The sequence below is a fragment of the Salvelinus namaycush genome, chromosome 14 (genome assembly GCF_016432855.1).
Source record: "Salvelinus namaycush isolate Seneca chromosome 14, SaNama_1.0, whole genome shotgun sequence".
In the NCBI taxonomy this organism is placed as follows: Eukaryota; Metazoa; Chordata; class Actinopteri; order Salmoniformes; family Salmonidae; genus Salvelinus; species Salvelinus namaycush.
In genome coordinates this window covers 107,234-179,322 of record NC_052320.1, presented here as the reverse complement: position 1 = coordinate 179,322, position 72,089 = coordinate 107,234, and the positions used below count along the sequence as shown (strand labels likewise).

The 72,089-nt window shown below is 47.5% G+C and overlaps 2 protein-coding genes across 2 annotated transcripts; one reads left to right on the top strand and one right to left on the bottom strand.

Annotated features, from left to right (window-relative positions):
• Positions 1–261: 261 nt before the first annotated feature.
• Positions 262–1,640, top strand: LOC120058766 (ubiquitin-like modifier-activating enzyme 1). The gene is made up of 3 exons (XM_039007503.1): positions 262–528; positions 988–1,080; positions 1,389–1,640. The coding sequence occupies exons 1-3, from the start codon at positions 277–279 to the stop codon at positions 1,623–1,625; spliced, it is 582 nt and encodes a 193-aa protein (XP_038863431.1). The 5' UTR covers positions 262–276; the 3' UTR covers positions 1,626–1,640.
• Positions 1,641–12,109: 10,469 nt separating this feature from the next.
• On the bottom strand, positions 12,110–58,053 carry uba1 (ubiquitin-like modifier activating enzyme 1). Its single transcript, XM_039007770.1, has 18 exons — positions 57,852–58,053; positions 53,770–53,886; positions 53,600–53,658; positions 50,734–50,902; positions 44,233–44,367; positions 41,934–42,131; positions 40,209–40,341; positions 38,401–38,498; positions 37,881–38,027; positions 35,815–35,991; positions 28,760–28,870; positions 27,551–27,768; positions 25,915–26,096; positions 20,894–21,090; positions 15,886–15,950; positions 13,394–13,589; positions 12,665–12,739; positions 12,110–12,343 (listed from the first exon to the last, which is right to left on the bottom strand). Exons 2-18 carry the CDS (start codon positions 53,884–53,886, stop codon positions 12,125–12,127), a joined length of 2,496 nt encoding a protein of 831 aa, XP_038863698.1. The 5' UTR covers positions 57,852–58,053; the 3' UTR covers positions 12,110–12,124.
• Between the last annotated feature and the right edge of the window lie 14,036 nt (positions 58,054–72,089).

Genomic DNA, 72,089 nt, shown 5'->3' with positions numbered 1-72,089 from the left:
GGGGTCTAGTGATGGTCAACCTTCTCCCTGTAGGGATGTCTACACAGTAGTTGAAGGGAAACCGATAGGAGCCGGTTGGAGCGCAGGCGTGAGGTGTCCTCAGAAACGTTTTGTAACTCATTGCGTTTGCTGCTAAATGATGTTGTGTGTCCCAAAGCATGAATGAGAAACGTCCAGATTGCTTTCTGACAGAGGACGTTGTTTAAAGTGTCTTCCTCTGATGGTATAATAACCACTGACTGTTATTATGTGTTAGGAAGACAGCTCCCATCTGAAATGACCCTACTACATATCTCATTGGCCACCCACCCTGTCTGTAAACCAATCAACACTGTCTGTGTAGGCCTAACCTTCGTCTGTGTCTGTCGTCTGTGTCTGTCGTCTGTCGTCTGTGTCTGTCGTCTGTGTCTGTCGTCTGTGTCTGTCTGCGTGTGTGTAGATGACAACAGGCTGGAGGAACTGAAGACTCTGCTGCCTGGACTGGAAGCTTCTTCTCACTTTAAACTCACTGCCATCGACTTTGAGAAGGTAGAGATCTCTTCCTTTACTTTGTCTCTACTCTCATCTCTACTCTCATCTCTATCTCTCTCGCATCTCTCTCTCTGTCTCTCTCTCTCTGTCTCTCATCTCTCTCTCTCTCTCTCTCGTCTCTCTCTCTACTCATCTCTCTCTCTCTACTCATCTCTCTCTCTCTACTCTCGTCTCTCTCTCTACTCTTCTCTCTCTCTCTCCTCTCGTCTCTCTCTCTCGTCTCTCTCTCTACTCATCTCTCTCTCTACTCTCGTCTCTCTCTCGTCTCTCTCTCTACTCATCTCTCTCGTCTCTCTCTCTACTCTCATCTCTCTCTACTCGTCTCTCTCTCTACTCATCTTTCTCTACTCATCTCTCTCACCTACAATGCCTTTCGAGTCCTGTCATACACCCTCAACCCTTTCTATTTGTGTAACATTTGTGTGTTTGACTGTTAACTGTGTGACTGTGTTCCAGGATGATGACTCTAATTTCCACATGGACTTCATCGTGGCGGCGTCCAACCTACGAGCAGAGAACTATCACATTCCCCCTGCCGACAGACACAAGGTGGGTAAACACTCACACACAGCCTTTGATGTCACATTTCCACTAGACTTTTGACTAAAGATGCAGGCGTTTCTGTTTCCTCCTAAAGGCCTGGAGCAAAACAAGCCCCAAAAAGTCTGTACAGATGTCTCTTCCTCCTCTCCAGAAAGATCCTTCTGCCATGGCAACCACCATATACTGTCTGTCGCTCTCTCCTTCTCTCTTCTCTCTCTCTCTCTCTCCTCTCTCTCTCCGTCTCTCTCGTCTCTCCTCTCTCTCACTCTCTTTTCTCTCTCCTCCCTCTCTCACTCTCTTCTCTCTCTCCCCAGAGTAAGCTGATAGCTGGGAAGATCATTCCTGCGATAGCGACCACCACGTCGGCGGTCGTAGGTCTGGTCTGTCTGGAGCTCATCAAGATCGTTCAGGGACACAAGAAGGTGGATTCGTTTAAGAACGGCTTCATGAACCTGGCGCTGCCCTTCTTCGGCTTCTCAGAACCCGTCGCTGCTCCCAGCCACAAGGTACAGGGGAGGCCTTCCCACCCCGTCACCCTGAACAAGACGTAGTGATACTTAATCAGTAGACCGTGACCCTGAACAAGACCTAGTGATACTTAATCAGTAGACCGTGACCCGTGACCTGAAAAGACGTAGTGATACTTAATCAGTAGACCGTGACCCTGAACAAGACGTAGTGATACTTAATCAGTAGACCGTGACCCTGAACAAGACCTAGTGATACTTAATCAGTAGACCGTGACCCTGAACAAGACCTAGTGATACTTAATCAGTAGACCGTGACCCTGAACAAGACCTAGTGATACTTAATCAGTAGACCGTGACCCCGTGACCCTGAACAAGACGTAGTGATACTTAATCAGTAGACCGTGACCCTGAACAAGACGTAGTGATACTTAATCAGTAGACCGTGACCCTGAGCAAGACCTAGTGATACTTAATCAGTAGACCGTGACCCTGAACAAGACGTAGTGATACTTAATCAGTAGAGTGGACCTGAACAAGACTAGTGATACTTAATCAGTAGACCGTGACCCCGTGACCCTGAACAAGACGTAGTGATACTTAATCAGTAGACCGTGACCCTGAACAAGACGTAGTGATACTCAATCAGTAGACCGTGACCCCGTAACCCTGAACAAGACCTAGTGATACTTAATCAGTAGACCGTGACCCCGTAACCCTGAACAAGACGTAGTGATACTTAATCAGTAGACCGTGACCCTGTGACCCTGAACAAGACGTAGTGATACTCAATCAGTAGACCGTGACCCTGAACAAGACGTAGTGATACTCAATCAGTAGACTGTGACCCTGAACAAGACGTAGTGATACTCAATCAGTAGACCGTGACCCTGAACAAGACCTAGTGATACTTAATCAGTAGACCGTGACCCCGTGACCCTGAACAAGACGTAGTGATACTTAATCAGTAGACCGTGACCTGAACAAGACGTAGTGATACTTAATCAGTAGACCGTGACCCTGTGACCTGAACAGACGTAGTGATACTTAATCAGTAGACCGTGACCCTGAACAAGACCTAGTGATACTCAATCAGTAGACCGTGACCTGTGACCTGAACAAGACGTAGTGATACTCAATCAGTAGACCGTGACCTGAACAAGAAGTAGTGATACTCTAATCAGTAGACGTGACCCTGTGACCCTGAACAAGCGTAGTGATTACTTAATCAGTAGACCGTGACCCTGAACAAGACGTAGTGATACTTAATCAGTAGACCGTGACTGTGACCTAACAAGACGTAGTGATACTTAATCAGTAGACCGCTGACCCTGAACAAGACGTAGTTACTCAATCAGTAGACCGTGACCCTGAACAAGACGTAGTGATATCAATCAGTAGACCGTGACCCTGTGAACTGAACAAGACGTAGTGATACTCAATCAGTAGACCGTGACCCTGAACAAGACGTAGTGATACTAATCAGTAGACCGTGACCCTGAACAAGACGTAGTGATACTCAATCAGTAGACCGTGACCCTGAACAAGACCTAGTGATACTCAATCAGTAGACCGTGACCCTGAACAAGACGTAGTGATACTCAATCAGTAGACCGTGACCCTGAACAAGACGTAGTGATACTTAATCAGTAGACCGTGACCCTGAACAAGACGTAGTGATACTCAATCAGTAGACCGTGACCCTGAACAAGACGTAGTGATACTTAATCAGTAGACCGTGACCCTGACCTGAACAAGAGTAGTGTACTTAACCAGTAGACGTGACCCGTGACCCTGAACAAGACGTAGGATACTTAATCAGTAGACGTGACCCTGAACAAGACCTAGTGATACTTAATCAGTAGACCGTGACCCTGAACAAGACCTAGTGATACTTAATCAGTAGACCGTGACCCTGAACAAGACCTAGTGATACTTAATCAGTAGACCGTGACCCTGAACAAGACCTAGTGATACTCAATCAGTAGACCGTGACCCTGAACAAGACGTAGTGATACTTAATCAGTAGACCGTGACCCTGAACAAGACCTAGTGATACTTAATCAGTAGACCGTGACCCTGTGACCCTGAACAAGACGTAGTGATACTCAATCAGTAGACCGTGACCCCGTGACCCTGAACAAGACGTAGTGATACTTAATCAGTAGACCGTGACCCTGAACAAGACGTAGTGATACTCAATCAGTAGACTGTGACCCTGAACAAGACGTAGTGATACTTAATCAGTAGACCGTGACCCTGAACAAGACGTAGTGATACTCAATCAGTAGACCGTGACCCTGAACAAGACGTAGTGATACTTAACCAGTAGACCGTGACCCTGAACAAGACGTAGTGATACTTAATCAGTAGACCGTGACCCTGAACAAGACGTAGTGATACTCAATCAGTAGACTGTGACCCTGAACAAGACGTAGTGATACTTAACCAGTAGACCGTGAACCTGTGACCCTGAACAAGACGTAGTGATACTTAATCAGTAGACCGTGACCCTGTGACCCTGAACAAGACCTAGTGATACTCAATCAGTAGACTGTGACCCTGAACAAGACGTAGTGATACTCAATCAGTAGACCGTGACCCTGTGACCCTGAACAAGACGTAGTGATACTTAATCAGTAGACCGTGACCCTGAACAAGACGTAGTGATACTTAATCAGTAGACCGTGACCCTGAACAAGACGTAGTGATACTTAATCAGTAGACCGTGACCCTGAACAAGACGTAGTGATACTCAATCAGTAGACCGTGAACCTGTGACCCTGAACAAGACCTAGTGATACTCAATCAGTAGACTGTGACCCTGAACAAGACGTAGTGATACTCAATCAGTAGACCGTGACCCTGTGACCCTGAACAAGACGTAGTGATACTTAATCAGTAGACCGTGACCCTGAACAAGACGTAGTGATACTTAATCAGTAGACCGTGACCCTGAACAAGACGTAGTGATACTCAATCAGTAGACCGTGAACCTGTGACCCTGAACAAGACCTAGTGATACTTAATCAGTAGACCGTGACCCTGTGACCCTGAACAAGACCTAGTGATACTCAATCAGTAGACTGTGACCCTGAACAAGACGTAGTGATACTCAATCAGTAGACCGTGACCCTGTGACCCTGAACAAGACGTAGTGATACTTAATCAGTAGACCGTGACCCTGAACAAGACGTAGTGATACTTAATCAGTAGACCGTGACCCCGTGACCCTGAACAAGACGTAGTGATACTTAATCAGTAGACCGTGACCCTGTGACCCTGAACAAGACGTAGTGATACTTAATCAGTAGACCGTGACCTGTGACTGAACAAGACGTAGTGATACTTAATCAGTAGACCGTGACCCTGAACAAGACGTAGTGATACTTAATCAGTAGACCGTGACCCTGAACAAGACGTAGTGATACTTAATCAGTAGACCGTGACCCTGAACAAGACCTAGTGATACTTAACTTCTACTTCATCCCAAACCTGGATCCGGGAGCACCCCCATCAGTAAAAAAGCTGACTAGCATAGCCTAGCATAGCGTCACAAGTAAATACTAGCATCTAAATATCATTAAATCACAAGTCCAAGACACCAGATGAAAGATACACATCTTGTGAATCCAGCCATCATTTCTGATTTTTAAAATGTTTTACAGGGAAGACACTATGTATTTCTATTAGCTAACCACGATAGCAAAAGACACAACTTTTTTTTTTTCAATGTTTTTTTACTGCATAGGTAGCTATCACAATTTCGACCAAATAAAGATATAAATAGTCACTAACCAAGAAACAACTTCATCAGATGACAGTCTGATAACAATTTATTGTATAGCATATGTTTGTTAGAAAAATGTGCATATTTCAGGTATAAATCATAGTTTACCATGCAGCCACCATCACAACTCTCACCAAAGCAACTAGAATAACTACAGAGACCATCGTGTATTACCTAATAACTCATCATAAAACATTTCTGAAAAATAACAGCGTACAGCAAATGAAAGACAAAGATCTTGTGAATCCAGCCAATATTCAGATTTTTTAAGTGTTTTACAGCGAAAACACAATATAGCATTATTTAGCTTACTACAATAGGCAACCACACAACAGCATTGATTCAAGCCAACAATAGCGATAACGTATAAACCAGCAAAGATATTAATTTTTTCACAACCTTCTCAAACTTCTTCAGATGACAGTCCTATAACAATAATTACACAATACATATAGAGTTGTTCGAAAATGTGCACTATTTAGCGGCACAAATCGTGGTTATACAATGAGAATAGTAGCCAGTGCCAACAATATGTCGGGAGAAATCTTGGGAGAGGCACCTATTCTAATCAATACTAATCATAAAGACAAAAAAATACAGGTTGGACAGCAAATGAAAGATACATTAGTTCTTAATGCAATCGCTGTGTTAGATTTTTAAAATTAACGTTACTACGGCATACAGCGTGCGTTAAAGCGAGACCGCACCGAAATTAATGGAGGAATATGCATTTTACATTTTTCAACAGAACAACAAATTAGCATCATAAATAGTTCTTACTTTTTGATGAGCTCCCATCAGAATCTTGGGCAAGTTGTCCTTTGCCCAAAAGAATCGTTGCTCGGTTGTAGAATGTAGTCTTCAACGTTGGAATTAGCAGTAAACATTAGCCATGTGGCAAAGACGTTCCAACTCTCAGAACGCAGCACAAATAATAACCGAAAAATCGCAATATACTAATATAAACTGATATAACTCGGTTAAAATAACAACATTATGATGTCTTTTAACACCATATCGAATAAAAACAGAGCCGGATATATCTAAGGGCTATAACGGAGCATTCAGAACGACATGCCGAGGCCTTTTTGCGTCATGGCGAAGGCAAGAAGGACCCCACGTTGCCAGGCCATTTAAAGCTCTCAGATCTGCAGGGTTAACCATCAACTAGACCCCATTGTGTTTATACATCCCGACAGGGAGAAGGTTGACCATCACTAGACCCCATTGTGTTTATACAGCCCTACAGGGTTGGACTATCACTAGACCCCATTGTGTTTATACATCCCTACAGGGAGAAGGTTGACCATCACTAGACCCATTGTGTTTATACATCCCTACAGGGAGAAGGATGACTATCACTAGACCCCATTGTGTTTATACATCCCTACAGGGAGAAAGGATGACTATCACTAGACCCCATTGTGTTTATACATCCCTACATGGAGAAGGTTGACCATCACTAGACCCCATTGTGTTTATACATCCCTACAGGGAGAAGGTTTACCATCACTAGACCCTTGTGTTTATACATCCCTACAGGGAGAAGGTTGACCATCACTAGACCCCATTGTGTTTATACATCCCTACAGGGAGAAGGTTTACCATCACTAGACCCCATTGTGTTTTCTACATCCCTACAGGAGAAGGTTGACCATCACTAGACCCCATTGTGTTTATACATCCCTACAGGGAGAAGGTTGACTATCACTAGACCCCATTGTGTTTATACATCCCTATAGGGTTGACCATCACTAGACCCCATTGTGTTTATACATCCCTACAGGGAGAAGGTTGACCATCACTAGACCCCATTGTGTTTATACATCCCTATAGGGTTGACCATCACTAGACCCCATTGTGTTTATACATCCCTACAGGGTTGACTATCACTAGACCCCATTGTGTTTATACATCCCTACAGGGAGAAGGTTGACTATCACTAGACCCCATTGTGTTTATACATCCCTACAGGGAGAAGGTTGACTATCACTAGACCTCATTGTGTTTATACATCCCTACAGGGTTGACCATCACTAGACCCCATTGTGTTTATACATCCCTACAGGGAGAAGGTTGACCATCACTAGACCCCATTGTGTTTATACATCCCTACAGGGAGAAGGTTGCCTATCACTAGACCCCATTGTGTTTATACATCCCTACAGGGAGAAGGTTCACTATCACTAGACCCCATTGTGTTTATACATCCCTACAGGGAGAAGGTTGACCATCACTAGACCCCATTGTGTTTATACATCCCTACAGGGTTGACCATCACTAGACCCCATTGTGTTTATACATCCCTACAGGGTTGACTATCACTAGACCCCATTGTGTTTATACATCCCTACAGGGTTGACTATCACTAGACCCCATTGTGTTTATACATCCCTACAGGGAGAAGGTTGACCATCACTAGACCCCATTGTGTTTATACATCCCTACAGGGAGAAGGTTGACCATCACTAGACCCCATTGTGTTTATACATCCCTACAGGGTTGACTATCACTAGACCCCATTGTGTTTATACATCCCTACAGGGAGAAGGTTGACCATCACTAGACCCCATTGTGTTTATACATCCCTACAGGGAGAAGGATGACTATCACTAGACCCCATTGTGTTTATACATCCCTACAGGGAGAAGGTTGACCATCACTAGACCCCATTGTGTTTATACATCCCTACAGGGAGAAGGTTTACCATCACTAGACCCCATTGTGTTTATACATCCCTACAGGGAGAAGGTTGACCATCACTAGACCCCATTGTGTTTATACATCCCTACAGGGAGAAGGTTTACCATCACTAGACCCCATTGTGTTTCTACATCCCTACAGGGAGAAGGTTGACCATCACTAGACCCCATTGTGTTTATACATCCCTACAGGGAGAAGGTTGACTATCACTAGACCCCATTGTGTTTATACATCCCTACAGGGTTGACCATCACTAGACCCCATTGTGTTTATACATCCCTACAGGGAGAAGGTTGACCATCACTAGACCCCATTGTGTTTATACATCCCTATAGGGTTGACCATCACTAGACCCCATTGTGTTTATACATCCCTACAGGGTTGACTATCACTAGACCCCATTGTGTTTATACATCCCTACAGGGAGAAGGTTGACTATCACTAGACCCCATTGTGTTTATACATCCCTACAGGGAGAAGGTTGACTATCACTAGACCCCATTGTGTTTATACATCCCTACAGGGTTGACCATCACTAGACCCCATTGTGTTTATACATCCCTACAGGGAGAAGGTTGACTATCACTAGACCCCATTGTGTTTATACATCCCTACAGGGAGAAGGTTGCCTATCACTAGACCCCATTGTGTTTATACATCCCTACAGGGAGAAGGTTCACTATCACTAGACCCCATTGTGTTTATACATCCCTACAGGGAGAAGGTTGACCATCACTAGACCCCATTGTGTTTATACATCCCTACAGGGTTGACCATCACTAGACCCCATTGTGTTTATACATCCCTACAGGGTTGACTATCACTAGACCCCATTGTGTTTATACATCCCTACAGGGTTGACTATCACTAGACCCCATTGTGTTTATACATCCCTACAGGGAGAAGGTTGACCATCACTAGACCCCATTGTGTTTATACATCCCTACAGGGAGAAGGTTGACCATCACTAGACCCCATTGTGTTTATACATCCCTACAGGGGTGACTATCACTAGACCCCATTGTGTTTATACATCCCTACAGGGAGAAGGTTGACCATCACTAGACCCCATTGTGTTTATACATCCCTACAGGGAGAAGGATGACTATCACTAGACCCCATTGTGTTTATACATCCCTACAGGGAGAAGGATGACTATCACTAGACCCCATTGTGTTTATACATCCCTACAGGGTTGACCATCACCAGACCCCATTGTGTTTATACATCCCTACAGGGTTGACTATCACTAGACCCCATTGTGTTTATACATCCCTACAGGGTTGACTATCACTAGACCCCATTGTGTTTATACATCCCTACAGGGAGAAGGTTGACTATCACTAGACCCCATTGTGTTTATACATCCCTACAGGGAGAAGGTTGACTATCACTAGACCCCATTGTGTTTATACATCCCTACAGGGTTGACCATCACTAGACCCCATTGTGTTTATACATCCCTACAGGGAGAAGGTTGACTATCACTAGACCCCATTGTGTTTATACATCCCTACAGGGAGAAGGTTGCCTATCACTAGACCCCATTGTGTTTATACATCCCTACAGGGAGAAGGTTCACTATCACTAGACCCCATTGTGTTTATACATCCCTACAGGGAGAAGGTTTACCATCACTAGACCCCATTGTGTTCATACATCCCTACAGGGAGAAGGTTGACCATCACTAGACCCCATTGTGTTTATACATCCCTACAGGGAGAAGGTTGACTATCACTAGACCCCATTGTGTTTATACATCCCTACAGGGTTGACCATCACTAGACCCCATTGTGTTTATACATCCCTACAGGGAGAAGGTTGACCATCACTAGACCCCATTGTGTTTATACATCCCTACAGGGTTGACCATCACTAGACCCCATTGTGTTTATACATCCCTACAGGGTTGACTATCACTAGACCCCATTGTGTTTATACATCCCTACAGGGTTGACTATCACTAGACCCCATTGTGTTTATACATCCCTACAGGGAGAAGGTTGACCATCACTAGACCCCATTGTGTTTCTACATCCCTACAGGGAGAAGGTTGACTATCACTAGACCCCATTGTGTTCATACATCCCTACAGGGAGAAGGTTGACCATCACTAGACCCCATTGTGTTTATACATCCCTACAGGGAGAAGGTTGACTATCACTAGACCCCATTGTGTTTATACATCCCTACAGGGTTGACCATCACTAGACCCCATTGTGTTTATACATCCCTACAGGGAGAAGGTTGACCATCACTAGACCCCATTGTGTTTATACATCCCTACAGGGTTGACCATCACTAGACCCCATTGTGTTTATACATCCCTACAGGGTTGACTATCACTAGACCCCATTGTGTTTATACATCCCTACAGGGTTGACTATCACTAGACCCCATTGTGTTTATACATCCCTACAGGGAGAAGGTTGACTATCACTAGACCCCATTGTGTTTATACATCCCTACAGGGAGAAGGTTGACTATCACTAGACCCCATTGTGTTTATACATCCCTACAGGGTTGACCATCACTAGACCCCATTGTGTTTATACATCCCTACAGGGAGAAGGTTGACTATCACTAGACCCCATTGTGTTTATACATCCCTACAGGGAGAAGGTTGCCTATCACTAGACCCCATTGTGTTTATACATCCCTACAGGGAGAAGGTTCACTATCACTAGACCCCATTGTGTTTATACATCCCTACAGGGAGAAGGTTTACCATCACTAGACCCCATTGTGTTTATACATCCCTACAGGGTTGACCATCACTAGACCCCATTGTGTTTATACATCCCTACAGGGAGAAGGTTCACTATCACTAGACCCCATTGTGTTTATACATCCCTACAGGGAGAAGGTTTACCATCACTAGACCCCATTGTGTTTATACATCCCTACAGGGAGAAGGTTGACTATCACTAGACCCCATTGTGTTTATACATCCCTACAGGGTTGACCATCACTAGACCCCATTGTGTTTATACATCCCTACAGGGAGAAGGTTGACCATCACTAGACCCCATTGTGTTTATACATCCCTACAGGGTTGACCATCACTAGACCCCATTGTGTTTATACATCCCTACAGGGTTGACTATCACTAGACCCCATTGTGTTTATACATCCCTACAGGGTTGACTATCACTAGACCCCATTGTGTTTATACATCCCTACAGGGAGAAGGTTGACTATCACTAGACCCCATTGTGTTTATACATCCCTACAGGGAGAAGGTTGACCATCACTAGACCCCATTGTGTTTATACATCCCTACAGGGTTGACTATCACTAGACCCCATTGTGTTTATACATCCCTACAGGGAGAAGGTTGACCATCACTAGACCCCATTGTGTTTATACATCCCTACAGGGAGAAGGATGACTATCACTAGACCCCATTGTGTTTATACATCCCTACAGGGAGAAGGTTGACCATCACTAGACCCCATTGTGTTTATACATCCCTACAGGGAGAAGGTTGTCTATCACTAGACCCCATTGTGTTTATACATCCCTACAGGGTTGACCATCACTAGACCCCATTGTGTTTATACATCCCTACAGGGTTGACTATCACTAGACCCCATTGTGTTTATACATCCCTACAGGGTTGACTATCACTAGACCCCATTGTGTTTATACATCCCTACAGGGAGAAGGTTGACTATCACTAGACCCCATTGTGTTTATACATCCCTACAGGGAGAAGGTTGACTATCACTAGACCCCATTGTGTTTATACATCCCTACAGGGTTGACCATCACTAGACCCCATTGTGTTTATACATCCCTACAGGGAGAAGGTTGACCATCACTAGACCCCATTGTGTTTATACATCCCTACAGGGTTGACTATCACTAGACCCCATTGTGTTTATACATCCCTACAGGGTTGACCATCACTAGACCCCATTGTGTTTATACATCCCTACAGGGTTGACCATCACTAGACCCCATTGTGTTCATACATCCCTACAGGGTTGACTATCACTAGACCCCATTGTGTTTATACATCCCTACAGGGAGAAGGTTGACCATCACTAGACCCCATTGTCTGGAGCAGCCTTCCATAGAAGTTTCCTTAACAAATCAAATCAATCCCATCCTCACCGACGTTGCCGTGAGCGCTCTGCAGCTCCTGGTCGGAGACGTGGATCTTGACCCCTGACCTGGGGACGAAGGTGGGCACCGATAGGCTGTCCAGGATCTTAGCCACGCCGACACGGTCGGTAGAGCCCTGCATGCCGTACGACTGGGCAAACAAGTTGGCTCCTGACATCACATAGTCCATATGGAGGTCCTAGAGAGACAGAGAGAGGGGAGATGGTCTTCAACCGTGGACAGGGGGAGACGGAGACGGGGGGGGGAGACGGGGACGGGGGGGGGAGACGGGGACGGGGGGGGGAGACGGGGACGGGGGGGGGAGACGGGGACGGGGGGGGAGACGGAGACGGGGGGGGAGACGGGGACGGGGGGGGAGACGGGGACGGGGGGGAGACGGGGACGGGGGGGAGACGGGGGGGAGACGGAGACGGGGACGGAGACGGGGGGGAGACGGAGACGGGGGGGAGACGGGAACAGTGGGAGACAGAGACAGTGGGAGACGGGATAAAGGACTCACGTTGCTGGTGCTAAACTCCAGAGGGTGAGGACATCTCTTTGGACCGGACCAGAAGGGGGCGCCAGAGCTGGTCAGCTGAGGGGGGGATATTAGAGACAGACAGCGACAGAGAAGAGCATCGATATTAATACAACAAAACCACATTCAAACAACAGTGTGTGTGTGTGTGTGTGTGTGTGTAACAGAGCGTGTGTGTGTGTAACAGAGCGTGTGTGTGTGTGTGTGTGTGTGTGTAACAGCGTGTGTGTGTGTGTGTGTAACAGAGCGCGTGTGTGTGTGTGTGTGTGTGTAACAGAGCGTGTGTGTGTGTGTGTGTGTGTGTGTAACAGAGCGTGTGTGTGTGTGTGTGTGTGTGTGTGTGTAACAGAGCGTGTGTGTGTGTGTGTGTGTGTGTGTGTGTGTGTGTGTAACAGAGCGTGTGTGTGTGTGTGTGTAACAGAGCGTGTGTGTGTGTGTGTGTGTGTGTGTAACAGAGCGTGTGTGTGTGTGTGTGTAACAGCGTGTGTGTGTGTGTGTGTGTGTGTGTAACAGAGCGTGTGTGTGTGTGTGTGTGTAACAGAGCGCGCGTGTGTGTGTGTGTGTGTGTGTGTGTGTGTAACAGAGCGCGTGTGTGTGTGTGTGTAACAGAGCGTGTGTGTGTGTGTGTGTGTAACAGAGCGTGTGTGTGTGTGTGTAACAGAGCGTGTGTGTGTGTGTGTGTGTGTGTGTGTGTAACAGTGTTCCATATACCTGTTCTGGGGGGAAGTTGTGCAGTAGCTGACAGATGTTGTTGCTGTACTGACACTGCCAGTGGTGACGAGCCCAGGTGACACAGTCGGCCCAGCTGCGAGGGCAGTCAGTCACCAAACTCTTATAGACGGCCTCCAACACCTCTAGAGGCTGGGCTCCAGGCAGCTTCAGGGTTCTCTCCAGGAACTTAGCATCACTAGGTTAGGAAACATCACCACAGCTCATATTAAACTGGTCTAGACGACCTCCAACACCTCTAGAGGCTGGGCTCCAGGCAGCCTCCAACACCTCTAGAGGCTGGGCTCCAGGCAGCTTCAGGGTTCTCTCCAGGAACTTAGCATCACTAGGTTAGGAAACATCACCACAGCTCATATTAAACTGGTCTAGACGACCTCCAACACCTCTAGAGGCTGGGCTCCAGGCAGCCTCCAACACCTCTAGAGGCTGGGCCCCAGGCAGCCTCCAACACCTCTAGAGGCTGGGCCCCAGGCAGCCTCCAACACCTCTAGAGGCTGGGCTCCAGGCAGCTTCAGGGTTCTCTCCAGGAACTTAGCATCACTAGGTTAGGAAACATCACCACAGCTCATATTAAACTGGTCTAGACGACCTCCAACACGTTAAATCTGGGTAGAGTGTCAGATCCACTAGACTACTACAACTTAGAAATAGTTTCAGACGCCACAGAGAGACGGAGTTCATTGGAAAACCGTATTTATAATTGATGTATTCCTCTACGCGGTGGCTCATACACAGAAAACCGTATTTATAATTGATGTATTCCTCTATGCGGTGGCTCATACACAGAAAACCGTATTTATAATTGATGTATTCCTCTATGCGGTGGCTCACACACAGAAAACCGTATTTATAATTGATGTATTCCTCTATGCGGTGGCTCACACACAGAAAACCGTATTTATAATTGATCTATTCCTCTACGCGGTGGCTCACACACAGAAAACCGTATTTATAATTGATGTATTCCTCTACGCCACAGGTGTCAAACTCATTCCACGGGGGGCCGAGTGTCTGCGGGTTTTCGCTCCTCCCTTGTACTTGATTGATGAATTAACATCACTAATTAGTTAGGAACTCCCCACACCTGGTTGTCTAGGGCTTTATTGAAAGGAAAAACCAAAAACCTGCAGACACTAGGCCCTCCGTGGAATGAGTTTGACACCCCTGCTCTACGCGGTGGCTCACACACAGAAAACCGTATTTATAATTGATGTATTCCTCTACGCGGTGTCTCACACACAGAAAACCGTATTTATAATTGATCTATTCCTCTACGCGGTGGCTCATACACAGAAAACCGTATTTATAATTGATGTAATCCTCTATGCGGTGGCTCATACACAGAAAACCGGAATAATTATCACTGTGAACTCCTGTAATGTTCATGTCTCACTCGCTCCCCAAAGCCATGAGGTTGTCGACTGGTGATTAGACCAGAAAATAACATCCATTCATACAGTCACAACACATCAGTCACAACACATCAGTCACAACACATCAGTCACAACACATCAGTCACAACACATCAGTCACAACACATCAGTCACAACACATCAGTCACATCACATCAGTCACATCACATCAGTCACAACACATCAGTCACAACACAGTCACAACACATCAGTCACAACACATCAGTCACAACACATCAGTCACATCACATCAGTCACAACACATCAGTCACAACACATCAGTCACATCACATCAGTCACAACACATCAGTCACAACACATCAGTCACAACACATCAGTCACAACACATCAGTCACATCACAGTCACATCACAGTCACATCACAGTCACATCACATCAGTCACGACACATCAGTCACGACACATCAGTCACAACACATCAGTCACAACACATCAGTCACAACACATCAGTCACAACACATCAGTCACAACACATCAGTCACAACACATCAGTCACAACACAGTCACAACACAGTCACAACACATCAGTCACATCAGTCACATCACAGTCACATCACAGTCACAACACAGTCACATCACATCAGTCACGACACAGTCACGACACAGTCACGACACAGTCACAACACATCAGTCACGACACAGTCACGACACAGTCACGACACAGTCACAACACAGTCACAACACAGTCACAACACATCAGTCACATCACAGTCACATCACAGTCACAACACAGTCACAACACAGTCACAACACAGTCACATCACATCAGTCACGACACAGTCACGACACAGTCACATCACAGTCACAACACAGTCACATCACATCAGTCACGACACAGTCACGACACAGTCACGACACAGTCACAACACATCAGTCACATCACAGTCACATCACAGTCACAACACAGTCACATCACATCAGTCACGACACAGTCACGACACAGTCACGTCACAGTCACGTCACAGTCACGTCACAGTCACAGTCACATCACAGTCACAGTCACATCAGGTAGAATGGTAAACATGCTGAAGTGGTGGACTTACGTGAGGTACTGCATGGCGTTCTCTGATGGCTGTTTAAACAGACCCTCAAACTCATCACGGGCCCACTGGAGAAGAGACCAGAGTTACTATACACGTCACACACTGCATATTGGAGGACATCAGTCCCCCGGGGGAGTGTGTTACCTGCAGAGTGAGTGTGTGCGCGCGTGTTACCTGCAGAGTGAGTGTGTGCGCGCGTGTTACCTGCAGAGTGAGTGTGTGCGCGCGTGTTACCTGCAGAGTGTGCGCGCGTGTTACCTGCAGAGTGTGCGTGTGTGTTACCTGCAGAGTGTGCGTGTGTGTTACCTGCAGAGTGTGCGTGTGTGTTACCTGCAGAGTGTGCGTGTGTGTTACCTGCAGAGTGTGCGTGTGTGTTACCTGCAGAGTGTGCGTGTGTGTTACCTGCAGAGTGTGTGTGTGTGTTACCTGCAGAGTGTGTGTGTGTGTTACCTGCAGAGTGTGCGTGTGTGTTACCTGCAGAGTGTGCGTGTGTGTTACCTGCAGAGTGTGTGTGTGTGTTACCTGCAGAGTGTGTGTGTGTGTTACCTGCAGAGTGTGTGTGTGTGTGTGTGTGTGTTACCTGCAGAGTGTGTGTGTGTTACCTGCAGAGTGTGTGTGTGTGTGTGTGTTACCTGCAGAGTGTGTGTGTGCGCGTGTTACCTGCAGAGTGTGTGTGTGCGCGTGTTACCTGCAGAGTGTGTGTGTGTTACCTGCAGAGTGTGTGTGTGTTACCTGCAGAGTGTGTGTGTGCGCGTGTTACCTGCAGAGTGTGTGTGTGTGCGTGTTACCTGCAGAGTGTGTGTGTGTGCGTGTTACCTGCAGAGTGTGTGTGTGTTACCTGCAGAGTGTGTGTGTGTGCGTGTTACCTGCAGAGTGTGTGTGTGCGCGTGTTACCTGCAGAGTGTGTGTGTGCGCGTGTTACCTGCAGAGTGTGTGTGTGTTACCTGCAGAGTGTGTGTGTGCGTTACCTGCAGAGTGTGCGTGTGTGTTACCTGCAGAGTGTGTGTGTGTGTTACCTGCAGAGTGTGTGTGTGTTACCTGCAGAGTGTGTGTGTGTGTGTGTGTGTGTTACCTGCAGAGTGTGTGTGTGTTACCTGCAGAGTGTGTGTGTGTGTGTGTGTTACCTGCAGAGTGTGTGTGTGCGCGTGTTACCTGCAGAGTGTGTGTGTGCGCGTGTTACCTGCAGAGTGTGTGTGTGCGCGTGTTACCTGCAGAGTGTGTGTGTGCGCGTGTTACCTGCAGAGTGTGTGTGTGCGCGTGTTACCTGCAGAGTGTGTGTGTGTTACCTGCAGAGTGTGTGTGTGTTACCTGCAGAGTGTGTGTGTGTGCGTGTTACCTGCAGAGTGTGTGTGTGTGTGTGTGTTACCTGCAGAGTGTGTGTGTGCGCGTGTTACCTGCAGAGTGTGTGTGTGCGCGTGTTACCTGCAGAGTGTGTGTGTGCGCGTGTTACCTGCAGAGTGTGTGTGTGCGCGTGTTACCTGCAGAGTGTGTGTGTGTTACCTGCAGAGTGTGTGTGTGTTACCTGCAGAGTGTGTGTGTGTGCGTGTTACCTGCAGAGTGTGTGTGTGTGCGTGTTACCTGCAGAGTGTGTGTGTGCGCGTGTTACCTGCAGAGTGTGTGTGTGCGCGTGTTACCTGCAGAGTGTGTGTGTGCGCGTGTTACCTGCAGAGTGTGTGTGTGCGCGTGTTACCTGCAGAGTGTGTGTGTGTTACCTGCAGAGTGTGTGTGTGCGTTACCTGCAGAGTGTGCGTGTGCGTTACCTGCAGAGTGTGTGTGTGCGCGTGTTACCTGCAGAGTGTGTGTGTGCGCGTGTTACCTGCAGAGTGTGTGTGTGCGCGTGTTACCTGCAGAGTGTGTGTGTGCGCGTGTTACCTGCAGAGTGTGTGTGTGTTACCTGCAGAGTGTGTGTGTGTTACCTGCAGAGTGTGTGTGTGTGCGTGTTACCTGCAGAGTGTGTGTGTGTGTGTGTGTTACCTGCAGAGTGTGTGTGTGCGCGTGTTACCTGCAGAGTGTGTGTGTGCGCGTGTTACCTGCAGAGTGTGTGTGTGCGCGTGTTACCTGCAGAGTGTGTGTGTGCGCGTGTTACCTGCAGAGTGTGTGTGTGCGCGTGTTACCTGCAGAGTGTGTGTGTGTTACCTGCAGAGTGTGTGTGTGTTACCTGCAGAGTGTGTGTGTGTGCGTGTTACCTGCAGAGTGTGTGTGTGCGCGTGTTACCTGCAGAGTGTGTGTGTGCGCGTGTTACCTGCAGAGTGTGTGTGTGCGCGTGTTACCTGCAGAGTGTGTGTGTGCGCGTGTTACCTGCAGAGTGTGTGTGTGCGCGTGTTACCTGCAGAGTGTGTGTGTGTTACCTGCAGAGTGTGCGTGTGCGTTACCTGCAGAGTGTGCGTGTGCGTTACCTGCAGAGTGTGTGTGTGCGCGTGTTACCTGCAGAGTGTGTGTGTGCGCGTGTTACCTGCAGAGTGTGTGTGTGCGCGTGTTACCTGCAGAGTGTGTGTGTGCGCGTGTTACCTGCAGAGTGTGTGTGTGCGCGTGTTACCTGCAGAGTGTGTGTGTGCGCGTGTTACCTGCAGAGTGTGTGTGTGCGCGTGTTACCTGCAGAGTGTGTGTGTGCGCGTGTTACCTGCAGAGTGTGTGTGTGCGCGTGTTACCTGCAGAGTGTGTGTGTGCGCGTGTTACCTGCAGAGTGTGCGCGTGTTACCTGCAGAGTGTGTGTGTGCGCGTGTTACCTGCAGAGTGTGTGTGTGCGCGTGTTACCTGCAGAGTGTGTGTGTGCGCGTGTTACCTGCAGAGTGTGTGTGTGCGCGTGTTACCTGCAGAGTGTGTGTGTGCGCGTGTTACCTGCAGAGTGTGTGTGTGCGCGTGTTACCTGCAGAGTGTGTGTGTGCGCGTGTTACCTGCAGAGTGTGTGTGTGTGCGCGTGTTACCTGCAGAGTGTGTGTGTGTGCGCGTGTTACCTGCAGAGTGTGTGTGTGTGCGCGTGTTACCTGCAGAGTGTGTGTGTGCGCGTGTTACCTGCAGAGTGTGTGTGTGCGCGTGTTACCTGCAGAGTGTGTGTGTGCGCGTGTTACCTGCAGAGTGTGTGTGTGCGCGTGTTACCTGCAGAGTGTGTGTGTGCGCGTGTTACCTGCAGAGTGTGTGTGTGCGCGTGTTACCTGCAGAGTGTGTGTGTGCGCGTGTTACCTGCAGAGTGTGTGTGTGCGCGTGTTACCTGCAGAGTGTGTGTGTGCGCGTGTTACCTGCAGAGTGTGTGTGTGCGCGTGTTACCTGCAGAGTGTGTGTGTGCGCGTGTTACCTGCAGAGTGTGTGTGTGCGCGTGTTACCTGCAGAGTGTGTGTGTGCGCGTGTTACCTGCAGAGTGTGTGTGTGCGCGTGTTACCTGCAGAGTGTGTGTGTGCGCGTGTTACCTGCAGAGTGTGTGTGTGCGCGTGTTACCTGCAGAGTGTGTGTGTGCGCGTGTTACCTGCAGAGTGTGTGTGTGCGCGTGTTACCTGCAGAGTGTGTGTGTGCGCGTGTTACCTGCAGAGTGTGTGTGTGCGCGTGTTACCTGCAGAGTGTGTGTGTGCGCGTGTTACCTGCAGAGTGTGTGTGTGCGCGTGTTACCTGCAGAGTGTGTGTGTGCGCGTGTTACCTGCAGAGTGTGTGTGTGCGCGTGTTACCTGCAGAGTGTGTGTGTGCGCGTGTTACCTGCAGAGTGTGTGTGTGCGCGTGTTACCTGCAGAGTGTGTGTGTGCGCGTGTTACCTGCAGAGTGTGTGTGTGCGCGTGTTACCTGCAGAGTGTGTGTGTGTGCGCGTGTTACCTGCAGAGTGTGTGTGTGCGCGTGTTACCTGCAGAGTGTGTGTGTGTTACCTGCAGAGTGTGTGTGTGCGCGTGTTACCTGCAGAGTGTGTGTGTGCGCGCGTTACCTGCAGAGTGTGTGTGTGTGCGCGTGTTACCTGCAGAGTGTGTGTGTGCGCGTGTTACCTGCAGAGTGTGTGTGTGCGCGTGTTACCTGCAGAGTGTGTGTGTGTGCGCGTGTTACCTGCAGAGTGTGTGTGTGCGCGTGTTACCTGCAGAGTGTGTGTGTGCGTGTTACCTGCAGAGTGTGTGTGTGCGTGTTACCTGCAGAGTGTGTGTGTGCGTGTTACCTGCAGAGTGTGTGTGTGCGTGTTACCTGCAGAGTGTGTGTGTGCGCGTGTTACCTGCAGAGTGTGTGTGTGCGCGTGTTACCTGCAGAGTGTGTGTGTGCGTGTTACCTGCAGAGTGTGTGTGCGTGTTACCTGCAGAGTGTGTGTGCGTGTTACCTGCAGAGTGTGTGTGTGTGTGTTACCTGCAGAGTGTGTGTGTGTGTGTTACCTGCAGAGTGTGTGTGTGTGTGTTACCTGCAGAGTGTGTGCGTGTGTGTTACCTGCAGAGTGTGTGCGTGTGTGTTACCTGCAGAGTGTGTGCGTGTGTGTTACCTGCAGAGTGTGTGTGTGTGCGTGTGTGTTACCTGCAGAGTGTGTGCGTGTGTGTTACCTGCAGAGTGTGTGTGTGTGCGTGTGTGTTACCTGCAGAGTGTGTGCGTGTGTGTTACCTGCAGAGTGTGTGTGTGTGCGTGTGTGTTACCTGCAGTGTGTGTGTGTGCGTGTGTGTTACCTGCAGAGTGTGTGTGTGTTACCTGCAGAGTGTGTGTGTGTTACCTGCAGAGTGTGTGTGTGTGTGTGTGTTACCTGCAGAGTGTGTGTGTGTGTGTGTGTTACCTGCAGAGTGTGTGTGTGTGTGTGTGTTACCTGCAGAGTGTGTGTGTGTGTGTGTGTGTGTTACCTGCAGAGTGTGTGTGTGTGTGTGTGTTACCTGCAGAGTGTGTGTGTGTGTTACCTGCAGAGTGTGTGTGTGTGTGTGTGTGTTACCTGCAGAGTGTGTGTGTGTGTGTGTGTGTTACCTGCAGAGTGTGTGTGTGTGTGTGTGTGTTACCTGCAGAGTGTGTGTGTTACCTGCAGAGTGTGTGTGTGTGTGTGTGTGTGTGTGTGTGTGTGTGTGTGTGTTACCTGCAGAGTGTGTTCGATGGCGTTGGGGAAGTTCTTCAGTGTGCAGATGGGGATGGACTTCTCCGGGGGATCCTGCGAGGAGCTGTACGACTCTGTCAGGAAGGGGATGACCACCTGAACGTTCCCCTTGGTACCCAGAGTACCGGACTCTAACAGGGGCTTCCGGTAGTAGACACACCGCCGGTCCATATACATACCTACAGGAGAGGAGGAATATGAGGAAAAACTACAAGAGAAAGTATAGCCCTGTACAAAAATCGGCAAACGCAAAATGGCCCGGTACAAATCAGTCAACTCACAAGTGGGCAATTTCGGCACATAATCTCGGAAACCCAAAAGGAAATCTGACATGAGTAACCCAAAAGGAAATCTGACATGAGTAACCCAAAAGGAAATCTGACATGAGTAACCCAAAAGGAAATCTGACATGAGTAACCCAAAAGGAAATCTGACATGAGTAACCCAAAAGGAAATCTGACATGAGTAACCCAAAAGGAAATCTGACATGAGTAACCCAAAAGGAAATCTGACATGAGTAACCCAAAAGGAAATCTGACATGAGTAACCCAAAAGGAAATCTGACATGAGTAACCCAAAAGGAAATCTGACATGAGTGTCCTATTCATGATAAACATAGATGTCTTTCTCTAAATAAGTTTTGTTGTACAATTAAAGAAAAAAAAACAGCAATAATTGAATTAATTCAGGGCTTGTGAACCTCAGACAAATATAAGCTTTCCACAACTATAAAACCCACTGATCATTTAATTAATTTCATCAAAATAGTTTAACCTGCTTTATTTGCAATAATCACTGATCTGGCTTTAAATTCTCTGTTTATAAAAATGCCTTTTTTTTGTTACAAATGTACCCAGAATCAAACATAATACATTTCACTAATAATGCTAACTTATTGTAGCAGGCATTAGGCTATAAAACATGAACACGGGTCTCATTAATATGGGACGCCGGGTCTAGGAGCCAGGACCTGAATATGACTGAACATCACATAAAAAAATGTAATGCGTTCCTACATTTTTTTATGTAGTTATTACACATTGATTACACCATCACACGTAGTTCATATGTCACAACGATTCATCGATACGTACGCTACGATGCTGGTAAAGTTGTCTCGCGCACCTACAGTGCTGGTCATAAACAAAAGCTAGCTAGCTCTTGGAGGCAAACAATGTGCTTCCCCAAAAAACATAGCAAAACGACATCTATCGTTAGCTAGCTATATAGCTAGGTGTCATCTAAAATAACCCTAATTTATAAAAACAGTTCTCATTTGATTAATGGTGGTCGAACCCATCTATGTGAAGCTAGCCACAATAGTGGACTATGTGGTTAACCTTCAAAATAAAAGTATGGAATTGACAGTGAGCCAGCTTGCACCTATTTGCTAGCTAACAAGGTAGAGAGTTGAGCCAGCTTGGACCTATTTGCTAGCTAACAAGGTATAACAGTTGAGCCAGCCTGGATCTATTTGCTAGCTAACAAGGTAGAACAGTTGAGCCAGCTTGGACCTATTTGCTAGCTAACAAGGTAGAGAGTTGAGCCAGCTTGGACCTATTTGCTAGCTAACAAGGTAGAGAGTTGAGCCAGCCTGGATCTATTTGCTAGCTAACAAGGTAGAACAGTTGAGCCAGCTTGGACCTATTTGCTAGCTAACAAGGTAGAACAGTTGACCCAGCTTGCACCTATTTGCTAGCTAACAAGGTGTAACAGTTGACCCAGCTTGGACCTATTTGCTAGCTAACAAGGTAGAACAGTTGAGCCAGCTTGGACCTATTTGCTAGCTAACAAGGTAGAGAGTTGAGCCAGCCTGGATCTATTTGCTAGCTAACAAGGTAGAGAGTTGAGCCAGCTTAGACCTATTTGCTAGCTAACAAGGTAGAGAGTTGAGCCAGCCTGGACCTATTTGCTAGCTAACAAGGTAGAGAGTTGAGCCAGCTTGGACCTATTTGCTAGCTAACAAGGTAGAGAGTTGAGCCAGCTTGGACCTATTTGCTAGCTAACAAGGTAGAGAGTTGAGCCAGCTTGGACCTATTTGCTAGCTAACAAGGTAGAGAGTTGAGCCAGCTTGGACCTATTTGCTAGCTAACAAGGTAGAGAGTTGAGCCAGCTTGGACCTATTTGCTAGCTAACAAGGTAGAGAGTTGAGCCAGCTTGGACCTATTTGCTAGCTAACAAGGTAGAGAGTTGAGCCAGCTTGGACCTATTTGCTAGCTAACAAGGTAGAGAGTTGAGCCAGCTTGGACCTATTTGCTAGCTAACAAGGTAGAGAGTTGAGCCAGCCTGGACCTATTTGCTAACAAGGTAGAACAGTTGAGCCAGCTTGGACCTGTTTGCTAGCTAACAAGGTAGAGAGTTGAGCCAGCCTGGACCTATTTGCTAACAAGGTAGAACAGTTGAGCCAGCCTGGACCTATTTGCTAGCTAACAAGGTAGAGAGTTGAGCCAGCCTGGACCTATTTGCTAACAAGGTAGAACAGTTGAGCCAGCCTGGACCTATTTGCTAACAAGGTAGAACAGTTGAGCCAGCCTGGATCTATTTGCTAACAAGGTATAACAGTTGAGCCAGCCTGGATCTATTTGCTAACAAGGTATAACAGTTGAGCCAGCCTGGATCTATTTGCTAGCTAACAAGGTAGAGAGTTGAGCCAGCCTGGACCTATTTGCTAGCTAACAAGGTAGAGAGTTGAGCCAGCCTGGACCTATTTGCTAACAAGGTAGAACAGTTGAGCCAGCCTGGACCTATTTGCTAACAAGGTAGAACAGTTGAGCCAGCCTGGACCTATTTGCTAACAAGGTAGAACAGTTGAGCCAGCCTGGACCTATTTGCTAACAAGGTAGAACAGTTGAGCCAGCCTGGACCTATTTGCTAACAAGGTAGAACAGTTGAGCCAGCCTGGACCTATTTGCTAACAAGGTAGAACAGTTGAGCCAGCCTGGATCTATTTGCTAACAAGGTATAACAGTTGAGCCAGCCTGGATCTATTTGCTAACAAGGTAGAACAGTTGAATAGTTATGAACACTCTTCTGTCCGTCTCCAACTGTTTGAAAAGCATGTTAGCCTGCCCACTTTGTTCAGATGTTGAAATCAAGTGACCTACCTTGATTCTCAGAATGAGAACAAGTCAAGTTTATTTTATATAGCCCTTCGTACATCAGCTAATATCTCGAAGTGTTGTACAGAAACCCAGCCTAGAACGAGTTGCCTTATACAAATGCATCTTGTTATGCTCATGGCACATTTCTAAAACACCCGACTAGAGAGCTAGTATAACGGCCTTTGGCTAAGATGTTGCTAGCGGTACGTGGTGCTGTAATGATGCGCGTGACAAACTGAACATTTCCCAGAACCAATGTTTATGGATACTCCCGTTTTAGTATGGTCTGTTCAGCGCGCAATTTGAGTAGTTGAGACAAACAAAATGAACTTCACCTCTGTTACAGCACATAGGGAGTTGTACCTGCTTGTTTTCAGAGAGGAAGTGATCTCATATCTTTGTTGTTGTGAGTGGGAGGGTCTCGGGAGAAAGAGGCAAAGCGAGAGGTTTCACTGTCGCCAAAATCTGTCCGAAATAAGTCCAATGGGTTTCTCTGGGTTTATTTAGGACGTCAGCTTGTCGCCTGCCTTTGGGACAATGATTCCCATTGTTAGGTCGGAGGGATGAGCATCTCATCATTATATACAGATCTCTGGTGTAAATGGGAAGGTGCACACAGCACAGAAAGAGCGAACGAGACCATAAAGACTACATGACAACAAGCGGACATAAACGCTCATAAAAACGTTTAAATAACAAAAATGTTGATACTGCGATACAGGCATTTGTAATATCACAAAAAATAATCTAATTCATTTGATATATCGCCACGGCCAAATTAAACCCCAGAAACATATATCACCCTGTTTTATCATGTAAACCCCAGAAACATATCCCCCTGTTTTATCATGTAAACCCCAGAAATATATATCACCCTGTTTTATCATGTAAACCCCAGAAATATATATCACCCTGTTTTATCATGTAAACCCCAGAAATATATATCACCCTGTTTTATCATGTAAACCCCAGAAATATATATCCCCCTGTTTTATCATGTAAACCCCAGAACTATATATCCCCCTGTTTTATCATGTAAACCCCAGAAACACATATCCCCCCTGTTTTATCATGTAAACCCCAGAAATATATCCCCCCTGTTTTATCATGTAAACCCCAGAAATATATATCCCCCTGTTTTATCATGTAAACCCCAGAAACACATATCCCCCCTGTTTTATCATGTAAACCCCAGAAATATATCCCCCCTGTTTTATCATGTAAACCCCAGAAATATATATCCCCCTGTTTTATCATGTAAACCCCAGAAATATATATCACCCTGTTTTATCATGTAAACCCCAGAAATATATATCACCCTGTTTTATCATGTAAACCCCAGAAATATCCCCCTGTTTTATCATGTAAACCCCAGAAATATATATCACCCTGTTTTATCATGTAAACCCCAGAAATATCCCCCTGTTTTATCATGTAAACCCCAGAAATATCCCCCTGTTTTATCATGTAAACCCCAGAAATATATATCACCCTGTTTTATCATGTAAACCCCAGAAATATCCCCCTGTTTTATCATGTAAACCCCAGAAATATCCCCCTGTTTTATCATGTAAACCCCAGAAATATATATCACCCTGTTTTATCATGTGTGGCAGCAGACAACTGGTCCTGAATTAACAGGCCTGTCTTCGTTCTACCTCTGTACGTTACACACAGCAACATGGGACCAGGAAGTCTTTAGAGCGCGTCTACGTTACACACAGCAACATGGGACCAGGAAGTCTTTAGAGCGTGTCTACGTTACACACAGCAACATGGGACCAGGAAGTCTTTAGAGCGTGTCTACGTTACACACAGCAACATGGGACCAGGAAGTCTTTAGAGCGTGTCTACGTTACACACAGCAACATGGGAGCAGGAAGTCTTTAGAGCGCGTCTTACGTGCGTCGACGTTGTCCAGAGCGTTGGCGACTCCGTGGAGGCTCTCGAAGAAGTCGTCATCGTAGACTCGCTCTGTGTCGGGCCCGACGCGGTTCTGGTGTCCCGTGATACGGATGGACGGGTTCATCTGTTTCACCGCCGCTGCCGCCGTCTCGCTCTTCATCTTCGTCACGTCCCACGGCCTGAACCAAACCACATACAACTGTTTAAACACGCAACACTTCAGAAAATAAGTGACAATAAAAGATTAATAATTAAATGACCCCAGATCAGTAGTAGTGCACTATGAAATGACCCCAGATCAGTAGTAGTGCACTATGAAATGACCCCAGATCAGTAGTAGTGCACTATGAAATGACCCCAGATCAGTAGTAGTGCACTATGAAATGACCCCAGATCAGTAGTAGTGCACTATGAAATGACCCCAGATCAGTAGTAGTGCACTATCAAAGGACCCCAGATCAGTAGTAGTGCACTATGAAATGACCCCAGATCAGTAGTAGTGCACTATGAAATGACCCCAGATCAGTAGTAGTGCACTATGAAATGACCCCAGATCAGAAGTAGTGCACTATCAAATGACCCCAGATCAGAAGTAGTGCACTATCAAATGACCCCAGATCAGTAGTAGTGCACTATGAAATGACCCCAGATCAGAAGTATGGCACTATGAAATGACCCCAGATCAGAAGTAGTGCACTATGAAATGACCCCAGATCAGAAGTAGTGCACTATGAAATGACCCCAGATCAGAAGTAGTGCACTATGAAATGACCCCAGATCAGAAGTATGGCACTATGAAATGACCCCAGATCAGAAGTATGGCACTATGAAATGACCCCAGATCAGAAGTATGGCACTATGAAATGACCCCAGATCAGTAGTAGTGCACTATGAAATGACCCCAGATCAGTAGTAGTGCACTATGAAATGACCCCAGATCAGAAGTAGTGCACTATGAAATGACCCCAGATCAGAAGTAGTGCACTATGAAATGACCCCAGATCAGAAGTAGTGCACTATGAAATGACCCCAGATCAGAAGTAGTGCACTATGAAATGACCCCAGATCAGAAGTAGTGCACTATGAAATGACCCCAGATCAGAAGTAGTGCACTATGAAATGACCCCAGATCAGAAGTATGGCACTATGAAATGACCCCAGATCAGAAGTATGGCACTATGAAATGACCCCAGATCAGAAGTATGGCACTATGAAATGACCCCAGATCAGAAGTATGGCACTATGAAATGACCCCAGATCAGAAGTATGGCACTATGAAATGACCCCAGATCAGAAGTATGGCACTATGAAATGACCCCAGATCAGAAGTATGGCACTATGAAATGACCCCAGATCAGAAGTATGGCACTATGAAATGACCCCAGATCAGAAGTATGGCACTATGAAATGACCCCAGATCAGAAGTATGGCACTATGAAATGACCCCAGATCAGAAGTATGGCACTATGAAATGACCCCAGATCAGAAGTAGTGCACTATGAAATGACCCCAGATCAGAAGTATGGCACTATGAAATGACCCCAGATCAGTAGTAGTGCACTATGAAATGACCCCAGATCAGAAGTATGGCACTATGAAATGACCCCAGATCAGAAGTAGTCTCCTCTCTCACCTGAAGAGGAACTGTCTGTTGAGGTTGGATTTCTCTATGGTGTCCATGTCTGTCACGATGACCTCACCCTCCCCGCTGGCCAATCCAATCATGGCGAAGTTCTTCAGCAGCTCACAGCCAATAGCGCCAGCCCCAACCAGGAAGTAACGCTGTTTAGCCAACTCCTCCTGCAGCTTGGAGCCAAACACAGCGATCTGGCCGTCATAGCGACTGTTCCTCTGGGGAGGGGGAGGGGTTTAGAGAAGCAGGTGTTTTATACTTCTATAACATGTGTTCTGTATCTGCAGGGTCTGGATGTGTGACTGCCACCTAACCACCTGGCCCCACGACCCAACCAGCTATCATCTAGTGTGTGGTAAGTGTACATGGTAGGTAGGTAGGTGTGTGTGTGGTAAGTGTACATGGTAGGTAGGTAGGTGTGTGTGTGGTAAGTGTACATGGTAGGTAGGTAGGTGTGTGTGTGGTAAGTGTACATGGTAGGTAGGTAGGTAGGTGTGTGTGTGGTAAGTGTACATGGTAGGTAGGTAGGTAGGTGTGTGTGTGGTAAGTGTACATGGTAGGTAGGTAGGTAGGTGTGTGTGTGGTAAGTGTACATGGTAGGTAGGTAGGTAGGTGTGTGTGTGGTAAGTGTACATGGTAGGTAGGTAGGTAGGTGTGTGTGTGGTAAGTGTACATGGTAGGTAGGTAGGTAGGTGTGTGTGTGGTAAGTGTACATGGTAGGTAGGTAGGTAGGTGTGTGTGTGGTAAGTGTACATGGTAGGTAGGTAGGTGTGTGTGTGGTAAGTGTACATGGTAGGTAGGTAGGTGTGTGTGGTAAGTGTACATGGTAGGTAGGTAGGTGTGTGTGTGGTAAGTGTACATGGTAGGTAGGTAGGTGTGTGTGTGGTAAGTGTACATGGTAGGTAGGTAGGTGTGTGTGTGGTAAGTGTACATGGTAGGTAGGTAGGTGTGTGTGTGGTAAGTGTACATGGTAGGTAGGTAGGTGTGTGTGTGGTAAGTGTACATGGTAGGTAGGTAGGTGTGTGTGTGGTAAGTGTACATGGTAGGTAGGTAGGTGTGTGTGTGGTAAGTGTACATGGTAGGTAGGTAGGTGTGTGTGTGGTAAGTGTACATGGTAGGTAGGTAGGTGTGTGTGTGGTAAGTGCACATGGTAGGTAGGTAGGTGTGTGTGTGGTAAGTGTACGTGGTAGGTGTGTGCAGTATACTCACAGGGGCACAGTCCTCCTCAGTGAGCATGGCTCCTCCCTCTTCCTCAGACAGACACTCCAGAGCATCAAAGTACAGCCACTGCATCATGGGCATGAACTTCCCTGTACACGCCTAGGAGACACACACAGTTATAATACTGTACAGCCACCATCATGGACATGAACTTCCCTGTACACGCCTAGGAGACACACACAGTTATAATACTGTACAGCCACTGCATCATGGGCATGAACTTCCCTGTACACGCCTAGGACACACACACACAGTTATAATACTGTACAGCCACCATCATGGGCATGAACTTCCCTGTACACGCCTAGGAGACACACACAGTTATAATACTGTACAGCCACCATCATGGGCATGAACTTCCCTGTACACGCCTAGGAGACACACACAGTTATAATACTGTACAGCCACCATCATGGACATGAACTTCCCTGTACACGCCTAGGAGACACACACACACAGTTATAATACTGTACAGCCACCATCATGGGCATGAACTTCCCTGTACACGCCTAGGAGACACACACAGTTATAATACTGTACAGCCACCATCATGGGCATGAACTTCCCTGTACACGCCTAGGAGACACACACACAGTTATAATACTGTACAGCCACCATCATGGGCATGAACTTCCCTGTACACGCCTAGGAGACACACACAGTTATAATACTGTACAGCCACCATCATGGGCATGAACTTCCCTGTACACGCCTAGGAGACACACACAGTTATAATACTGTACAGCCACTGCATCATGGACATGAACTTCCCTGTACACGCCTAGGAGACACACACAGTTATAATACTGTACAGCCACTGCATCATGGGCATGAACTTCCCTGTACACGCCTAGGAGACACACACAGTTATAATACTGTACACAGCCACCATCATGGGCATGAACTTCCCTGTACACGCCTAGGAGACACACACAGTTATAATACTGTACACAGCCACCATCATGGGCATGAACTTCCCTGTACACGCCTAGGAGACACACACAGTTATAATACTGTACAGCCACCATCATGGGCATGAACTTCCCTGTACACGCCTAGGAGACACACACAGTTATAATACTGTACAGCCACCATCATGGGCATGAACTTCCCTGTACACGCCTAGGAGACACACACACAGTTATAATACTGTACAGCCACCATCATGGGCATGAACTTCCCTGTACACGCCTAGGAGACACACACAGTTATAATACTGTACAGCCACCATCATGGGCATGAACTTCCCTGTACACGCCTAGGAGACACACACAGTTATAATACTGTACAGCCACCATCATGGACATGAACTTCCCTGTACACGCCTAGGAGACACACACACAGTTATAATACTGTACAGCCACCATCATGGGCATGAACTTCCCTGTACACGCCTAGGAGACACACACACAGTTATAATACTGTACAGCCACCATCATGGGCATGAACTTCCCTGTACACGCCTAGGAGACACACACACAGTTATAATACTGTACAGCCACCATCATGGGCATGAACTTCCCTGTACACGCCTAGGAGACACACACAGTTATAATACTGTACAGCCACCATCATGGACATGAACTTCCCTGTACACGCCTAGGAGACACACACAGTTATAATACTGTACAGCCACCATCATGGACATGAACTTCCCTGTACACGCCTAGGAGACACACACACAGTTATAATACTGTACAGCCACCATCATGGGCATGAACTTCCCTGTACACGCCTAGGAAACACACACAGTTATAATACTGTACAGCCACCATCATGGACATGAACTTCCCTGTACACGCCTAGGAGACACACACAGTTATAATACTGTACAGCCACCATCATGGACATGAACTTCCCTGTACACGCCTAGGAGACACACACAGTTATAATACTGTACAGCCACCATCATGGACATGAACTTCCCTGTACACGCCTAGGAGACACACACAGTTATAATACTGTACAGCCACCATCATGGGCATGAACTTCCCTGTACACGCCTAGGAAACACACACAGTTATAATACTGTACAGCCACCATCATGGACATGAACTTCCCTGTACACGCCTAGGAGACACACACACACAGTTATAATACTGTACAGCCACCATCATGGGCATGAACTTCCCTGTACACGCCTAGGAGACACACACAGTTATAATACTGTACAGCCACCATCATGGACATGAACTTCCCTGTACACGCCTAGGAGACACACACACAGTTATAATACTGTACAGCCACCATCATGGGCATGAACTTCCCTGTACACGCCTAGGAGACACACACAGTTATAATACTGTACAGCCACCATCATGGGCATGAACTTCCCTGTACACGCCTAGGACACACACACAGTTATAATACTGTACAGCCACCATCATGGGCATGAACTTCCCTGTACACGCCTAGGAGACACACACACAGTTATAATACTGTACAGCCACCATCATGGGCATGAACTTCCCTGTACACGCCTAGGAGACACACACAGTTATAATACTGTACAGCCACCATCATGGGCATGAACTTCCCTGTACACGCCTAGGAGACACACACACACAGTTATAATACTGTACAGCCACCATCATGGACATGAACTTCCCTGTACACGCCTAGGAGACACACACACAGTTATAATACTGTACAGCCACCATCATGGACATGAACTGAAATATTGAAATATTCAACCTAGTTCAGCACAGAAACATGGTAAATAACTACAATGGACCGTTTCCAGCTCAGAATCTGTCCAAAATAAGCTCAATGAGTTTCTTTGGGTTTATTTTGGACTTCAGCTTGTTGCCTACCGTCCTGTCTTTGGGACAACGACTTCCATTGTTAGAGACATGAGCATCTCCTCATTATATACAGACCTCTGGATGATACACGTTTACGCCTGCTTCGTTCGGGTAGATACACACGGACCACATGAGGAAAACACGCAACAACGATAGAGAGAGAGAGACAGTTTGTCTACTTTGAAGAAGTAGTAAAATGGTTTAGTCAGACAGCTCTGCAGCATACTTAGTCAGGCTAGCTAAATAGGATGACTACAGACAATACGGGGAGAACAGAGATAACGTGAGATGGTAGAGATAATAGAGTTTGGCTGGCTGACTGCTACCGTCTGAGCAGAGATGATGACTTTAACCTCTCTATGGTGTGTGGGACGCTAGCATCCCACCTGGCCAACATCCAGTGAGATTGCAGCGCGCCAAATTCAAATACAGAAATACTCATAAAAATTCAGGAAACAAAACATATTTTACATAGGTTTAAAGATTAACATCGTGGTCTAAGGCATTGCATCGCAGTGCTAGCTGTGCCACCAGAGACTCTGGGTTCGAGCTCAGGCTCTGTCGCAGCCGGCCGCGACTGGGAGGCCCATGGGGCGGCGCACAATTGGCCCAGCGTCGTCCGGGTTAGGGAGGGTTTGGCCCAGCGTCGTCCGGGTTAGGGGAGGGTTTGGCCCAGCGTCGTCCGGGTTAGGGGAGGGTTTGGCCGGCAGGGATATCCTTGTCTCATCGCGCACTAGCGACTCCTGTGGCGGGCCGGGCGCAGTGCACGCTGACCAGGTCGCCAGGTGTTTCCTCCGACACATTGGTGCGGCTGGCTTCCAGGTTGGATGAGCGCTGTGTTAACTTCTCTAGGGTAGGGGACAGCATTCGGAATTTTGGATGAAATGCATGCCCAAATTAAACTGCCTGCTTCTCGGGCCCAGAAGATATGATATGCATATAACTGGTAGATTTGGATAGAAAACACTCTAAAGTTTCCAAAACTGTTAAAATAGTGTCGGAGTATAACAGAACTGATTTGGCAGGCGAAAACCTGAGAAAAATCCATTCAGGAAGTAGGATTTTTTTTGGTTTTGTAGTTTTCTATTCAATGCCATTACACTGTCCATTGACTTAGGACTCAATTTGCAGTTTCTATGCCTTCCACTAGATGTCAAAAGTCTTTAGAAATTGTTTCAGGCTTGTATTCTGAAGAATTAGGGAGTAAGAGCAGTCAATGACTGGACACTAAAGTGTCAGAGCTTTTTCATGCGCTCGACAGAGAGAGTGCCTTTCTTGTTTACCTTCTAAATTGACGACGTTATTGTCCGGTTGAAATATTATCGATTATTTAGGCTAAAAACAACCTGAGGATTGAATATAAACATCGTTTGACATATTTCTATGAACTTTACAGATACAATTTCGATTTTTTGTCTGCCTGTTTTGACTGCGTTTGAGCCTGTGGATTACTGAAGACAATGCGAACAAAACTGAGGTTTTTGGATATAAAGAGACATTATCGAACAAAATGAACATTTATTGAGTAAATGAATGTCTGCTGAGTGCAACCATATGAAGATCATCAAAGGTAAGGGATTCATTTTATCTCTATTTCTGACTTGTGTAACTGTTCTACTTGGCTGATTACTGTTTGTAATGATTTGTCTGCTGGGCTATGTTCTCAAATAATCGTAAGGTATGCTTCTACCCCCCAAGCCATAAGACTCCTGAACATTTAATCAAATGGCTACCCAGACTATTAGCATTGCCCACACCCCCCCACCCCTCTTTTACACCGCTGCTACTCTGTTATCTATGCATAGTCACTTTAATAACGCACCCCCCGCACATTGACTCTGTACCGGTACCCCCTGTATATAGCCTCCACATTGACTCTGTACCGTAACACCCTGTATATAGCCTCCACATTGACTCTGTACCGGTACCCCCTGTATATAGCCTCCACATTGACTCTGTACCGGTACCCCCTGTATATATCCTCCACATTGACTCTGTACTGTAACACCCTGTATATATCCTCCACATTGACTCTGTACCGGTACCCCCTGTATATAGCCTCCACATTGTACCGGTACCCCCTGTATATAGCCTCCACATTGACTCTGTACAGGTACCCCGTGTATATAGCCTCCACATTGACTCTGTACAGGTACCCCGTGTATATAGCCTCCACATTGACTCTGTACCGGTACCCCCTGTATATAGCCTCCACATTGTACCGGTACCCCCTGTATATAGCCTCCACATTGACTCTGTACCGGTACCCCCTGTATATAGCCTCCACATTGACTCTGTACAGGTACCCCGTGTATATAGCCTCCACATTGACTCTGTACCGGTACCCCCTGTATATAGCCTCCACATTGACTCTGTACCGTAACACCCTGTATATATCCTCCACATTGACTCTGTACCGTAACACCCTGTATATATCCTCCACATTGACTCTGTACCGGTACCCCCTGTATATAGCCTCCACATTGACTCTGTACCGGTACCCCGTGTATATAGCCTCCACATTGACTCTGTACAGGTACCCCGTGTATATAGCCTCCACATTGACTCTGTACAGGTACCCCGTGTATATAGCCTCCACATTGACTCTGTACAGGTACCCCGTGTATATAGCCTCCACATTGACTCTGTACAGGTACCCCGTGTATATAGCCTCCACATTGACTCTGTACCGGTACCCCCTGTATATAGCCTCCACATTGTACCGGTACCCCCTGTATATAGCCTCCACATTGACTCTGTACCGGTACCCCCTGTATATAGCCTCCACATTGACTCTGTACCGGTACCCCCTGTATATAGCCTCCACATTGACTCAGTACCGGTACCCCCTGTATATAGCCTCCACATTGACTCAGTACCGGTACCCCCTGTATATAGCCTCCACATTGACTCTGTACAGGTACCCCCTGTATATAGCCTCCACATTGACTCTGTACCGGTACCCCCTGTATATAGCCTCCACATTGACTCTGTACCGGTACCCCCTGTATATAGCCTCCACATTGACTCTGTACCGGTACCCCCTGTATATAGCCTCCACATTGACTCTGTACCGGTACCCCCTGTATATAGCCTCCACATTGACTCTGTACCGTAACACCCTGTATATAGCCTCCACATTGACTCTGTACCGGTACCCCCTGTATATAGCCTCCACATTGACTCTGTACCGGTATCCCCTGTATATAGCCTCCACATTGTACCGGTACCCCCTGTATATAGCCTCCACATTGACTCTGTACCGGTACCCCCTGTACATAGCCTCCACATTGACTCAGTACCGGTACCCCCTGTATATAGCCTCCACATTGACTCAGTACCGGTACCCCCTGTATATAGCCTCCACATTGACTCTGTACAGGTACCCCCTGTATATAGCCTCCACATTGACTCTGTACCGGTACCCCCTGTATATAGCCTCCACATTGACTCTGTACCGGTACCCCCTGTATATAGCCTCCACATTGACTCTGTACCAGTACCCCCTGTATATAGCCTCCACATTGACTCTGTACCGGTACCCCCTGTATATAGCCTCCACATTGACTCTGTACCGGTACCCCCCTGTATATAGCCTCCACATTGACTCTGTACCGTAACACCCTGTATATATCCTCCACATTGACTCTGTACCGGTACCCCCTGTATATAGCCTCCACATTGTACCGGTACCCCCTGTATATAGCCTCCACATTGACTCTGTACCGGTACCCCCTGTATATAGCCTCCACATTGACTCTGTACCGGTACCCCCTGTATATAACCTCCACATTGACTCTGTACCGGTACCCCCTGTATATAGCCTCCACATTGTACCAGTACCCCTGTATATAGCCTCCACATTGTACCAGTACCCCTGTATATAGCCTCCACATTGTACCAGTACCCCTGTATATAGCCTCGCTATTGTTATTTTACTGCTGCTCTTAAATGACCTGTTCCTTTTACTTCTTATCGTATTTGTTAAACTGCATTGTTGGTTAAGGGTAAGGGTAAGTAAGCATTTCACTGTAAAGTCTACTACACCTGTTGTATTCGACGCATGTGACTAATAAAATGTGATTTATTGGAGGGAGAACAGACACTATTCTCTCCCCCACTTTAACAAAGTGTTGGACAACATAAAGAACACATCCCTCCTTACACGTCCGAACATATCAGAGTATACAGAGTATACATATACAGTTCTGACAAGACCTTAAGTGAGCAGCTCCTTACCTTCAGAACTTCCTGTGCAGCCAGTCCACCAATGAAAGCGTTGAGTGGTGCCAGGTCGCCGGCGGAGACAAAGGCTAGTTTCTTAATGAGCGTGTCATCCAGCTCGTCCACCTTGGCTGACCCCGTCTGGGCGGAGTTCACCTCTTTAGCCAGGGTCACCAACTCCTCTCCATCAGCCTGGAACACACAGAAAAGCATTACATTAAAAGCACTCACTAACTTTTTAAAATGGCAGCTACAAAGGAAACGATCAAATTTGATAGGCAGGAGATTGTGGGTGTCGCTAAATAACTAGAATAAAGAGGTTTAAACACACTTAGGGAAATAGAAAATAAACTGAACATATTTACTCCGTCACAAGATTCTGCATGAGCTTTTCACAAATAACCAGTCCAATGGAAATGAATGGGATTATCAGTGTGTGTCAGGTAGGGTTGAGCGCTATCCAGATTTACATAGTCATTCCTTCTATCATCCTTGGATTTACAGTATTACCGGCTTTGTACACAAGGGGGTGCCAGAAAACACACAAAAAGCCCATTGGGTGTCTATTACCAGAAAGCTAACAAAATTTGCACAAGTAATAGCAAATAAAAATTGCCAAGACAGGCAGTCCAGCTCAAAGTTACACATAAATAGGTAGGAGCTACCGAATGTCATTTTGGGTGAGTTTGGACATTTACAAGCGAGTGTAAATGAGAGACATTGTGCAAACAGCCATCACAGTGAGGGGCTGCTGTCAACATACAGACTCAAATCTAACAGCCATCACAGTGAGGGGCTGCTGTCAACATACAGACTCAAATCTAACAGCCATCACAGTGAGGGGCTGCTGTCAACATACAGACTCAAATCTAACAGCCATCAGCCATCACAGTGAGGGGCTGCTGTCAACATACAGACTCAAATCTAACAGCCATCAGCCATCACAGTGAGGGGCTGCTGCCAACATACAGACTCAAATCTAACAGCCATCACAGTGAGGGGCTGCTGTCAACATACAGACTCAAATCTAACAGCCATCACAGTGAGGGGCTGCTGTCAACATAGACTCAAATCTAACAGACATCACAGTGAGGGGCTGCTGTCAACATACAGACTCAAATCTAACAGCCATCAGCCATCACAGTGAGGGGCTGCTGCCAACATACAGACTCAAATCTAACAGCCATCAGCCATCACAGTGAGGGGCTGCTGCCAACATACAGACTCAAATCTAACAGCCATCACAGTGAGGGGCTGCTGTCAACATACAGACTCAAATCTAACAGCCATCACAGTGAGGGGCTGCTGTCAACATACAGACTCAAATCTAACAGCCATCACAGTGAGGGGCTGCTGTCAACATACAGACTCAAATCTAACAGCCATCAGCCATCACAGTGAGGGGCTGCTGCCAACAGACTCAATCTCTAGCCACTATAATAATTAGATGTAATAAATGTATCACTAGCCACTTTAAACTATGCCACTTTATATAATGTTTACATACCCTACATTACTCATCGCATATGTAAATACTGTACTCTACATCTACTGCATCTTGCCTATGCCGCATGGCCATCGCTCATCCATATATTTATATGTACATATTCTTATTCATTCCTTTACACTTGTGTGTATAAGGTAGTTGTGAAATTGTTAGATTACTTGTTAGATATTACTGCACAGTTGGGAGTAGAAGCACAAGCAATTCACTACACTCGCATTAACATCTGCTAACCAAATAAATTTGATTTGAAATTAACAGTACTGTCTCTGGAGCAGCATGTGTACACGCTGTGTGTGTGTGTGTGTGTGTGTGTGTGTGTGTGTGTGTGTGTGTGTGTGTGTACATGCTAGGGCAACAGGCCTGCCTGCTCTGAGAAGACTAGCCAAGAATGGAGAGGAGAAAAATGCAAAGAAATCAAGATGTTGGCATCTGAACAGAGAACTCCTCCAAAGGGCTTTGACTTCTCAAACACGGCAGACAGCCAACACACTTGGATGCCTAGTCACCTTGTTAATTCAGACACTTAGATAACGAGCCAGTTAAACTTAGGGGTTGCATATACAGGTGTGTGTACCTGACACCAGGGCTTGGGCAGCCTGCTGTGTTTCCTCTGGTAGCTGTGTAGAGCCTGGAAGCCCAGGTGAAGCTGTCCTGGTCGTTCAAACTTAGCAAAGTCTGTCAGCACAAACTCTGGCTCCGCCATTGATGCAGTCAGGGGTTTCTACAGAGAGGGGGGAGGAGAAGACGACAGGGATAAGAGCCAGAGGAAGAGCAGGTGGTCGCTTCTGGCTAGTAGTTGACAGGATAACTACTAGTGGAATAGCCATATGCATTCAGATGGGAAATTACAAGCGTCCCAGTAACAGAATTGCTGTGTTGACCAATTAGTGTAAAAAATAAAACGATCAGAGTTGGGCTTTTGACCAATCAGATCAACTCTTGCAAATAATAGGGCATAAAAATCAGAATTGGACTGCTTGTGTAAACGCAGACAAAATGTTCTAATGAGAAACACCACATGTTCAAAATATCCACCAAGTACCCGGTCATCACACCACGCCATCACACCACGGGGACAATGTGGAGGTACTTACGAAGGCCACCTTCTGGGGCATCTTGACCTGAGAGACGATGCCTCCCCTGACGTAGTCGGAGAACCCTGTGGTGTCACAGATACTGAAGGTGTAGGGGCCTGGATGGAGAGAGAGGGAGGGGAAGGAAAGATGAATGGAAGAGAATGTCTTTAGAAGATGCAGCCTGGTTCCCCGGACCACGACAGCAGCCTGGTTCCAGTACTGTTTGAGCAGTCTAGCCACCTATGTCATTGCCACGCCAGTACTAAGTCATGTTGATGGCGCTATTGCCACAACCCACGCGACACAAACCAAAGGGGTATCCTACGAAGCAGGTTTGAGTAGTTTGCGAGTTAACTTTGGTCAACAGACGTCAACTCGGGTTAAACGGTCATACGAAAGTGGCTCACCTTTTAGCCAGGTAAAATTCAATGGCAACGAATGCTTCAGATTTAAATAGCTCTGGTGCAGGCTAACTCACAGCTAACTCCCCTATCCTGAATGAAGGGCGGCCGCGTGTCGAGGACCAACTAAAGGGCGACCGCGTGTCGAGGACCAACTAAAGGGCGGCGGCGTGTCGGGGACCAACTAAAGGGCGGCGGCGTGTCGGGGACCAACTAAAGGGCGGCGGCGTGTCGAGGACCAACTAAAGGGCGGCGGCGTGTCGGGGACCAACTAAAGGGCGGCGGCGTGTCGAGGACCAACTAAAGGGCGGCGGCGTGTCGGGGACCAACTAAAGGGCGGCGGCGTGTCGAGGACCAACTAAAGGGCGGCGGCGTGTCGAGGACCAACTAAAGGGCGGCGGCGTGTCGAGGACCAACTAAAGGGCGGCGGCGTGTCGAGGACCAACTAAAGGGCGGCGGCGTGTCGAGGACCAACTAAAGGGCGGCGGCGTGTCGAGGACCAACTAAAGGGCGGCGGCGTGTCGAGGACCAACTAAAGGGCGGCGGCGTGTCGAGGACCAACTAAAGGGCGGCGGCGTGTCGAGGACCAACTAAAGGGCGGCGGCGTGTCGAGGACCAACTAAAGGGCGGCGGCGTGTCGAGGACCAACTAAAGGGCAGCGGCCGCGTGTCGAGGACCAACTAAAGGGCAGCGGCCGCGTGTCGAGGACCAACTAAAGGGCAGCGGCCGCGTGTCGAGGACCAACTAAAGGGCAGCGGCCGCGTGTCGAGGACCAACTAAAGGGCAGCGGCCGCGTGTCGAGGACCAACTAAAGGGCGGCGGCGTGTCGAGGACCAACTAAAGGGCAGCCGCGTGTCGAGGACCAACTAAAGGGCAGCCGCGTGTCGAGGACCAACTAAAGGGCGGCGGCGTGTCGAGGACCAACTAAAGGGCAGCCGCGTGTCGAGGACCAAACAAAGACGTCACCGACGATAAGTAACCAAACAAAGACGTCACCGACGATACGTAACCAAACAAAGACGTCACCGACGATACGTAACCAAACAAAGACGTCACCGACGATAAGTAACCAAACAAAGACGGCGCTTGTAAAAAAGACTTCCACACCACAGCCTGCTGAATTTACAAGAACTGCTGTCATTTTGGCACAAATGGAAATGTGGCCCTGACTCGCCCATGGATTGATGTTTCAGCATCGTCTCAAAGAAGAATTTGGCGTTCGACTACCGACGAGCGCCATGCACGCGCAGTTACAAGTCTGATAGACTTAACGGGAGGTGGACGAGCACTGTAGTAGTATGGATGAAGCCTGAGCTGGAATGTGAAGCTAACTGAAGCTAGCTAGCTAGGTTGCTTCGTAGCAGAACCCTCAGATCTGCGACCAGGCTATGACCGTAGTAAGTATTGATATAAGGGATGACTCACCCAGGGTCTTGATTTCTACTGGCTGACAGCCGTTGAGCTCCGTCATGCCCTGCACCTCGGTGAAGGTCACAAAGTCTCCGCTCTCAAACCCGTGGCGAGCCTCGTCTAGACACGTCACCACGCCTGACGCATCCTACACACACACAGTGACACGAGAGATTGAGATGACACAAATAGGCACAAACTGTCCCCTACAAAGACAGAGGAACTACTCTGAAGCAGGTATGAGATCGGCACAACATAGAATACCTAGATGAGTGGTAATCAGATAGGAGTACACCACCAACCAGATATGATCCATCTCGTAGGACACCAACCTGGGTGATGACAGCACCTAGGGTCCATCTCGTAGGACACCAACCTGGGTGATGACAACACTCAGGGTCTATCTCGTAGGACACCAACCTGGGTGATGACAGCACTCAGGGTCTATCTCGTAGGACACCAACCTGGGTGATGACAGCACTCAGGGTCTATCTCGTAGGACACCAACCTGGGTGATGACAGCACTCAGGGTCTATCTCGTAGGACACCAACCTGGGTGATGACAGCACTCAGGGTCTATCTCGTAGGACACCAACCTGGGTGATGACAGCACTCAGGGTCTATCTCGTAGGACACCAACCTGGGTGATGACAGCACTCAGGGTCTATCTCGTAGGACACCAACCTGGGTGATGACAGCACTCAGGGTCTATCTCGTAGGACACCAACCTGGGTGATGACAGCACTCAGGGTCTATCTCGTAGGACACCAACCTGGGTGATGACAGCACTCAGGGTCTATCTCGTAGGACACCAACCTGGGTGATGACAGCACTCAGGGTCTATCTCGTAGGACACCAACCTGGGTGATGACAGCACTCAGGGTCTATCTCGTAGGACACCAACCTGGGTGATGACAGCACTCAGGGTCTATCTCGTAGGACACCAACCTGGGTGATGACAGCACTCAGGGTCTATCTCGTAGGACACCAACCTGGGTGATGACAGCACTCAGGGTCTATCTAGTAGGATACCAACCTGGGTGATGACAACACTCAGGGTCTATGTAGTAGGACACCAACCTGGGTGATGACCGCACTCAGGGTCTATCTCGTAGGACACCAACCTGAGTGATGACAGCACTCAGGGTCTATCTCGTAGGATACCAACCTGGGTGATGACAGCACTCAGGGTCTATGTAGTAGGATACCAACCTGGGTGATGACCGCACTCAGGGTCTATGTAGTAGGATACCAACCTGGGTGATGACAGCACTCAGGGTCTATCTAGTAGGATACCAACCTGGGTGATGACCGCACTCAGGGTCTATCTAGTAGGATACCAACCTGGGTGATGACAGCACTCAGGGTGTAGGGTCTATCTAGTAGGATACCAACCTGGGTGATGACAGCACTCAGGGTCTATCTAGTAGGATACCAACCTGGGTGATGACAGCACTCAGGGAGTAGGGTCTATGATTACCCAGGTTGGTGGTTGTTAGTTCTCAAAGATGATCTTATATTACATACTATATCTGGGTTTTACTTGTTTAAGTTTACCATTTTTTACCAACCCTAAAAAAATGACCACAAATAAAATTAAAAGTGGCTTACACGGTTTAGCAGCGGCGGGGTTCCAAACACATCTAGTGGTGGACCAACTTAACGTCTTAGGTCCAATCAGATCTTAGTCTAAGGCGTAGGATCTAGGACGTAGGCTCTAGGGCGTAGTAGGGTACTAACCTTAGTGATCATGGAGATCATGGCAGAGAGAGGCTGCTCTCCGTTGGTATCGATCACCACCATCTCCTCTCCGAAGTCACAGAAGAGCTGTCCGAAGAGTCCCCGTGTGTCAGCGATCACCAGCTTGATGCCGTTACTGTGACAGAAGTCTCCGATACGCTGCTGCTCCTCTAGAGGGGAGTTGGTCAGGACTACAACCTACAACACAGAGACGTGTTATCAGACACACGTCAGAGTATACTATAGTAAGGAACTAATGATTACGCCCCTGCTCTTTCTCGTCGCTAACGATGACAGTGTGTGGGTTCAGTCTTCAATCTGTCGCGTGTAGAATATCCTAGCCTAGTCATGGGTGACAGGCCCTGCTTTTCTGAAGTCGCAAGATATTGAAAGCCAAGAAGTTAGATGCAGCTTTTGATTGCCGATTGATAGGCCTAGCGCATGGTTCTTACTGTCTGCCTGGTGGCCGACCTGCCTACACCGTTCCCCTCCCCTCGCTCTCAGTCCCTCGCTATGAAGGATGTGTTTGAGTTCTTGGAAGTAACGAACACTGTCCTCCCGTTCAAAAAAAAGACTGAATCTTAGGAGTTGATTCTTAGCGGATTCGAATCTTGACACTCAGAAATTGGAGTCGACGACCCTTCACCGCTACGTCGCTGCGACCCTTCACCGCTACGTCGCTGCGACCCTTCACCGCTACGTCGCTGCGACCCTTCACCGCTACGTCTCAACGTCGCTGCGACCCTTCACCGCTACGTCTCAACGTCGCTGCGACCCTTCACCGCTACGTCTCAACGTCGCTGCGACTCTTCACCGCTACGTCTCAACGTCGCTGCGACTCTTCACCGCTACGTCTCAACGTCGCTGCGACTCTTCACCGCTACGTCTCAACGTCGCTGCGACTCTTCACCGCTACGTCTCAACGTCGCTGCGACTCTTCACCGCTACGTCTCAACGTCGCTGCGACTCTTCACCGCTACGTCTCAACGTCGCTGCGACTCTTCACCGCTACGTCTCAACGTCGCTGCGACTCTTCACCGCTACGTCTCAACGTCGCTGCGACTCTTCACCGCTACGTCTCAACGTCGCTGCGACTCTTCACCGCTACGTCTCAACGTCGCTGCGACTCTTCACCGCTACGTCTCAACGTCGCTGCGACTCTTCACCGCTACGTCTCAACGTCGCTGCGACTCTTCACCGCTACGTCTCAACGTCGCTGCGACTCTTCACCGCTACGTCTCAACGTCGCTGCGACTCTTCACCGCTACGTCTCAACGTCGCTGCGACTCTTCACCGCTACGTCTCAACGTCGCTGCGACTCTTCACCGCTACGTCTCAACGTCGCTGCGACTCTTCACCGCTACGTCTCAACGTCGCTGCGACTCTTCACCGCTACGTCTCAACGTCGCTGCGACTCTTCACCGCTACGTCTCAACGTCGCTGCGACTCTTCACCGCTACGTCTCAACGTCGCTGCGACTCTTCACCGCTACGTCTCAACGTCGCTGCGACTCTTCACCGCTACGTCTCAACGTCGCTGCGACTCTTCACCGCTACGTCTCAACGTCGCTGCGACTCTTCACCGCTACGTCTCAACGTCGCTGCGACTCTTCACCGCTACGTCTCAACGTCGCTGCGACTCTTCACCGCTACGTCTCAACGTCGCTGCGACTCTTCACCGCTACGTCTCAACGTCGCTGCGACTCTTCACCGCTACGTCTCAACGTCGCTGCGACTCTTCACCGCTACGTCTCAACGTCGCTGCGACTCTTCACCGCTACGTCTCAACGTCGCTGCGACTCTTCACCACTACGTCAACGTCGTTAACAGTTGGACAAACGGCAGAGAAAGGCAAGCGACAGCAGTGAAGTCCTGTACAGCAACACTTTGAGAAGTTAAATGAGAAGGAAATGCACTTTGAGTTGAGTAGTGCAGGTCAGTAATGTGCATTGTGAATTCACGTGGAATTTTATCTGTATTTGTGTTTTTTGTGACTGCTATCTTTGGCTGGAAAAATGGCTGTGCTTATTCTGTGGCTTGGTGGTGACCTAACAGTCATTTGTGGTGCTTTCGCTGAAAAGCCTATTTGAAATCGGACACTTTGGTGGGATTAACAACAAGATCACCTTTAAAATGATATAAGACACATGTATGTTTGAGGAATTTTAATTATGAGATTTCTGTTGTTTTGAATTTGGCGCCCTGCACTTTCACTGGCTGTTGTCATATCATCCCGTTACCGGGATTGCAGCCATAAGACGTTAACTAGGTAAGGGGGTTGATGGGTAATGTAGTTTTACCTGGAACTGAGTCAGGTAATGGTCGATGAGGGCTCCAGTGTAGGCTACTACAGGTACATAGCTGTTGAGTTCAGCCAGGCGAGTCCGAGACACCTCAGCCCTGTTCTTCCCCAGGTCCTCCTCACGCAGGTAGAACTGGAGACAGGAGAGAGAGAACGTTAATATAGAGATGGGTCCTCCTCACGCAGGTAGAACTGGAGACAGGAGAGAGAGAACGTTAATATAGAGATGGGTCCTCCTCACGCAGGTAGAACTGGAGACAGGAGAGAGAGAACGTTAATATAGAGATGGGTCCTCCTCACGCAGGTAGAACTGGAGACAGGAGAGAGAGAACGTTAATATAGAGATGGGTCCTCCTCACGCAGGTAGAACTGGAGACAGGAGAGAGAGAACGTTAATATAGAGATGGGTCCTCCTCACGCAGGTAGAACTGGAGACAGGAGAGAGAGAACGTTAATATAGAGATGGGTCCTCCTCACGCAGGTAGAACTGGAGACAGGAGAGAGAGAACGTTAATATAGAGATGGGTCCTCCTCACGCAGGTAGAACTGGAGACAGGAGAGAGAGAACGTTAATATAGAGATGGGTCCTCCTCACGCAGGTAGAACTGGAGACAGGAGAGAGAGAACGTTAATATAGAGATGGGTCCTCCTCACGCAGGTAGAACTGGAGACAGGAGAGAGAGAACGTTAATATAGAGATGGGTCCTCCTCACGCAGGTAGAACTGGAGACAGGAGAGAGAGAACGTTAATATAGAGATGGGTCCTCCTCACGCAGGTAGAACTGGAGACAGGAGAGAGAGAATGTTAATATAGAGATGGGTCCTCCTCACGCAGGTAGAACTGGAGACAGGAGAGAGAGAACGTTAATATAGAGATGGGTCCTCCTCACGCAGGTAGAACTGGAGACAGGAGAGAGAGAACGTTAATATAGAGATGGGTCCTCCTCAAGCAGGTAGAACTGGAGACAGGAGAGAGAGAACGTTAATATAGAGATGGGTCCTCCTCACGCAGGTAGAACTGGAGACAGGAGAGAGAGAACGTTAATATAGAGAGATGGGTCCTCCTCACGCAGGTAGAACTGGAGACAGGAGAGAGAGAACGTTAATATAGAGATGGGTCCTCCTCACGCAGGTAGAACTGGAGACAGGAGAGAGAGAACGTTAATATAGAGATGGGTCCTCCTCACGCAGGTAGAACTGGAGACAGGAGAGAGAGAACGTTAATATAGAGATGGGTCCTCCTCACGCAGGTAGAACTGGAGACAGGAGAGAGAGAACGTTAATATAGAGATGGGTCCTCCTCACGCAGGTAGAACTGGAGACAGGAGAGAGAGAACGTTAATATAGAGATGGGTCCTCCTCACGCAGGTAGAACTGGAGACAGGAGAGAGAGAACGTTAATATAGAGATGGGTCCTCCTCACGCAGGTAGAACTGGAGACAGGAGAGAGAGAACGTTAATATAGAGATGGGTCCTCCTCACGCAGGTAGAACTGGAGACAGGAGAGAGAGAACGTTAATATAGAGATGGGTCCTCCTCACGCAGGTAGAACTGGAGACAGGAGAGAGAGAATGTTAATATAGAGAGATGGGTCCTCCTCACGCAGGTAGAACTGGAGACAGGAGAGAGAGAACGTTAATATAGAGATGGGTCCTCCTCACGCAGGTAGAACTGGAGACAGGAGAGAGAGAACGTTAATATAGAGATGGGTCCTCCTCACGCAGGTAGAACTGGAGACAGGAGAGAGAGAACGTTAATATAGAGAGATGGGTCCTCCTCACGCAGGTAGAACTGGAGACAGGAGAGAGAGAACGTTAATATAGAGATGGGTCCTCCTCACGCAGGTAGAACTGGAGACAGGAGAGAGAGAACGTTAATATAGAGAGATGGGTCCTCCTCACGCAGGTAGAACTGGAGACAGGAGAGAGAGAACGTTAATATAGAGATGGGTCCTCCTCACGCAGGTAGAACTGGAGACAGGAGAGAGAGAACGTTAATATAGAGAGATGGGTCCTCCTCACGCAGGTAGAACTGGAGACAGGAGAGAGAGAACGTTAATATAGAGATGGGTCCTCCTCACGCAGGTAGAACTGGAGACAGGAGAGAGAGAACGTTAATATAGAGATGGGTCCTCCTCACGCAGGTAGAACTGGAGACAGGAGAGAGAGAACGTTAATATAGAGATGGGTCCTCCTCACGCAGGTAGAACTGGAGACAGGAGAGAGAGAACGTTAATATAGAGATGGGTCCTCCTCACGCAGGTAGAACTGGAGACAGGAGAGAGAGAACGTTAATATAGAGATGGGTCCTCCTCACGCAGGTAGAACTGGAGACAGGAGAGAACGTTAATATAGAGATGGGTCCTCCTCACGCAGGTAGAACTGGAGACAGGAGAGAGAGAACGTTAATATAGAGATGGGTCCTCCTCACGCAGGTAGAACTGGAGACAGAGAGAACGTTAATATAGAGATGGGTCCTCCTCACGCAGGTAGAACTGGAGACAGGAGAGAGAGAACGTTAATATAGAGATGGGTCCTCCTCACGCAGGTAGAACTGGAGACAGAGAGAACGTTAATATAGAGATGGGTCCTCCTCACGCAGGTAGAACCCCTCAATATGTTCCACATTGTGCTGTGTTACAGCCTGAATTTAAAAAATGCATTAAATACATTTTATTCTCAACCATCTACACACAATACACCATAATGACAATGTTAAAGCACTTAAGAAATGTTTTGGAACATTTATTGAAAATGAAATACAGAAATATCTAATTTACGTAAGAATTCACACCCCTGAGTCAATACATGTTAGAATCACCTTTAGCAGTGATTACAGCTGTGAGTCTTTCTGGGTAAATATCTAAGAGTGGATGCAAAACGAGAGGAGAGAGGTCCCGTAGTGTACCTGTGAGGAGAGAGATCCCGTAGTGTACCTGTGAGGAGAGAGGTCCCGTAGCGTACCTGTGAGGAGAGAGATGCAGAACGAGAGGAGAGAGGTCCCATAGTGTACCTGTGAGGAGAGAGGATGCAGAACGAGAGGAGAGAGGTCCCGTAGTGTACCTGTGAGGAGAGAGGTCCCGTAGTGTACCTGTGAGGAGAGAGGTCCCGTAGCGTACCTGTGAGGAGAGAGGTCCCGTAGCGTACCTGTGAGGAGAGAGGTCCCGTAGCGTACCTGTGAGGAGAGAGGTCCCGTAGCGTACCTGTGAGGAGAGAGGTCCCGTAGCGTACCTGTGAGGAGAGAGGTCCCGTAGCGTACCTGTGAGGAGAGAGGTCCCGTAGCGTACCTGTGAGGAGAGAGGTCCCGTAGCGTACCTGTGAGGAGAGAGGTCCCGTAGCGTACCTGTGAGGAGAGAGGTCCCGTAGCGTACCTGTGAGGAGAGAGGTCCCGTAGCGTACCTGTGAGGAGAGAGGTCCCGTAGCGTACCTGTGAGGAGAGAGGTCCCGTAGCGTACCTGTGAGGAGAGAGGTCCCGTAGCGTACCTGTGAGGAGAGAGGTCCCGTAGTGTACCTGTGAGGAGAGAGGTCCCGTAGTGTACCTGTGAGGAGAGAGGTCCCGTAGTGTACCTGTGAGGAGAGAGGTCCCGTAGTGTACCTGTGAGGAGAGAGGTCCCGTAGTGTACCTGTGAGGAGAGAGGTCCCGTAGTGTACCTGTGAGGAGAGAGGTCCCGTAGTGTACCTGTGAGGAGAGAGGTCCCGTAGTGTACCTGTGAGGAGAGAGGTCCCGTAGTGTACCTGTGAGGAGAGAGGTCCCGTAGTGTACCTGTGAGGAGAGAGGTCCCGTAGTGTACCTGTGAGGAGAGAGGTCCCGTAGTGTACCTGTGAGGAGAGAGGTCCCGTAGTGTACCTGTGAGGAGAGAGGTCCCGTAGTGTACCTGTGAGGAGAGAGGTCCCGTAGTGTACCTGTGAGGAGAGAGGTCCCGTAGTGTACCTGTGAGGAGAGAGGTCCCGTAGTGTACCTGTGAGGAGAGAGGTCCCGTAGTGTACCTGTGAGGAGAGAGGTCCCGTAGTGTACCTGTGAGGAGAGAGGTCCCGTAGTGTACCTGTGAGGAGAGAGGTCCCGTAGTGTACCTGTGAGGAGAGAGGTCCCGTAGTGTACCTGTGAGGAGAGAGGTCCCGTAGTGTACCTGTGAGGAGAGAGGTCCCGTAGTGTACCTGTGAGGAGAGAGGTCCCGTAGCGTACCTGTGAGGAGAGAGGTCCCGTAGCGTACCTGTGAGGAGAGAGGTCCCGTAGTGTACCTGTGAGGAGAGAGGTCCCGTAGTGTACCTGTGAGGAGAGAGGATGCAAAACGAGAGGAGAGAGGTCCCGTAGTGTACCTGTGAGGAGAGAGATCCCGTAGTGTACCTGTGAGGAGAGAGATCCCGTAGTGTACCTGTGAGGAGAGAGGTCCCGTAGTGTACCTGTGAGGAGAGAGGTCCCGTAGTGTACCTGTGAGGAGAGAGGTCCCGTAGTGTACCTGTGAGGAGAGAGGTCCCGTAGCGTACCTGTGAGGAGAGAGGTCCCGTAGCGTACCTGTGAGGAGAGAGGTCCCGTAGCGTACCTGTGAGGAGAGAGGTCCCGTAGCGTACCTGTGAGGAGAGAGGTCCCGTAGCGTACCTGTGAGGAGAGAGGTCCCGTAGTGTACCTGTGAGGAGAGAGGTCCCGTAGCGTACCTGTGAGGAGAGAGGTCCCGTAGCGTACCTGTGAGGAGAGAGGTCCCGTAGCGTACCTGTGAGGAGAGAGGTCCCGTAGTGTACCTGTGAGGAGAGAGGTCCCGTAGCGTACCTGTGAGGAGAGAGGTCCCGTAGCGTACCTGTGAGGAGAGAGGTCCCGTAGTGTACCTGTGAGGAGAGAGGTCCCGTAGCGTACCTGTGAGGAGAGAGGTCCCGTAGCGTACCTGTGAGGAGAGAGGTCCCGTAGTGTACCTGTGAGGAGAGAGGTCCCGTAGTGTACCTGTGAGGAGAGAGGTCCCGTAGTGTACCTGTGAGGAGAGAGGATGCAGAACGAGAGGAGAGAGGTCCCGTAGCGTACCTGTGAGGAGAGAGATGCAGAACGAGAGGAGAGAGGTCCCATAGTGTACCTGTGAGGAGAGGTCCCGTAGTGTACCTGTGAGGAGAGAGGATGCAGAACGAGAGGAGAGAGGTCCCGTAGTGTACCTGTGAGGAGAGAGGTCCCGTAGCGTACCTGTGAGGAGAGAGGATGCAGAACGAGAGGAGAGAGGTCCCGTAGTGTACCTGTGAGGAGAGAGGTCCCATAGTGTACCTGTGAGGAGAGAGGTCCCGTAGTGTACCTGTGAGGAGAGAGGTCCCGTAGTGTACCTGTGAGGAGAGAGGTCCCGTAGTGTACCTGTGAGGAGAGAGGTCCCGTAGTGTACCTGTGAGGAGAGAGGTCCCGTAGTGTACCTGTGAGGAGAGAGGTCCCGTAGTGTACCTGTGAGGAGAGAGGTCCCGTAGTGTACCTGTGAGGAGAGAGGTCCCGTAGTGTACCTGTGAGGAGAGAGGTCCCGTAGTGTACCTGTGAGGAGAGAGGTCCCGTAGTGTACCTGTGAGGAGAGAGGTCCCGTAGTGTACCTGTGAGGAGAGAGGTCCCGTAGTGTACCTGTGAGGAGAGAGGTCCCGTAGTGTACCTGTGAGGAGAGAGGTCCCGTAGTGTACCTGTGAGGAGAGAGGTCCCGTAGCGTACCTGTGAGGAGAGAGGTCCCGTAGCGTACCTGTGAGGAGAGAGGTCCCGTAGCGTACCTGTGAGGAGAGAGGTCCCGTAGCGTACCTGTGAGGAGAGAGGTCCCGTAGTGTACCTGTGAGGAGAGAGGTCCCGTAGTGTACCTGTGAGGAGAGAGGTCCCGTAGTGTACCTGTGAGGAGAGAGGTCCCGTAGTGTACCTGTGAGGAGAGAGGTCCCGTAGTGTACCTGTGAGGAGAGAGGTCCCGTAGCGTACCTGTGAGGAGAGAGGTCCCGTAGCGTACCTGTGAGGAGAGAGGTCCCGTAGTGTACCTGTGAGGAGAGAGGTCCCGTAGTGTACCTGTGAGGAGAGAGGTCCCGTAGTGTACCTGTGAGGAGAGAGGTCCCGTAGCGTACCTGTGAGGAGAGAGGTCCCGTAGTGTACCTGTGAGGAGAGAGGATGCAGAACGAGAGGAGAGAGGTCCCGTAGTGTACCTGTGAGGAGAGAGGATGCAGAACGAGAGGAGAGAGGTCCCGTAGTGTACCTGTGAGGAGAGAGGATGCAGAACGAGAGGAGAGAGGTCCCGTAGTGTACCTGTGAGGAGAGAGGTCCCGTAGTGTACCTGTGAGGAGAGAGGTCCCGTAGCGTACCTGTGAGGAGAGAGGTCCCGTAGCGTACCTGTGAGGAGAGAGGATGCAGAACGAGAGGAGAGAGGTCCCGTAGCGTACCTGTGAGGAGAGAGGTCCCGTAGCGTACCTGTGAGGAGAGAGGTCCCGTAGCGTACCTGTGAGGAGAGAGGTCCCGTAGCGTACCTGTGAGGAGAGAGGATGCAGAACGAGAGGAGAGAGGTCCCGTAGCGTACCTGTGAGGAGAGGTCTCTCCATTCAGCCTGTCCCTGGTCGTGCAGGGTAACACTCTTCACTCCTCCCAGGATGACGTTCTTAGCGATCTCCACACCCAGCCCTCTCAGCCCTGAGACCAGGACGTTGGATCTCTGCATGCGCTTCATAGCATCATGGCCCAACACGTAGCTACGGAGGAGAGCATACAGGCTTTATAACACTACATAACACCTTTATAACACTACGTCAGCCCTCTCAGCCCTGAGACCAGGACGTTGGATCTCTGCATGCGCTTCATAGCATCATGGCCCAACACGTAGCTACGGAGGAGAGCATACAGGCTTTATAACACTACATAACACCTTTATAACACTACGTCAGCCCTCTCAGCCCTGAGACCAGGACGTTGGAGCTCTGCATGCGTTTCATAGCATCATGGCCCAACACGTAGCTACGGAGGAGAGCATACAGGCTTTATAACACTACATAACACCTTTATAACACTACGTCAGCCCTCTCAGCCCTGAGACCAGGACGTTGGATCTCTGCATGCGCTTCATAGCATCATGGCCCAACACGTAGCTACGGAGGAGAGAATACAGGCTTTATAACACTACATAACACCTTTATAACACTACGTCAGCCCTCTCAGCCCTGAGACCAGGACGTTGGATCTCTGCATGCGTTTCATAGCATCATGGCCCAACACGTAGCTACGGAGGAGAGCATACAGGCTTTATAACACTACATAACACCTTTATAACACTACGTCAGCCCTCTCAGCCCTGAGACCAGGACGTTGGATCTCTGCATGCGCTTCATAGCATCATAACCCAACACGTAGCTACGGAGGAGAGCATACAGGCTTTATAACACTACATAACACCTTTATAACACTACGTCAGCCCTCTCAGCCCTGAGACCAGGACGTTGGATCTCTGCATGCGTTTCATAGCATCATAGCCCAACACGTAGCTACGGAGGAGAGCATACAGGCTTTATAACACTACATAACACCTTTATAACACTACGTCAGCCCTCTCAGCCCTGAGACCAGGACGTTGGATCTCTGCATGCGCTTCATAGCATCATGGCCCAACACGTAGCTACGGAGGAGAGCATACAGGCTTTATAACACTACATAACACCTTTATAACACTACGTCAGCCCTCTCAGCCCTGAGACCAGGACGTTGGATCTCTGCATGCGTTTCATAGCATCATGGCCCAACACGTAGCTACGGAGGAGAGCATACAGGCTTTATAACACTACATAACACCTTTATAACACTACGTCAGCCCTCTCAGCCCTGAGACCAGGACGTTGGAGCTCCGCATGCGCTTCATAGCATCATGGCCCAACACGTAGCTACGGAGGAGAGCATACAGGCTTTATAACACTACATAACACCTTTATAACACTACGTCAGCCCTCTCAGCCCTGAGACCAGGACGTTGGATCTCTGCATGCGCTTCATAGCATCATAGCCCAACACGTAGCTACGGAGGAGAGCATACAGGCTTTATAACACTACATAACACCTTTATAACACTACGTCAGCCCTCTCAGCCCTGAGACCAGGACGTTGGATCTCTGCATGCGCTTCATAGCATCATGGCCCAACACGTAGCTACGAAGGAGAGCATACAGGCCAGGGTTTTTCCTGGATCAAAAGGGGGCTTAGGTGGTGGACGTGGCCAGCCTGGCTGATTATTTTGAACAAATCAGAGGACCCTATCCTGGTGGTGAAGAGAAATGTTTCCATTTTTAAATAAATTTCCTACAATTCTACATATTTTCTGAATGCACATGGGAAAATATGTACACCCCTTAACTGTCTCCACTTTCCGTTGCAAAGTGGGATTAAAATTGATTTGTTTTTTAATAATTTGAAAGCGATCAACACAAAATACTCTAATGTCAAAGTGGGGGGGGGGGGGGAATTAACATTTGCAAAAAACTATTCATGGAAAATAATCAATTAATATATATCTTGATTATGTTAAATATTCAACCCCTTGAGTCATTAGATGTTAGATCATAAATAAAATGTTAGAATCACATTTGTCAGCAATTACAGCTGTGAGTGTTTCTGAGTACGTCTCAAAGCTTTCTGTTTAAAATTCTTTAAGCTCTCAAGCTGGTTGTTGATCATTGCTAGACACACATTTTCTAGTCTTGCCATAGATTAACCAGACGATTCAAGTCAAAACTGTAACACGGCCACTAAGGAACATTCTATGTCATCTTGGTAAGCGACACCAGTGTATATTTGGCCTTGTGTTTTAGGTTATTGTCCTGCTGAAAGGTGGATTTGTCTCCCAGTGTCTGATGGACAGCAGACTGAATAATGGTGTCTGAGTGTATTCAGACATCCCGTGGGCCCCACATCCCGTGGGCCCCACATCCCGTGGGCCCTACATCCCGTGGGCCCTACATCCCGTGGGCCCTACATCCCGTGGGCCCTACATCCCGTGGGCCCTACATCCCGTAAGCCCTACATCCCGTGGGCCCTACATCCCGTGGGCCCTACATCCCGTAAGCCCTACATCCCGTAAGCCCTACATCCCGTGGGCCCTACATCCCGTGGGCCCTACTCGCACCCCACACACACAGGGGCATTCCTCATTCCCCTGCCGTTGTTTCCGCTTCAGAAAGTTGGTTAATATTTGGTCGATTGCACATTAAATCATGATAAAAAAATAGTGAACCAAAAACTAAACGCAACCAATTAAAAAAATGTGTTGTCGCATTGCTACCTCAAACGGTCAGACTATTTTGGTGGCAGTATCCAACCCCGTCACACGGCCAACTGGATGTTCTCATGAGTCTTCCCAAGTACCCCAGGTTGAGTGTGTGTTAATGGGCTATAGATATGGTACTTACAGCTGTCTGGAGTACAGGCCTTCGTCGATCTCAGCATCATTGCCATTCTTAGCCATGCCCTGGAGAAAACAACAGGAGTGAGAACCAGTCACACACACATAATTGACTGTCAGACAGATCAGTGACAACAGACAGAGGAGCAGTGTGTGTGTGTGTGTGTGTGTACGTACGTTGGTGGGTGTGTGAGACAGTTCAGTTCTGACAGAGTTAGAGGAGGAGCAGTGGGATCCCGTCTTCGTCTCGGAGTCTGACACGCGACGCTTCTTGGACAGCGGCGAGCTGGACATCTGAAAACACACACACAGCTGAGTATACAGCACAGACACAGCTGAGTATACAGCACACACACACACGGCTGAGTATACAGCACACACACACACGGCTGAGTATACAGCACACACACACACGGCTGAGTATACAGCACACACACACACGGCTGAGTATACAGCACACACACACACGGCTGAGTATACAGCACACACACACGGCTGAGTATACAGCACACACACACACGGCTGAGTATACAGCACACACACACACGGCTGAGTATACAGCACACACACACACGGCTGAGTATACAGCACACACACACACGGCTGAGTATACAGCACACACACACACGGCTGAGTATACAGCACACACACACACGGCTGAGTATACAGCACACACACACACGGCTGAGTATACAGCACACACACACAGCTGAGTATACAGCACACACACACAGCTGAGTATACAGCACACACACACAGCTGAGTATACAGCACACACACAGCTGAGTATACAGCGCACACACAGCTGAGTATACAGCACACACACACGGCTGAGTATACAACACACACACAGCTGAGTATACAGCACACACACACGGCTGAGTATACAGCACACACACAGCTGAGTATACAGCACACACACAGCTGAGTATACAGCACACACACACACACACAGCTGAGTATACAGCACACACACACGGCTGAGTATACAGCACACACACACGGCTGAGTATACAGCACACACACACGGCTGAGTATACAGCACACACACACAGCTGAGTATACAGCACACACATACAGCTGAGTATACAGCACACACACACAGCTGAGTATACAGCACACACACACAGCTGAGTATACAGCACACACACACAGCTGAGTATACAGCACACAGTGGTCCTAACAGGAGTCTGTACACTAACATGCTGCAGCCCTGGACAGTTCCACTGACACAATCTGGCTAATATTTTTATAAATAACACTGAAAAACTATCCCTCCCTCCCTCCCTCCATCTATCCTGCCCTCCATCTAACCCTCCCTCCCTCCATCTATCCTGCCCTCCATCTATCCTGCCCTCCCTCCATCTATCCCTTTCTCCCACCCTCCCTCCATCTATCCTGCCCTCCCTCCATCTATCCTGCCCTCCATCTATCCCTTTCTCCCACCCTCCCTCCATCTATCCCGCCCTCCCTCCATCTATCCCGCCCTCCCTCCATCTATCCTGCCCTCCCTCCATCTATCCCTCTCTCCAACCCTCCCTCCATCTATCCTACCCTCCCATCCCTCTCTCCCACCCTCCCTCCATCTATCCCTCTCTCCCACCCTCCCTCCATCTATCCTGCCCTCTCCCACCCTCCCTCCATCTATCCTGCCCTCTCCCACCCTCCCTCCATCTATCCCTTTCTCCCACCCTCCCCCCATCTATCCCTCTCTCCCACCCTCCCTCCATCTATCCCGCCCTCCCTCCATCTATCCCGCCCTCCCTCCATCTATCCTGCCCTCCCTCCATCTATCCCTCTCTCCAACCCTCCCTCCATCTATCCTACCCTCCCATCCCTCTCTCCCACCCTCCCTCCATCTATCCCTCTCTCCCACCCTCCCTCCATCTATCCCTCTCTCCCACCCTCCCTCCATCTATCCTGCCCTCTCCCACCCTCCCTCCATCTATCCTGCCCTCTCCCACCCTCCCTCCATCTATCCCTTTCTCCCACCCTCCCCCCATCTATCCCTCTCTCCCACCTACCATCTATCCTGCCCTCCCTCCCTCCATCCATCTATCCCTCACTCCACCCATCCTTCCCTCCATCTATCCCTCCCTCCATCCATCTATCCCTCTCTCACTCCCTCCCTCCATCTATCCCTCCCTCCCTCCATCTATCCTGCCCTCCATCTATCCTGCCCTCCATCCATCTATCCCTTTCACCCACCCTCCCTCCATCTATCCTGCCCTCCCTCCATCTATCCTGCCCTCCATCTATCCTGCCCTCCATCTATCCCTTTCTCCCACCCTCCCTCCATCTATCCCACCCTCCCTCCATCTATCCCGCCCTCCCTCCATCTATCCTGCCCTCCCTCCATCTATCCTGCCCTCCCTCCATCTATCCCTCTCTCCAACCCTCCCTCCATCTATCCTACCCTCCCATCCCTCTCTCCCACCCTCCCTCCATCTATCCCTCTCTCCCACCCTCCCTCCATCTATCCTGCCCTCTCCCACCCTCCCTCCATCTATCCCTTTCTCCCACCCTCCCCCCATCTATCCCTCTCTCCCACCTACCATCTATCCTGCCCTCCCTCCCTCCATCCATCTATCCCTCACTCCACCCATCCTTCCCTCCATCTATCCCTCCCTCCATCCATCTATCCCTCTCTCACTCCCTCCCTCCATCTATCCCTCTCTCACTCCCTCCCTCCATCTATCTATCCCTCTCTCACTCCCGCCCTCCCTCCATCCCCCCCCCCCTCTACTAGAGGTCATTGAATCCTTCTCATCCAAGGGGGAGAAAGAGATTTCTAGGCGAGCAGCTACACTGGCCTCTAGCCAAACACAATCCGGTAGAACACGGACAAGCCTGGCCCTAGGAAAGGATATGAATAGTGGCATTATCAGTTCCTTTCAGACACAGTGAGAGAGAGTAAGAGCAAGGCGTGTTGTTTATGTTACGGTATTGTTTACTATACTATAGGAAATGGCTGCCCTGACTTTCTGTAAGGCCACACCCTATCTCTGCCTCAAACACTATAAAAACGCTGATTCATTAAACCTTTTACTGCAGTGAACTATAGGGGTTCAACACTTCACAATGCCTCGTGGTTGGGAGCTGTAACCAAGGCCGTACAGAGCAACAGGATACAAACATAAAACGCTATTTAACTCTAGCATGTCAGGTTATTGATGACAGTGGAGCCATCACACCAGGAAACGAAACCTAAAGAGAATGGTCAAAGTTTGTTTACAAAGAAAATCACAGTCCATTATTATTTCTAGAAGTAGAGACATAATAAAATGTTATAGCTACACATGACAAAACTGGTTGCAGCACATACAAAAACTATACGTCTAAACTATACCGTCTACCGGTAAATAGCTATCAAGTAACGCGCCCATGAGATACCACTCATTCCGGGACAGCGGCAGTAACTTCTAGATTCATGGCAACCAGCCAACAAGAATCGGAAATGTTGCATTTGCTGAGGCTGCCTAGCACTGTACTTAGCACATAGAATATGATCACACAAACAACGACTAATAGTTGTCATTCTAGATCAAACTCAACAAATTGAGGCAAGAGAGATTCGATCGTCAAAATGTGGACACGGGTAGCTAAATCAACGCCCGTCAATCTAAAGCTAAAAATGAAAATACCACAATGATACAGCAAAACTCAAGTCTAAAACTCAAGTCATAATATGTGACTTGTTAAACGGTGTTATTTCGAGTGAATATTCACTGGCTAACAACAAAGTAAGCACTTGACCAACGAATCTGTCTAATTGTGAACAAACAAGCTAGCTAGCTAGCCCAGACAACAAGGACGTAAAATCTTAGCGAGCAGCAACAGGTCAAAGCTAAGTCACTTAGGCCGTGTGCCGCTAATCACAAGTGATTTGGCAAGCGGCTCACGGTGGGACTCGGTCGGAACATTATTAACTAACGATCTAGCACCAGACTGCCTCCCTGTCCGTGACCGGAGAACAGCGTTTCAGCCGCTGAACTGCGGCCTAGCACTCGAAGTGCGGAACTGAAGTTATGGCTGTGGTACTAACGTTGGATTTAAATTGTATAAAAGCCTCTCAGTGGCAACGTTAGCTAGCAAACATCAGAACCTCCGAGGGTAATATATTGGCTATGACTAAGCACCTGGCATAAAAAAATAAATCGACCTGAAATAACCGTCTGTAGCTACATATGCGAGTGGCTACTATAACGTTAGCTAGGAGAACTAGCTAGCACTCGTGTCCATTGATTTGCCTGCCTTACCAATAATCCTTCTCTGTCCCTTCTCAGTGCAAACCGCTCCTCTAGTGCGGGTCTAAACGTCAATAACAACGATGATTGTAGTTCGATGATTGTAGAAAGGGTGTACGGGTTGAAAGGTTTCGGGCTATAATGTCGAGTCACTGGATGAGTCCTGTGTAATCGAGTTGCTGTGACTGCAAGACCGTGAACAAAACCAAAATGGCAGGGCGGAGGGGTCGTCACTGGTTACCACAGCCACAAAGTCAGAAACCCCGCCCATTTCTTCCCTTTTCTGTTATTAAAATCTGATTTTAAAAACGTTAGGTTGAAAAAAAATCTGGTTTTATTAACAGAAATTGAAGAAATAACCACTCTAACATTAAATTATGACCAAAAAGCAAAATAGTTTTGTTTTCATAAATGTTAACGATATAGCCAAATTTGACTGTAGCTGTGATAACTAGTGGAAACCGGTGCGGAAAGCGGTTATAAATGCAACAGGAAAGGGTGGCCTCGGTACCCGTTCTTATTATACCTCAGTGCGCAACACGCTCCGTCTCCCACTCCGTCCCTCATTGGCTAGGGCAGCCTCAACTCTAGATCTCACCCACCTGTCAGGGAATGTGCGTGGCTATGTCGTTCCCCAAAATACTGTATAATGAATGAACTGGAGTAAATAGTCCCCATTTGACTCGGGAAGAGATTTCATTCACGCATCTTTACTCTGGACATATGGTCATAGTAAACCCACATCGGTGTTGGAGATACCGATAAAAAATAATATGAAAAAAATACTAGTTGGGAGGATGTAGACCATTTCATAAACTTGGAAAGATTTGAGTGACAACAGGAATCCAGAGCAACCATTTAAAGGCATATGCCTCTAAATATTTTGTTGTGGTACCTGGAATATTAATTTAGGAGCAGCGGTGCGCCTAGAACAATTTAAGGATTGTAGCTTTTTTTACCTCTCATTTTTCACTGTACTCCTACATTTATTTGTGTACTGAGGCGCACATATCCTCCTTGTAAAAAAGGTCAGCTTTGAGCCCTGGACAACACTAGTATAGGGAGCAAAGCTGTTTGGAAAAACAAGAGTGGTAAACAGTTAATCATTGAGATAGGCATGCCTTAAATATATTGTGTGCTCTGTCTACCTCACAACAGATTCACAACTATTCATTTGACTGAGTCAATACACCAAATCATTAATGTCGATAAATCTAATTTTAGACTTGCATAGTTCAACCTTAGAAAAGCACTGACTGAAATGAATTATTACCTCTTCAATTTAAAACGACAATTTACAAATTGCAAAATGACTCGGACCTTTTCGACTCGTTCAGTAAAAATAACCAATCTTTCGACTCATTTCGTTCATTCGAGTCATTAATGCCCAGAGCGCGCAGGACTCCTATCAACTGAAAAGCAAAGCAGCAACATGTGGACAGAGATAAAAAAACAAACGCCCATCCACAAAAACGTGGACTGCTTGAAAAACAGTATGTATCTAAACTAGTAGATTGAATGAAGCTAATCGAAATATATTGATTAGAAAGCTGACAAATTAAAACAGTATTTTTTACTCCGCTATGAACATTCAAATGGGATATTTAATTAATGCCCAGAGCACTAATGAAGTTGAATTGACACGGCTCGGAGGAGAGCTGCTGTGGGACTCATTGCGGCCAGCACTAGCAGGTCAAATGAAAAACAAAATGAACGTGTCACTCAGAAAAATGAATCATGACTGGTCAGTAAAAAGAGAGTCGTTTAAAAAGAACGACTCGTTTGCGAACTCCACATCACTAATAGGCAGAAGTCGCGGGACTACACAAATGTGTGACAGATGAAGGACTGGAAGTCATCTGATAGAGTAAGGAAGTACCGTTAAGACTGTCACTTGAAAGATGCTACCGGCAGGTTGCAGTGCTTGCTACCTAGTATGGGTGCAGGGATGTGCATGAAGGTGAAAGACCACATCAATGGGTCGAAATTAGTTGATACGGTACTTGATTTTCTACATGCTATTGCAAACAATAGCCGGCTATGATAGATGGCTCACAAGCCAAGTGAATATGGAAGTACTTAGCCATATTTTAGGGTTATGGGGGTGAGCATCCTTAGTATAATTGTGGCGAATTAATGTTGGGGGAGGGGGTGGTTGGCAAATGACAAAGGCCCAAGTGGGCCGCTTCTTCTCGGGTGCAGAGGGGGCTAGAGAGGCCGTGGCAAAGGGTTCGGATCTCTGTCGCAGCAGAAATTCAAATGGATTCCTTTATGTTAGTGAGACTAATTACCAAAACCTTCTCTTCAAGCGTTAAAAACACATTTATTACACACACGACTTCTGAATGTTCCTGTAACGTTTGCCACGCGAGTTGGTCAATAACGTTAAATAAACGACATGGGTAACTAACTAGCTGCCCCTGGCTTCATGTTCTAACAAAGCCGACGATGTAGCACAAGCTAGCCAATTTCAATCTCGCTAGCTAGTTAACTGAATCCGTCGTTCCGAGCTGGCTGGCAATGGACTCAAGCTAGCAACGTGCTAGCTAATCTAGCCAACAGTAACGTAGTTTAACGTTGGCTAGCCAGTGGTTTGCTAACGACGTTAGTTATAATAAGTTGGCGAAGTAGTTGACGTTAGCCAGCTCGCTACATACATTAAACAGGTTATCAAGAAAGGACTGTCGCCATCGCTAAAATGTACATTTATAGTGGTTATTTTGGCTAAGTAACTAACGTTAATTGACCAGTTAACGTTGATACATTGACTTGCGTAGTTAGCAAGTAGCTATCTCTAGCTAACTAAATCAACTGTGGGCAAAATTCCAACGACATTTTCAGCACCACTGACTGAATCACCAAGTTAGTTAGCATTAGCGACATAGCCAAGTATGCATAACTCACCACATCCGATATTATTCGGGCCTGATCCGTAGTATCAAAATAAAAAAAATCCTTGTCTACGTAAAAAGGCTAACAACAAACGTGACAACTAATCTCAACGATCAAAAGTAGACCAATGTCTGTCAAAGTTGCGAGATCTGAGTGAGTTTTCGCACTGCTGGACTGTTGCCTGGCCGGCTATTCCCATAGACATTAGGGCTATTCCCAGCACCGCTTAGTATTTCTTCAGTTGAAAAGCAGAGCAGCAACATGTGCACGGTAGAATGAACGACCGCTCATATCCAAAACGTGGAGTGCTTGAAAAAAAAAACAGTAGGTATCTTAGCTAGTAAATTGAATTAAACTAATTTAAATATATGGATTAGAACACTGACAAATTAAACTATTTTTTCCCCCGATATGAACATTCAAATGGTATTTTTTGTGAAAATGTATTAGAAAATATTTTACCACCCCTACTTTTGGCATACATTAGTCTGGCCCAGAAGTGTCATGACGCAATGACTGCCTGATGGGACATGTAGGCACAAGAAAGACTGGAATTTAGTTGAGACATCTGGCTTGTTTGAGTGGTAAGGCGAGGGAGGCACATCTGCGACACCCGAAAGTCGGGACACTGATGTGGTTTACCAACAGTAATGCTCAATGCAACATAAGTGTGTTTATAATGTCGCAATAAACACCTCTCCAACCAACAATGTCACTCACTCAAACTGAAAATATGTGTACAATCAATTGGTGAGAGAGCCTCGACACATTCATTCGTAAATTTCCACTGTATAGGCCTACATAAATTGTTGCTAAATTGGTTTCCGTTTCGGTTACGTTTGCATGGGTCAAACAAAAACACTTTACTGATTGGTTGACAACAGAGCCTCCAACAATGCAGGCGATGGATGAAGTTGGTGAAGCGCAACTACAGAAACTTGCAGTCAAATCTTCAGGACCTTTGATCACTAAAGTTCATGCACTGAACTGGCAAAGTCGGACAATTTTTATCCCCATAATGCAACACACTTTGAAAGGACTTGACAAAAGTGATCTGGTCTTGACCAATGATTGGTCCCCCAACTTGACAAAAGTGATTTAGTCTCCTCTGCACCACTGCAAAGCCATAAACCCTACCCATAACTGCAATTTATCTTCTTAACGGTAACTCAACCCCAATTTCAGCTTTTTCCCAGCCCATTCAAAAAAGAAAAATGCAGGTCAGAAGTTGTGGGTGGGGATAGTTCCTCATAAATATTCATTTTGGGGGTGGATAAATGTAGATGTACCTGATCCCAACACTTTCTCACTAAAGCATACATATTTTTTTTTAAATCTTATAATACATTAAAGAAAAAGTTATTTTATATATTTTTGGTTCCTGCATGACCGCCCGTCGAGCATCCCATTGGTTCCTTCATGCTTGTGACACTTTTGACTGTGGGTCAAAAGGGAAATAAAAGTATTGAATTTTCACCCTGCCTGCTGTTTACCGGAGTCCTCTTTTCTAGCTAGCAGAAGCCGCAAGACAGTGTCCTTCGCGCCCGTCTGCCGAACATCTGCCCTCACTGTCTTTAACAGAACTGTGGGAAAACAGTGACCAACAGGCGAAGGACACCGTCTACCGGTCGCCACCGCCACATGCTAGTACAGCAGGCTGGAGCGACACCGTGTGTTAACTAGCTAGCGACACCGTATGTTAGATAACTAGCTAGCGACACCGTGTGTTAGATAACTAGCTAGCGACACCGTATGTTAGATAACTAGCTAGCGACACAGTGTGTTAGATAACTAGCTAGCGACACCGTATGTTAGATAACTAGCTAGCGACACAGTGTGCTAGATAACTAACTAGCGATACAGTGTGCTAGATAACTAGCTAGCGACACAGTGTGTTAGATAACTAGTTAGCGACACAGTGTGTTAGATAACTAGCTAGCGACACCGTGTGTTAGATAACTAGCTAGCGACACAGTGTGCTAGATAACTAGCTAGCGACACAGTGTGCTAGCTTGCTACTATTCTAGCACACAGTGTAACCCCCGACTGCCACCTGCTGTGTACTGGAGAAAACCACACTGGGTGCAAAGGACACTGTCTACCGGTGTCGCCTGTGTGCTAGCTAGCTAGCAGCACACAGTGTTGCCTCCTCTCTGCTATGTATCAGGGCGCTCCTAAGGACTAGCTGGCTAAGCTAGCACTCAGTGTACTTCACTCCCGCTTGCCGAACACCTGCCCTCACCGTCGTTAACAGAAATGCGGGAAAACACTGCCTGAAAGGTGGGGTGAAGGACATTACCCCCACCGATAGGGCGGTGCACAATTGGCCCAGCATCGTTCAGGTTAGGGTTTGGCTGAGGTAGGCCGTTATTGTAAATAAGAACTTGTTTTTAACTGACTTGCCTAGTTAAATAAAGGTTCATATATAGAGTCATTATTGCATGGAGCTTCCTTCCATCTCATATGTCTCAAATAAACAACAAACCTGGTTTCAAAAAACAGATACAGCAACACCTCACGGCACAACGTCTCTCCCCTATTTGACCTAGATAGTTTGTGTGTATGTATTGATATGTAGGTGCTGTGTGCCTTCAATTTTTTTTATGTAGTTCTGTCCTTGTCTAATGATGTTCTGTATTATGTTTTGTGTGGACCCCAGGAAGAGTAGCTGCTATTTTTGCAACAGCTAATGGGGATCCTAATAAAATACCAATACCAAATAAAATATCGGCGGTTGGCATCCAAAGTTATGGTGCATTACCGCCATCTACTGGAGCGTCCCTGCCTATATTTAACCTTTATTGAACTAGGCAAGTCAGTTAATTAACAACAAATTGTTATTTACAATGACGGCCTAGGAACGGTGGGTTAACTGCCTTATTCAGGGGCAGAACGACAGATTTTTTACCTTGTCAGCTCGGTGGATTCCATCTAGCAACCTTTAGGTTACTGGCCCAACGCTATGTAATGGAGTCGTAGCTTAAAAATGTACCCAAAAAGTATAAAGAGATTCCTGCAGATGCAGGAACGCCCCGAATTACACCCGTCTCAAATCACATGGAGACGCTCGTCAAAGGCGTGACATTTGCTTGCGAGTCAATTTAGATACACTGCATAGAGTACGCCAACGTAAATTGTCATACATCCATAATAAACATTTGTATTTGTTAGCTATTTAGCCCCTGGGAGTTACTGTTGTGAGTTCCTTTTGACTCACCTTAGATGTCTTACGGGAGCCACCGTTCCTGTGTTAAAGTGTTGTTACTTTGGATGTTAATACACCCGAGTCGTTTATAAAACAACCAAGTCTCGTACTTCTACATGAACAGTACTGAACTTGTCCAGCCGTTGCCTCCCTAGGCTTTATGTCTATGATGGAAATAAAAATATGTAGGCGGAAAATGTTTTAAAATATGTAACCTATTTGACTGATAAAACCTTCGCTTACAGCCCAGTACATTTTTTAATAAATCTTTAAGTCTACTTAGCACAGGGAAGATCATTACAATTCAATTTCTACAAAAGAGTCACGTAATTTATTCGCTTATTTTACCAGCATTGCTCCGCGCATGCGCGAGAAAAATAATCTTGCTATGACGCAGTTGATGCTCGTTCTTCGATGAGGTTTAACGGCGGTTGGCATCCAATAAATGCTGCATTACCACCGCCTACTATTTTTATTTTTTATTTCTTTATTTAACTAGGGAAGTCAGTTAAGAACAAATTCTGTAACTCTGATGTCAAGTCTAGTACACCCAAATACTTCTCTGCAAATAAAATTTGATTTGATTTGATTTGCAGCTGCCACCACAACCTCACTTTTCTGAGACTTACAGTCCATCCCTGCAGTACAGTTGATAACATAGCAATAAATGCTAAAAATCCAATCTTACTGAAACATATATCACTTGTTGGTTTATCCCTCTGTACTGGTACAGATCTACTAGTCACACCACTCCTCTCAGGATCCCTCCTCCTCCTTGACCCATCTTCTACTTTCTTCACTGCCTCAGCATATGACAACTTCTGCACTACGCTAACCCTGGAAACCTCAACCTACCTCTCTCGCACACGGGACATTTCTGATCCCCAGCCCCATGGGCACCCCTATAATTAACACTTACCGTTTCTTTCCCCAATGCTACATATTCCTTTGTCTCACACCTAGGAACCTTCCTCCTACACACGCCCACAAACTTGGCACCTGTAACAACATAATGTATTCGGCACAAAAGCTCATACGGGATAACTGAAATATTCAAACTTTGCCGGGCAAAGACTCAACATCAAAACTCAAAAGAACAGACAACAACTCTTCTGTTTCATCACTCACAATGACTCTTCTGAACAGACAATGACTCTTCTGAACAGAAAATGACTCTTCTGTTTCATCACTCACAATGACTCTTCTGAACAGACAATGACTCTTCTGTTTCATCACTCACAATGACTCTTCTGAACAGACAATGACTCTTCTGTTTCATCACTCACAATGACTCTTCTGAACAGACAATGACTCTTCTGAACAGACAATGACTCCACTCTCACCAACCTGTCGGCGTCGCACCAAATGACGAGCATCACAAACATAGGGAATCTTCCCCTTCAGTTGGTCAACTTTCACATTTACTGCTACCCCAGTAGTAACTCCTTTCAATGGTGCCCTTTTCTTGAGCGCGAAACAATTCACCTTTCTTGTCCCCGTTCATTTGATGCGGAGCGTCTGCTCCCGCTGACCAGCAGAAACACAAACTATTATCAAAAGACCACTTCTGGTTACCTTCACCGATTCCACAGCACCCAACTCTGTTTTCACCCACCCTGAAACCACACATGGATCCGCCAAAAGTCAAGGATCCACTTTTTCCCAAACATTTCCAAAAATGTCACTCCTACCGTCACAGACTCATCTTTATCCTGACCCTCGGTGCAAGCCTCGGGCTCCGAGAACCTCCCCACACCTGCCAACCTCTGATAATTGGCCCTCACTCACTTCCATTCCTCCTCCTGTCTTTGATCCGGTGTTCAGCTCACTCTGCTTTCACTTTCTACCATTCTTCTTCAACAAACCATCTTCCTTTTCCCGCCATTTTTAACCCGATTCAAACTGACCCTCTTCCTCCCTCTCTCTCTTTCTTCGACCTCTACCTCTTTTTTTCCTTCCGTCTCCTTATGATAATATTATACTTCCTCTAACATACATCTCATTCTTGCCCTCGCAAGGGACGTCATTCCCCTCGGTACTTGGGGAACCCACGATAGTGCAACAGTATAGCTTCCGTCCCTCTCCTCGCCCCTACTTGGGGAACCCACGATAGTGCAACAGTATAGCTTCTGTCCCTCTCCTCGCCCCTACTTGGGGAACCCACGATAGCCCATCGGAGGAGATTAAATGCAATTGGCATCCAATATGTTGCATTACCCAACTGAACTATAGTATGAATCCACTTTGTGATACAAAAGGGGAAACCGGAAGATGTTTTTTTGTGATATCCAATTGGTAGTTACAGTCTTGTCCCATTGCTGCAACTCCCCTGCGGACTCGGGAGAGGCGAAGGTCAAGAGCCATGTGTCCTCCGAAACACGACCCTGCCAAGCTGCACTGCTTCTTCACACACTGCTCGCTTAACCCGGAAGCCAGGCGCACCGATGTGTCGGAGGAAACACGGAAAATGGCGACCAAAGTAGGCTTGCAGGCGCCCGGCCCACCACAAGGAGTTGCTAGGAAATCCCGGCCAGCCAAACCCTCCCCTAACCCGGACGACGCTGGGCCAATTGTGCACCGCCTCATGGGTCTCCTGGTCTCGGTCACGACACAGCCTGGAATCAAACCCGGGTCTGTAGTGACGACTCAATCACTGCAGTGCCTTAGACCACTGCGCCACTCGGGAGGCCTAAAAATATATTTTGAATTACACTACCCACGACCCTGACTCTGCTCCGGCACCATGCCAACGGCCTCAGAGGCCAGGACGCCACCACTCAACACACCCTGTAAATCTCCTGAAGTCAAATCTCGTATACCCAAATACTTCTCTGCAGCTGCCTCTACAACATCAATTTAATGTGATTTATGTTCCATTTCTGCGGTACAGTTGATAACCATTCATATTCATTCTTAAAATAAAGTGGTGATCCTAACTGACCTAAAACAGGGAATTTTTACTACGATTAAATGTCAGGAATTGTGAAAAACTGAGTTTAAATGTATTTGGCTAAGGTGTATGTAAACGTCCGACTTCAACTGTACATACATACATACATAGTGCATTCTGAAAGTATTCAGACCCCTTGACTTTTTCCACATTTTGTTACGTTACAGCCTTGTTCTAAAATTGATTACATTGTTTTTTTTCTCCCTCAATCTGCACACAATACACCATAATGACAAAGCAAAAACAGGTTTTTAGAACTTTTTGCAAAGGTATTACAAATAAAAAAACTGATATCACATTTACATAAGTATTCAGACCCTTTACTCAGTACTTTGTTGAAGCACCTTTGGCAGCGATTACAGCCTCGAGTCTTCTTGGGTATGACGCTACAAGTTTGGCACACCTTTATTTGGTGAGTATCTCCCATTCTTCTCTGCAGATCCTCTCAAGCTCTGTCTGGTTGGATGGGGAGCATCGCTGCACAGCTATTTTCAGGTCTCTCCAGAGATGTTCGATCCGGTTCAAGTCCGGGCTCTGGCTGGGCCACTCAAAGACATTCAGAGACTTGTCCCGAAGCCAGTACTGCGTTGTCTTGGCTGTGTGCTTAGGCTCGTTGTCCTGTTGGAAGGTGATCCTTCGTCCCAGTCTGAGGTCCTAAGCACTCTGGAGCAGGTTTTCATCAAGGATCTCTCTGTACTTTGCTCCGTTTAACTTTCCCTCGATCCTGACTAGTCTCCCGGGACAACCATCACCACAGAGGAACTATAGATCTCTGTCAGAGTGACCATTGGGTTCTTGGTCACCTCCCTGACCAAGGCCCTTCTCCCCTGATTGCTCGGTTTGGCCGGGCGGCCAACTCTAGGAAGAGTCTTGGTGGTTCCAAACTTCTTCCATTTAAGAATGATGGAGGCCACTGTGTTCTTGGGGACCTTCAATCCTGCAGACATTTTTTGGTACCCTTCCCCAGATCTGTGCCTCGACACAATCCTGTCTCGGAGCTCTACAGACTATTCCTATAGAGCAGGTATTCCCAAACTGGGGCAATGCCGTAGGGGGTACGCCAAATAAAAATGTGATTCACATTTTCAAACGGTCCATTTATATTTTCCAACGGGACTATACATTTGGGTGAGTTTTGTCTCTCTCGCCTGAGTAGCCTCGTTTCACTGCCAAAAATAAAATTAAACCATCTAGTGTTCAGCAAAATAACAACACAATGTCAAATACAGATAGCCTAGTCAATTATTTAACATCCAATCACATTAACCATTACTCTCTTGAGGGAATTCCACTAACGGTCCGTATGTAGCCAAACGTAGCTGCTGCTCATGTTGGTATCTGTACTGATGGAGCAACAGCCATGACAGGGAGACATAGTGGAGGGGTAACGCCATGACAGGGAGACATAGTGGAGGGGTAACGCCATGACAGGGAGACATAGTGGAGGGGTAACGCCATGACAGGGAGACAACGTGGAGTGGTAACGCCATGACAGGGAGACATAGTGGAGTGGTAACGCCATGACAGGGAGACATAGTGGAGTGGTAACGCCATGACAGGGAGACATAGTGGAGGGGTAACGCCATGACAGGGAGACATAGTGGAGTGGTAACGCCATGACAGGGAGACATAGTGGAGGGGTAAAGCCATGACAGGGAGACATAGTGGAGGGGTAACGCCATGACAGGGAGACATAGTGGAGGGGTAACGCCATGACAGGGAGACATAGTGGAGGGGTAACGCCATGACAGGGAGACATAGTGGAGTGGTAACGCCATGACAGGGAGACATAGTGGAGGGGTAACGCCATGACAGGGAGACATAGTGGAGGGGTAACGCCATGACAGGGAGACATAGTGGAGGGGTAACGCCATGACAGGGAGACATAGTGGAGGGGTAACGCCATGACAGGGAGACAACGTGGAGTGGTAACGCCATGACAGAGAGACATAGTGGAGGGGTAACGCCATGACAGGGAGACAACGTGGAGTGGTAACGCCATGACAGGGAGACAACGTGGAGGGATAACGCCATGACAGGGAGACATAGTGGAGGGGTAACGCCATGACAGGGAGACAACGTGGAGTGGTAACGCCATGACAGGGAGACATAGTGGAGGGATAACGCGCGTGCAAGCAGTTTCTCCCGACGCCGCTTGGGTACACTGCAGCATCCACCGAGAGGCTCTTGCTGCCAAGGGAATGCCTGACAGCTTGAAAGACGTTTTGGACACTACAGTGAAAATGGTTAACTTTGTTAAAGCATGGCACCCTGGACTCTCGTGTATTTTCTGCACTATGCAATGATATGGGCAGCGTCCATGTAACGCTTTTACAACATACAGAAGTGCGCTGGTTATCAAGGGGCAAAGTATTGACACGTTTTTTTGAATTGAGAGACGATCTTACAATTTTCTTTACTGACCATAATTTTCACTTGTCTGACCGCTTGCATGATGACGAGTTTCTTACACGACTGGCCTATCTGGGTGATGTTTTTTCTCGTCTGAATGATCTGAATCTAGGATTACAGGCGCTCTCCGCAACTATATTCAATACGCGGGACAAAATTGAGGCTATGGTTAAGAAGTTGGAGCTCTTCTCTGTCTGAATTAACGAGGGCAACACACAGGTCTTTCTATCATTGTATGATTTTTTGTGTGCAAATTAACTCACGTTTACGGACAATGTCAAATGTGATATAGTGAAGCACCTGAGTGATTTGGGTGAGCAATTACGCAGGTACTTTCCCGAAACGGATGACACAAACAACTGGATTCGTTATCTCCTTCATGCCCTGCCTCCAGTCCACTTACTGATATCTGAACAAGAGAGCCTCATCGAAATTGCAACAAGCGGTTCTGTGAAAATTGAATTTAATCAGAAGACACTGCCAGATTTCTGGATTGGGCTGCGCTCAGAGTATCCTGCCTTGGCAAATCGCGCTGTTAAGACACTGATGCCCTTTGCAACCACGTACCTATGTGAGAGTGGATTCTCGGCCCTCACTAGCATGAAAACTAAATACAGGCACAGACTGTGTGTGGAAAATGATTTAAGACTGAGACTCTCCAATATAACCCAACATTGCAGAGTTATGTGCATCCTTTCAAGCACACCCTTCTCATTAACCTGTGGTGAGTTATTCACCATTTTCGATTAACAAATAAGGTTTTATATGTAAGATGGTTAAATAAAGAGCAAAATTATTATTTGTATTATTTCTTCCCACAAGCCGGGTTGTGACAACTCACACTCATTCTTATGTTTAATAAATGCATTGTATAGTGTGTGTGTGTGTGTGTGTGTGTGGGGGGGGGGGGGGGGGGCTTACAATGATGGTTAAAAACAACATTTGGGAGTGCACTGACCCTGGTGCTAGAGGGGGTACAGCTGACCCTGGTGCTAGAGGGGGTACAGCTGGAGGTTGAATGTTTGAAGGGGTACGGGACTATAAAACGTTTGGGAACCACTGTGCATAGAGACTGATAGAGGCCTCTAGTAGCCAAAAGGCTACATTAGAATGGGCATGGCCATTGAGGGCTTCCACCATTTTAATGTAGTCAACTGGGTGGGACTTCCAACTTCATTGGCTGATCCCTCCTGGTGACCCTGTTGGAGTCATGTCCAACCGGGTCAGCCAATCGCGAAGAGAAAATGTACTATTTCAAAACGTGTTTTATAGTTTAGTTCTGAACAAAAGTGTTTATTACGTTCCACTGTTTCTACATTTCTGAACCCTAAAAAAAGTACCGGTTTATATCGTTCCTTTCTGTTCCTTTTTAAACCTCAAACTTTTTTTGAGACATTTAACTTGACATTACATTACTTCACCAATCAGTGAGGATAATGCAGCTTGCCATGGAGCTATAGTTGTTTACATGCGCAATGGATAGACAAGTGTAGGGTGTGAGATTCGACTGAAATTTTGCTGGTGGGGAGAGAGCAAGAGAGGGTGGAGGAGGCGGCTTGACCTGGAAGAGCTAGGCATCTTATTATGAGATGCATTATCTGAATTAGGCCCACAGAATTATACCTACGGAGGAGTGGCTTCTATGGAGGAACTTCGAATGTCTTTGAACTTCTGAGAGTTGGTTTAATCTTGGACCAGAGCAAACGTTAACTAACTAGCTAACAAGCTTGTGTGTGCAGAGCAGCAGTATAATTAAAACCTGTCTAGCCCCGGGGTTTCGCTAGCGGAACTCCTCCCACATTCCACTGAAAAGGCAGAGCGCGAAATTCAAAATATATTTTTTAGAAATATTTAACTTTCACACATTAACAAGTCCAATACAGCAAATGAAAGATAAACATCTTGTGAATCCAGCCAACATGTCCGATTTTTAAAATGTTTTACAGAGAAAACACCACGTATATTTATGTTAGCTCACCACCAAATACAAAAAAGGACAGACATTTTTCACAGCACAGGTAGCATGCACAAAACCAACCTAACTAACCAAGAACCAACCTAACTAACCAAGAAACAACTTCATCAGATGACAGTCTTATAACATGTTATACAATAAATCTATGTTTTGTTCGAAAAATGTGCATATTTGAGGTATAAATCAGTTTTACATTGCAGCTACCATCACAGCTACCGTCAGAAATAGCACCGAAGCAGCCAGAGTAATTACAGACACCAACGTGAAATACCTAAATACTCATCATAAAACATTTCTGAAAAATACATGATGTACAGCAAATGAAAGACAAGCATCTTGTGAATCCAGCCAATATTTCCGATTTCTTAAGTGTTTTACAGCGAAAACACAATATAGCATTATATTAGCTTACCACAATAGCCAGAAACACAAGCCATTTACCAGCAGCAAAAGTTAGCGATCGTAACAAACCAGCAAAAGATATATAATTTTTGACTAACCTTGATAAGCTTCATCAGATGACAGTCCTATAACATCAGGTTATACATACACTTATGTTTTGTTCGAAAATGTGCATATTTAGAGCTGAAATCAGTGGTTATACATTGTGCTAACGTAGCATCTTTTTCCCACAACGTCCGGATATTTTTCTGACACTCACATATTCTGACCAAATAACTATTCATAAACATTACTAAAAAATACATGTTGTATAGGAAATGATAGATACACTAGTTCTTAATGCAATCGGCGTGTTAGAATTCTAAAAATAACTTCATTACGACATGCAGTTTACGTTATGGCGAGAGCGTGCCC

Bases quoted from the DNA above. Each gene is read 5' to 3' on its own strand.
- LOC120058766 (XM_039007503.1), top strand. From the start codon at position 277: ATGACCCTACTACATATCTCATTGGCCACCCACCCTGTCTGTAAACCA. The intron at 529-987 runs GTAGAGATCTCT...ACTGTGTTCCAG, and splicing joins CTGCCATCGACTTTGAGAAG to GATGATGACTCTAATTTCCA. The intron at 1,081-1,388 runs GTGGGTAAACAC...CTCTCTCCCCAG, and splicing joins CCCCTGCCGACAGACACAAG to AGTAAGCTGATAGCTGGGAA.
- uba1 (XM_039007770.1), bottom strand. From the start codon at position 53,886: ATGTCCAGCTCGCCGCTGTCCAAGAAGCGTCGCGTGTCAGACTCCGAG. The intron at 15,951-20,893 runs GTAACACACACA...TCTCTTCTCCAG, and splicing joins CCATCGAACACACTCTGCAG to TGGGCCCGTGATGAGTTTGA. The intron at 13,590-15,885 runs GTAAGTCCACCA...TTCCTAACCTAG, and splicing joins AACGCCATGCAGTACCTCAC to TGATGCTAAGTTCCTGGAGA.